We start from the raw sequence: 71,445 nt of genomic DNA, 5'->3' as shown, positions 1-71,445 counted from the left end.
AGTCTTGCACAGAAACGAATTTTGCACACAGTCAAGGTCCTCAGCCCAGTGGCCTCAAGGTTTAAGTCTCTCTTGGTGAGTTGAGCCTGATGGATGAGTGAAGACTGCCCTGCTGAGCCATCCCACAGATGGGGGCTCCCAGAGTGGCCGGGCAGCTAAACCAAACCCTGCCCATCTTGGGGAAAGCATCTAGAATGCGTGCTCTTCTGGCCAAGTGTGGATCATGTAAATACCCAGGTTGTGTGAGGGAAGGGAGGGGAGGAATGCAGCCTGGCCCTGGGCTGGACCCCTTCCAGGAGGTCCCAGACTTCTGTAAGCTGTCTTTTGACTACTGGCCAGAACAAAATGACCTCCTTCAACACACTGCCACACCATCAGAGATTCCACCACTTTCCCAGAGCTAAGTAAATAAGTTGCTTTCTTTTCAAAAATGTGAATGCTTCTGGGAGGAGTGGGTATCTTGCAAGAAGTCAATACCTTATTGTGAATTAGCTTATCAGATGGTCACCCACACCCTGCAGAGACAGGGCAGAGACAGAGGAAGTGGGAGTTTTGACTCACTGGGAAGGATGGGGGAGGGATGGATTGAAAAGGGGTAGCTCGGCTCAAGGGGTAACATTGCAGGAGGCTAGGACAGGGCCAGAGTTGGCATAAGGAGCCTGCTGGGAAAGGTTTCACCTCCATTCGTCAACTGATAAACAGTTATCATGATTAGTGTATTGTATGCCCCATGTCGTGCATGACATAACTATTCTATTTTATTTATTTATTCATTTATTAACAAACACTTACGTAGCCCTGTGTGCCACCACGGATCTCTCACACTCCACCCACTACATCTAATTTATTACAGATTCCATTGGCTCTCCCTGAAAAATGATCTTGGAATCTGACCCTTTCTCACCACCTTCCTAGCCGGGGTGCTTACCCACTGGTTTACTGTAGGTCTCTCTCGCTGGTCTCCCGGCTTCCATACTTGCAGTCAGAGCAACCCTTTTAAAACGATGTCTCTCCTGTGTTTGAAGTGCTCCATTGGCTTCCTATCTCGGTCACTATAAAAACCAAAGTCTTTACAATGCAAGGCGCTACCTGAACTAGCCCCTCTTACCAGGCTGACGCCATCTGCCTACTGGCTCAGCCACGGGACTCCTGCTGTTCCTCAGACACACCTGCGTGCCTCTGCTGGGGCCACTGCAAGGACTGCAGCGTTCTGCCTAGAACACTCTTCTCCCAGAATCTGCATGGCTTATGCCCTCACTTGCTTCAAGTCTCAGCTTAAAGGTCACCTCCTCAGAGGCCTTTCTTACCACTCCCTCCGCCATCTAAAAGAGCCTGCGTGTGCCAGATTGCCCACTGTCAGAAAAGAGGGTTACAAATATAGAGAGGGAGAAAACTAGAATGAATTCTATGGTGTTAGATTGGAATTGGAGATATGCAGTGAACTCACGGTTTCCAATAAACACAGATAGAGAGAGAAATAAATATAGAAGGAAAATGAAGTGTGTGTGTGTATGTGTGTGTGTGTGTGTGCGCATGTCTGTACGTACATATATACATATTCTCTAGCTCAGTCGACTGGAGAAGGCTTGGGAACAGCAATAAGAAATAAGAAAGAGTGAGCATACCTTGTGTTCAGATCTTGGTCTCTACATACTCTTCTCCACTAAAAGGAATCAGGACACTTTGGAGAAATGGTTGATTCCAGGCCTGGGGAAGCGAAAGTACAAGACGAACTAGGAACATTTTTTTTGTGCCAAAAAATAAGAAAGTGCTCGAAGGATAATGGAACATTGAGAGGATACAGGAGCCAGCTTGAAGGAGCTCCCACTAGCCACATAAGGGACAGTTTGAACATCAAAATAACTAATGACAAGAATTGATTATAACTCATTGAATAAAATAGTAATCTATGAGTTCATACCAACATAAAGAAATAAATAGAAAATTTGATGAAGACTGGGATAAGTACACAGTTTTCAGAACACTTCTCCATAAAATACATATTCCTTAAAAAGGTAAAAAGAGTGACTTTACAGTGGAGAAATCTGGCAGACACTACCTTGATAATCAAATGATTGAAGTTAATATCAAAACTTTGGGTAACAGGATGATAGAAATTGTATGTCACCTGACAGGACGCTATGAGAACATGGAATTATTTCTGTAATATTTCTGCCAAGGATACATAATCTGAATCAAATCATGAAGAGATATGAGATAACCTCAAACTGAGGATCAGGCTACAAAAGTACTGGCCTATAATTTTCTAAAAGAAACTGAGGAACTGTTCTAAACAGAGAGAGTAAAGAGCCACAACTAACTCTGTGGCGATGGATGTTACCGCGACTCAGTGTGGTGATCATTTCACAACATATACATGTATGGAATCATTATGTTGTACACCTGAAACTAATATATGTCAATTATATCTCAATTTAAAAAAAATGAAACATGACAACTAAATGCCACTTGTGGTTCTGGAGGGGATCCTTTTGCTCTAAAGGACATTACTGGGCAAATGGCAAAATTAGAACAGGGTCTAAGGATTACGGTGTCAGCAGAATGACACGATTCTTGGTGCTAATCAGGGTGAGTCCAGCAATGCCACCGGTGTCTACTGTGCTTACCACCAGGGCTGTCTTCTCCCAACCATCTCTCTCACTGTGGTCTATGTCTCCTCCTCCATTTTCTCAGTGAAGGGATTGGTCCCCACTTAGGGTTGTGGAGTTTTCATTTTCTTCTTGGGCTTAGATAGTGCTTTCTGGAGCTGGCAGGTCATCCACAGGAAATTCTGTTGTACTTTGTGCTCTTGTGAGCAGCGGAGCTGGCAGGCCCCTGCAGTCATAGGGCTGGCCCATCACTGGCACTTGGGCTTTCCATGTCATCTTCCAGTCAAACAGGAAGACTTCTGCAAGCATCCAGAAATGATGCACTTCCTAAAACAAAAAGAGCTTGCAAGTGCAACATCTTTTAGTTTAGCTGGTTCTTTGTTGTTATTTTGTATGTTTTTTTTGTTATTCCTTAGGGTATATCCCCTAGTATCTGTTGGGGGAAATAAAAAGTATCAAATGTCTATCAAATGTTTATCAAATAAAAATGTATCAAACGTTTATCAAATAAAAAGCCTCACAGCCTTCTAAACAGATGCCTTATGTCCGGAGGAGGGACAGTCCCACTGTACGTTTTGCCTCTGGCAATCAGAGCAGCTGGTCCTTCTGGACAGCAATGGCTTTTAGTATAGTACGGAACATTTTTCCTTTTGTGCATTGGCATACTTCTGATGTATTGAGATGATCTCCAAAGTTCTGACGAAAACTGAGACCTCCAGGAAAATCTACAGACAAGGTTTGGAACTATCTTATGAATCAGTTGGATCTTTGCTGGTCAACCATCATCTATCATGAGCCTAACTAACTAGAAAGCTCATCAGAAGTGACCCAAAGAAGCAGATCTAAAACAACATCTTAATATTTGGGTTTGTGCTGAAATTCTTCTGGATCACTAACAATAAGAACTAACATTATTTGAATATTTATCATGTGCCAGGAATATATTGAGGCAAAGTGAGATTAAGCAATTTATAATCAGAAACACAGCTAGTAAGTTTGAACAAGGGTTTAACCTGGCTGGGAAATGGACCAAGCAGAAAGATCCAGCTGCCAAGCTTTCACACTTGAGCACATGCTCCAGTCTACAGCCTCATGAACTGAATGACCAGCACCAAATGCCACCTTATGCTTCTATCAACCATTTTCTTCAATTCTGAGAGGATCCATTACAATCTAGTTAAGGATTAATAAATCTTACCTGTCAAGACTGCAGTGATGATATTTTTCCCTTTTAAATGTTTATGAAGATATGGCAATAAAACATGAGAATCTGAAAAACAAAACAAAACAAAACACCAGAGACTTACTTTCCTGGCGGCCCAGTGGTTAAGACTTCTCCTGCCAATGCAGGGGGTGCAGGTTCGATCCCTGGTCAGGGAGCTAAGATCCCACATGCCTCGGGGCCATAAAACCCAAACATAAAACAGAAGCACTATTGTAACAAATTCAGTAAAGACTTTAAAAAAAATGGTCCATATCAAAAAAACAAAAAAATCTTAAAAACAAAAATAATAACACCAACTGTAAAGTGACAAGCAAATATCTGGGATTTCTACTAGTGACTTACTCGCAGGGGCCGCTAATACTACTGGGCTTTGTTTGTTTTCATTTTTATTTATTTATTTATTTACTACATCCATAATGGAAGGAAATGCTCAATTTTATTTAGAGGTTAGTGAATAAAGATGTAATTTTTTTTTACCCGAGGTTATGAACCCAATGAGTTCTAGCCACTGACCCAGGTTAAGGACCCCTGGGTTAGTACGTGGTAAGTCTGACAGCCCAGAAATGGCTGCAGAAAAGGACCTGCAGAAAAGGCAAGGAGGAAATGATTCAGGCTTAAGTCAGGGCCAACTCTATGGGCATCAAGACAGGAGGGTGGAAGTGAGCTGCCAGCTGGACAGAAAACCAGCTGGACTTGGTGATGGATGGGAGGTGGGAGTTGATGGTGATTGTGGACAATTTGGAAGAGCAATTGGTCTGCCCGGAAGAGGATAAATGTTTGCGAAGTACAATGGCCTTGCCAGGGGCTGTGGTGCCTGTTACTGTAGAGTTCAGCCCACGCCCCTCCAAATGCCTACCTCAGTCTCTCGGGGTGGGTACAGCTCTCAGGGAGGTACTGCCTGCCCTTCAAAATAACCCCTCCACCTACCACTCACACTACGTGATGAAGGATCCATTCTGCAGGACTTCTGAGTCCAGACCCTCCTTCAAATGCAAATCCCCTTTAGAGAGCTGTTATTGACATTTTAGTCTGAATGAGTTTATCTCTTTCCCTGAGAATAGGAGAGTTTGAGTTCACTGAGCTTCTCGGAAAAGATGGGTGATGGGGGACAGGGGTGAAATGCGTGCCCCCTTTTGCAGTCAAACAAGGCTGAATAGGGCTTCCCTGGTGGCGCAGTGGTTAAGAGTCCGCCTGCCAATGCAGGGGACACGGGTTTGAGCTGTGGTCCAGGAAGATCCCACATGCCGCGGAGCAACTAAGCCCGTGCGCCACAACTACTGAGCCTGAGCTCTAGAGCCCACGAGCCACAACTACTGAGCCCGTGTGCCACAACTGCTGAGGCCTGTGCCCCTAGAGCCCGTGCTCCGCAACAAGAGAAGCCACCGCAGTGAGAGGCCCGTGCACTGCAACGAAGAGTAGCCCCCGCTCGCCGCAACTAGAGAAAGCCTGCATGCAACAACAAAGACCCAACGCAGCCAAAAATAAAAAATAAATAAAATTAAAAAAAAAAAAAAAAAAAAAGGCTGAATAAAAAAGGACCCCACTGGAGCACCGGCAGAAAATTTCTGTTTCTAGTCTGAGCAGGCTGTGTCACATCTGCTCCTGCCCCTCTGTGGGGACACCTGCTGGGTGGAGGGTGGAGTGGGTCACACTTTAAGGATGATTAAGAAATAAAGAATCAAAGCGTGTTATCCCCAAGCAAGTTGTGGGAATGGACCCAGGTGCAGTGCCGCCAGTGCGGCCCTAATGAACACACTTTATTCACCTGTCTGGAGCCTCAAAGACACACAGAAATGAGAGCCCAGCATTCCCTGTGGATTCCTCTGATTACAGAGAGAAGTTAAGACCTTACTCCCCAACCCTCTACAACCTCCCAACTGGTGAAAAGCCCCCACTAACTCATAGGTTGTTGGGAGAAGGGCCAAGATAGTAAACAGCATCTAAACATTTGTTATTTTTTCTGACCACAAAGGAAAAGTCAAGTGATTCCCAGACTCAAAGGCACTTATTGTAGCTCTTTGCAGTTCTTTTTCTATACATTTGTTACAAGCCTGAGAACTTATCTACTAAGTATGAATACACACTTTGGTACAAAGCAAAGCAAAGCAAAAGAAGATACATTGTATTATATGTTATTGTATTATATGTTCTTATTGCAGAGGAAAAGGCCTGGAAGGATACACACCAAACTGTGGGAATGTCCAAGGGAAAGAAGAACACTCTTCACTTTTAACCTCACTGACTGAGTTTCTTGAAGAATGTTTAGTAACTATATTCTACTGTATGAGTTTCTTGTTGCTGTTATAACAAATTACAGCAAACTTGGTGGCTTAAAACAACAGAGGTCTATTATCTTATAGTTCAAGAGGTCAGAAGTTCGAAATGGGTGTCATTGGACTAAAATCAAGGTGTTGGCAGGGCTGCATTCCTTCTGGAGTTGCTAGGTGGGAATGTTTCCTTGCCTTTTCCAGTTTCTGGAGGCTGACTACAATTCTGGGCTCATGGCCCCCTTCCACCTGTAGGGCCAGCAATTGCATCACGCTGACCTCTGCTTCCATCTTCATTGGCTCTCCTGCCTCTCTTTCCTTTATCAGGACCCTTGTGATTACATTAAGCCCACTTGGCTAATCCTGGATAATCTCCCCATCTCAAAATCCTTAATTTAATTGCATCTGCAAAGCCTCTTTTTCCATGTGAAGTAATATATTCACATATTCACAGGTCACGGAGATTAGAAAGTAGAGATCTCTGGGGAACAAGGCGGAGACTGTGGCATTATTCTGCTTACCACAATTACTTGTGTAATTTTTTACACAAGTAAACCTCATATAATAAAATTTTTCTCATCACTAAAAATTCCTGATAATCATAATTTCTAATGATCCCTAATATTTCACTGTAGGGATACACGATTTATTTAACTGGTCTCCCAATTGGGGATATTTAGGTTGTTTTACATTTTCATGATTTTAAAGCTGATGATTTTCATGATGAACATCTTTAGGTCTTTGGGGGGATATACTGAATCAGAAATGGACTTGGTGGTCAGAAAGACCAGAGTTCAAATCCAGGCTCTGCTTCAATTATCCATGTCATTGGAGTCTTGGTTTCCACAACTGCAAAAAGGAGATCCTTACAATAGCTCCAACCTCACTGGATTTTTAAAGAGCTTTCTTGAGATATAATTCACATACTATACAATCCACCCAGTTAAGGGGTAAATTCAATGGTTTTTAGCCTCAGGGTTTTTGCAGGATTCAATGATATTGAACACACAAATTGTCACTACCATTAATAATTCTTTGATCATAATTGTCATCATTTTCTTGGGCTAGGTTCTAAGAATCAGCAATATAGCATAAAAGCCTGTAAACCTCTCAAATGTTTTGGAAATAGGCCTTGGAAAGACAGAAGGTGTTCTTGTGAGGGTTTTTTAATTTTGGGAGGGGGGTTGGGGGTTATTTTTTAGTATTTGGTTAGAATTTGGGGGCATAGGAGGAGCTGGTATTAAATTCTTGGGCCAGTTGACTTAAGATGCCCTCTTTCATTCTCCCTTGTGTAACCCTGAATTATGCTCATCCTCAGACCCACACACACAGAGTAATTAGAGGAGGTTGATTCTGGTTCACTGAATGTCCCTACCCTGTCTGCCATCCCTGCAGAGCCACTGGTCTGTCCTTCTCCATATCCAAGTGAATCTTACTCCTTCAGTAAAAGCTGCATTGGTACCATCTCCAATCACCCATCTTAATTCACACCAAGCACACTGCATGGCAAACTGGCAGGAAGGAGAGGAGGTGGGTCTCTACCAAGTCCATGGAATGCCTAACCTACCTACCAAGAAACCACAAAAGCATACTCCATTTGGCCGTGGGAGGACTGACTGCAAGTTTCAGGGCTGAGTTAGCCAAGTGTCAGCCAAATCCAAGGGCATTTTGCACCAGAGTGATGTGTGGGCAAATCCTCAGGCATCCCGGCAGGTGTGGGAGCAGGTTATGTGAGATGGGTGTGGGTTAGGTGGTGAGGGATGAGAGAAAGGTGGAGGGAGGGTAGGTGGGGTCAGAAGTGGGTGAGGTCGTAGGTAAGGAATGGAACCCCAGCTGGGACTGGACCTAGTAGTTAGACCAGTAGTTTGGAATCCTTTTTGGGCCATGGGCTCCTTTGAGAATCTGATGGATGCTAAGGACAGAATGCACACACACCCATATGCATAAACACACACACACACACACTGACCCACAAATTTGCACAGTGTCAAGGTTTTCTTGAACCTAGGAAGCTCATCCAGGGCTCAGAATTGAAAACCTCTGGTCTAGACTAGTTCACAGGGACTTGTCAGAAAGAAATCCTAAGGCTGCATTAAGAATTTGAGAACGTTTGTGTCTTCTCATACAACAGAGATTTAGGGAGGTTTGCAGGTTTGGGAATTAAATTCCAAAGCCCACTTATTCCATAAATGCTTTATTTATTTTTTTCCAGTTTTTATTTTGAAAATTTTCAAAGTACCAAAAAATTGCGAGCTCATGTAGTCCAATCACGTTCTCCAACTGTCAACATTTCTCTGTAATCTCTCCCCTCTCCCTTGCATGCTTGTGCTCTTAGGAACCCATGTTTTTCTGGAGAACCATTTGAGAGTAAGTTGCAGATATCATGATACTTCATCCCTAAACACTTGGCATATAACTCCTAAGATCAAGAGAGTCTCCTGCCTAACCACAACATAATCCTCGCACTCATAAAATTTAACATTGATACAATACTTTTATGTAATATACATCCTATATTCAAATTTCCTCAGTAGTCCCAATACATAGTGTCCTTTTAGCTGTATTCTTTCTCCTTCCCTTCCTCCCTCCATCTCTCTTTCCTTTCCTTCCTACCTTTTTCATTCAGGATCGAATCCAGAATGATACACTTCATTTAGTTATATCTCTCAGGCTCTTTAATAAAGAGCATTACTCCAGAGTTTTGGGTTTTTGTTTTGTTTTCTCTTGTGACACATCTTTTTGAAGAGTCCAGGCTAGTTGTTTTGCAGAATGCTCCCCAGTTTGGATTTGTCTGATTAAAGTTAAAATCTGGGGGCAAATGTTGTGTCCCTTCTTGATGCATCACATCAGAGGGTCAGTTAGTCCCTTACTGATGATGTTAAGTTTGATTCATGATTAGTGTGATGACCTCCAGGTTGCCCTTTGTAATTAATACATGCTCTGTAGGGTAACACTGTATTCATTGAAAGCCTTGAGCTGTGGCAGATGCTGGGTGAGACAGTGGTGAGCAACCAGACTCAATTTTTGTTCTCACGCTGTTTCTACAGTGGAGGAAACAGACAATAACCTAGGAAACAAATAATTAGAAAATATGCAGTTTTCTGAAGAATGTGGATGGGTGCTGGGATAGATCAGTATCAACTCTAACATTTAAAGTGAACTTAAAGGTGAGACTTGAAGAGGAAAAAGGAGTCAGGCATAGCAAGAGGGGAGTGGAGGGGGTGGAGGTGGCCCTGGTCAAGCTTGGAGGGTAGAAAAGAACTGAAAGATGGGCATGTGGTGATCTCAAGGACAGAAAAGTGTAGGAGGAAGGCCCTGGTCTGATAATAATAATATTGAGCATGTAGTACCTGCTAGACACTGTTCTAAGTGTATTACATGGCTTACCTTGTCTAATTTTCCCCATAGCCCTGTGAAGTAGGTGCCATTACTATTTTTATGCTATAAAATCTACAGCACAGAGAGATTAAGTTATTGGCCCAAGGTCACACAGCTTGTAAGTAGCAGGGCTGGGATTCAGACCTCGGATGGATCTGACTCCACAGTCTGTGCCCTTAACTATATCAAAAAGGAGGAAACAGGGTCTCACCTAGAAAACAGAACATGAAAAAGGATTGGAGTCAGAGCAACCTGGGCTGAGTGAGGAAGTTCTGTTGACAAAAAAAAAAATGTGGGATGGGAAAGCAAGACAAAAGAAAGGCCCAGAAGATCAAAGAGAAGAGTGGGGCTTCCCTGGTGGTGCAGTGGTTGAGAGTCCACCTGCCGATGCAGGGAACATGGGTTCGTGCCCCAGTCCGGGAAGATCCCACATGCCGCAGAGCGGCTGGGCCCGTGAGCCATGGCCGCTGAGCCTGCACGTCCGGAGCCTGTGCTCTGCAACGGGAGGCCACAGCAGTGAGAGGCCCGCGTACCGCAAAAAAAAAAAAAAAAAAAAAGAGAGAGAGAGAAGAGTGTTCAGGGCTAGAAGACAACATAATAAAATAGGCCAAAGTTTGGTTGGCTACACCACCCTCAGTCCATGCCCCTAGCCTGTCCCTCACAATTGTTCTTCTGCTCTGTGTGGCCCCAAACAAAACCAGGGTGCTTACATGGTCCTAAAGTATCTCCCCACAAATTGCTTATTAATTACAAAGGGAAAAATAGGAACTTTACAGTGAGAAACCCGGCTGACTCCAACTTAACCAAGTGACAGAAGTGAACATACAGAGGGTTCTTAGGGAAGTTCTGGAAGGAAATTTGGAGGAAAGAGTAAAAGAAGGGTTTCGTGAGGAAGGCTCTGGATGAGGAGAGAAGAGGAAGTCTTGAGGTTCAAGAGTCTCTGGGTGACAGGGCAGGGCCCATTGGGGGAAGACGGGGTGTCTGGGAGGGATGGGGAACTCTCTTGAGTTGGAGAGGTTCTGAGAGATAAGATCGAGTCATTAGGGAGGGACTTGATGGGAACTTTGTGTGACAGAAAGGTCACAACAGTGTCCGTTTGGGAGGTTGGGATGGGTAAACTCTGGATGACGAGAGAGTAGAGAGCTTTGGGTAGGGGTCTCTAGGAGAGTCCTAAAAGGGTATGCGAGGGGTAAGCCTCTAGGGCAGTAGCCTGTGGGTGGACGAGACTCCGTGATGAGGGCGTTAGGCCAGACCGAGGATGGGGAGACTTGGAAGGTAGCCTTGGAGGGCGGGGCCGGGGGTGGGGCCGGGCCGCCGGGCGGGTCCCCCCACGCAGCAGGGGGCGCTGTGAGCCGGGAGGCCCCGGGCCGGGCGACGGCCGCTCCTAGTGAGCGCGGCCTCTTTTCCGGGTGTCCTCCTCCTCCTCCTCCTTCTTCGCCACCGCCGCCGCCGCTACCCTTTCCCCGGCCGGCGGCTGCCGCTGCTGGTGCAGCCACCGCCGCCGCTGCCGCGGGGCCGCGAGCCAAGCGGAGGCCGCCGCGGATTGCAAGAGCCTCCCGCCCCGCCACCCCGCCGGCCGCTCCAGGGCCGGGCCGGCTCGGCCGGCGCCCCCCGCGCCCCCAGCCCGCCCGCCCCCGCGGGCCCGGCCTGGCGCGGACGCCCGCAGCCGCGCTCCTCCTTCTCCTCCGGCGGCCCGCGGCCCGCCGCCTCCTCCGCCCGCCGCCCCGCGACCCCCGCCGCACCGCCGCCGCCTTCGGCGCCCCGCGGCGCCCCCCGGTCCCGCCCGCCATGCCCGGCCCGGCCGCGGGCAGCAGGGCCCGGGTCTACGCCGAGGTGAACAGCCTGAGGAGCCGCGAGTACTGGGACTATGAAGCTCACGTCCCGAGCTGGGGGTAAAGCCGCCGCCGTCCCCCGCCGGGCCCTCTCACCCCCACCCCCACCCGGCCGCCCCCCGACGCAGACCGCACTCGCTCCCCGCGATCTGTCCCCCCAGCGATCTGTTTTCCCGCTGGGCCCGTGCTTCCTCGGGTCTGGGGTGGGCGGCAGACCCTCCCCCATACACACACACACTATGTTCTCGTCTCCCTCTCCCCCCTTCTCGTTCCTTCCTCTCCGCCGTGCGCACCCCTCTCTCCCGCTCACCCCAGGGAATGCTTTCTTACTGACAAGTGTAGGGGTCCAGGAACCAGAGCCTGGTGGAAGTGAGGGAGCGGCCCTTCTCACGCTTTGGGGTTTCTATTGGGGTGGGAAGTCAGCAGCTGTACTCTTGAGCTATTAAAATTCTCTGCCTTTTTAGTTTTTTGAAATGAGGCTGGGTGGGAGGAAATTTTTTAAAGACGTCCAGACTCTCAAAGGAGGAGCTGTCTACCTTCGGCGTGTGAAGTATAAGGCAGGTGCTGTGGGCAGAGGGGCACTTCTGAGCCTCCAGGATGGTGATGCTTTGCTCATCTCTCTAAATTGGCTCAGACCCTTGCCTTCCTACCTCATCTCCCCCAAGTTAATGAGGGACCAGTTAGGTTAGGAGCTGCGTCCAGTGAAGGGAGCCAAGTTTATGTTGTGGCTTTCATTTAGGTAATGAGTCGTGGCATGATGTATATAGACACTTCCAAGTGCTTGATTAATGGAAGCGGCTGGATGGGGGTGTGTAGTGGCATAGGCTCAGTTAATCCCAAGTCCTGGCCTTTATGTGTCGCTCTTTCTTGCCTTTCACAGTAATCAAGACGATTACCAGCTGGTTCGAAAACTTGGTAGGGGAAAGTATAGTGAAGTATTTGAGGCCATTAACATCACCAACAATGAGAGAGTGGTTGTCAAAATTCTCAAGGTGAGTGTCTTATGAGTAGCGTTAAAATTTCTTTTTCACAGGTCAGGAGGATATAAACTACTCCAGCCACATTCTAGAATGAGTAGTACAAGCTCTCATTTTACGTATCTTCTGCCTGATGTCTCTCTGCTACTCCTCCCACCCCATTTTCCTGTGAACTTTCAAGAAAATACGCAGACCTGTTTCAAATCTAAGCATGATAGTTCAGGAACGCTCTTGTTCTGAAATGTAATTATGGGGTCCCAAAGTGAAAATTCCAACGGGGCTCCATTTGTTACAAAATAAATAGGTGTTCGGGAGCAAGAAGAGCCTTTTCGTGAAGATCCTGTCACTCCAGGAGCTCCCTGAGTACTGAGCTTCTTATTCCAGAGAGGAAGTTGGAAACAATTGAGTAGCTTCGAAGATGAGCTTGAAGCCTGAGCGGAGGGAAACACCTCAGTGGATAATCATTGTTTTTTCTCCTTTGTTGATAAGTTTCAGGTGGGCTGAATATAGTCCGCCAATAGTGTCAGGAAGGTTCATTGTTGCTTATCAGCTAGTAAAAGTGAAGTTGGGAGCAGTGGAGGATACACTTACAATCACTAAAATAATAACGGGAACAAAACAGCCTGAATCTGGTTTAGCAGCCTAAGTTTGTTAAAGATACACCTTTGTCATCTCTTGAATGAAGGCATGATCTTAATGAGCATGAAATGTTGGCTAAATTATCTTCCAGGTGACTGATTGTGTAGCTTTGATAATGTTTTATAGGGTGTACTAAAAAGTAATTCTTAGAATCTGTGAAGGGTATTCATCATTGCCAGATTATTTAATATGTGTGCCTGTCATTTAGTGAAATCTTGAGATGACCAAAGAGTTAATATAAGCACTTTTACATATACAAGAGTTACATTGTGGCGACTTTTTTTTTTTTTTTTTTTTTTTTTTTTTTGCGGTATGCGGGCCTCTCACTGTTGTGGCCTCTCCCGTTGCGGCGGAGCACAGGCTCCGGACGCACAGGCTCAGCGGCCATGGCACACGGGCCTAGCCGCTCCGCGGCATGTGGGATCTTCCCGGACTGGGGCACGAACCCGTGTCCCCTGCATCGGCAGGCGGACTCTCAACCACTGCGCCACCAGGGAAGCCCACATTGTGGCCATTTTGAAGAGGCTTTGTGAACAAGAATGTGGGATTGAAAAGCTGTTTTTGTATCTTAAGTAGAGTTAAGGCAGCTGTGTCCCTATTTAGAAAGAGGGGTCAGGCTTAGACTGTCTGAAAATCACCTTTCCAAAAAGTGATTATCTCTATTACGCAGTACCATCCTGGCCTAGTGATGAAGAGGCAGGATTGCAGTTGAGAGAAATAGGCAAATTATTTGTGCTGTCAGAAACACTGGGGTAAGAAGTGAGGAACTGATATTGAAGATGTGGAGTGTTTGACTCTCCTCTTCCCTAAATATGAATTGCACCTACAGAGTCATGTGATCTTTTTTGTTTGTTTTTCTTCACAAGCATAAATATTGAAAGAAATGTTCTCTTCAGAGAAATCACCTGGCAAATGCATACAATTTTTTTCTTTATACGTTAGCATAAATGTTTTTAATATAAGCTGCTTAAAATCTCTTTAGGAAATTTTAAGCAAGGCATAAGTTGAAATTAAGAATATCCACAGTCCATTGCTGTACATTCAGAAGAATAAACTGCTGACTCTAAAGCAATTCCAGAAAAATGTCTAAACATTTGTGCGACGGTAGCATTTTTAGAGTAAGTGTGCAACTTCCTGTAGTGTCTTTTTTGAAAAGGAACAGCATTCAGGTGTACATGTAAATAACAGTACGTTCATTTAGGGAAGCATCACGTTGCCCTTTAGTCATCCTTGTAGAGAGCTTCATAGCCTCAGTTGCTAGATAGCTTTTCCCCTGCTCTAAAGATTCGCAGGATATGTTTAGGGAACCCAATATGGAAGCTGAAGGTTATTTTTAACCGACAAGAAATGTAGGCACAAAGAAACATATCTAACATCACTATGTTGAAATAGCCCTTAGCCAGAACTCCTGTTTCCCATTTCTTCCTGTCTCTTACTGCTCATTTTAGCACTGGGTTATAAGATCTTAATGTTGAGCACAGAGTAAGTTCCAGTGTTCTTGAATAAGACTTGGGAGGCCCCCTTGATGCTCTTGATGCCCCCTTGATGAAGTGTTGTTTCTTGTATCTTTTCCACACAAGTTCTTCTCAGAGTGCAGCCTGAACCACCTTGTTTCCACTGGTGAAAACTACACTCACTTTCTGTTTTTCAAAGCCCTGTGACATTTCTGTCCAGATTTTGTTCTGTCTGAAGGATGGGGTAAGAAACTACTAATGGTATTGTCGAGTTTTCTTGTTCTGACAGGCTGAATTAAGTAGATTAAAAGTATTGTTTTTTAAAAAGAATAGGGTCTTTACTCAGTAAAGTGCCCCTATTCAGATAAGTCAAAGTTATGACTAATACCTACTGTTGTGGTGCTTGGCCACAGGAAATTAGTTCCTTAACAGAGTGCCAGTTGCTCATAATTTGAAGGAATCCAGAAAAAGCTTCCTCTTCATCTAGGCGTACTGTACTTCAACTTCAGGAAGGAATTATTTATTGATGTGCACATTGTGACTGAGACAGAGGGTACATTCCTTGAGGACAGGGGCTGCCTGCTTTTTTGGCGAACATTCCATCCAGTCCTTTTCAATATATGACAATGGTTGGATGATGAATGACCACAGAGGGATTTTATATCATTTAATTTACATCAGTAGATTTCTCAATATTTTTGTGATCAAAAGATATTAGGGCTGTTAAGAGGTTTTAGGAATTTAGAAATTGGTGAGCAAAATGTTTCTGACTATGCTGAAGTGAGATCCTGAGTTGGAAATCTTCAAAGAAAACTTTCCAATCAATAGGGAGGTTATATCTTTTTTTTGACAGAAATTGTTTTGAGGAGAAAAGGCCGAGGTGGGGGGAGGGTGGATGGTAAGCGTTAATATAGCAGGGCAGAAAAACACTTTTGTGCCTGAGGTTTCATCTTGATTTTGAAAAGTCAACTTTTCAGTTCCTTTGTAGTACCTCTTAGGAAGGTATAGACAGAAATAAAAACATTTGGCCATTTTGGACAACTTTTAGCACTTTGTGAGTATCGCCTATGTATGGATTTCATCTCTTCTTAGAGTTCTTGGGATCCTTCAAATTCAACTGCTATTTTCTAAGTAGAAGTTAAGAGCAATACCAGTTTTTAAAAAACAAATGTGCAGGCTTTTGGACCCATGCTGCAAGGACTGGAAATCCTCATATTAGGTTTCCTATTTGTAGTCTTATTTTATACAAAGAGCTTGGCTTTCAATTTTTTCCCCCCAGAAATTAATTATCAAGCTTCAAACAAAGAATGGTGGTAATACAAGTTTATTTTTTCATCAGGTTTAGCCTACTTGTTTGTAGGTATATTTAAATTTTTGTACTTGCAGGAGGTAGTGTTAAAAGAAGGATGAGGCTTCCCTGGTGGCGCAGTGGTTGAGAGTCCGCCTGCCGATGCAGGGGACACGGGTTCGTGCCCCGGTCCGGAAAGATCCCACATGCTGCGGAGCGGCTGGGCCCATGAGCCATGGCCGCTGAGCCTGTGCGTCCGGAGCCTGTGCTCCACAACGGGAGAGGCCACAATAGTGGGAGGCCCATGTACCACAAAAAAAAAAAAAAAAAAAAAGGATGAGATGACTGTTGATTACGGATTTTTTTAGTTACTTCATAGTGGGCTGGTGGCTGTTTAGGTTATATCAAAATGATGTTTGCTCTGTGCTTTCTCATTTATTTCTACTTCATCAGCTGCTAGGTTTTTAACCCTCCATTTACTTTATTAGGCAAGTGTGCCAAGACATCATTGTTCTGAAACAAGACATTGATACTAATTTATCTAAATATTTTGGTGATTTCTAGTTTCTATACACACCTCATGGTATAAAAAGTGTTTAAAAGAGTTATTATTAAAGTATTAAAAATAAAAATTTGGGGACTTCCCTGGTGGTCCAGTGGCTAAGACTCTGCGATCCCAATGCAGGGGTCTGGGTTCGATCCCTGGTCAGGGAACTAGATCCTGCATACAGCAACAAAGATCCCGCGTGCTGTGACTAAGACCCGGCACAGCCAAATAAATAAATGAATAAATATTTTTTAAAAATACAAATATTAAAAATTGTGAACTAGTCGGTGCTGTTTCTAATATTGTGGTTGTGGGGTCAGACATTGAGAGTGTGGTTAACCTGTGAAACAGAGTCACAGGATAGGGGAGCACGGATATTATTAGAACCCAGCCTCTTTTTTTACAGACCCAGGGGAACCTGCAGTTTGCTCGGGGTCCCATGGCTGGTGGGGGGCAGAAGCACTAGGTTCATGACCTTTGGTCCCTCCCATGGAGTCTTGGTAGATGTGAGGGGCACAAGTAGGACATTTGCTGGATGTTCTGAACTGTACTGGAAAGATGGCCAAACACTCACTGGAAGTCAAATGGAATTAATTTGTTTCCAATGATTTTTGGAGTTATTCTTCTGAAGGGAAATATTTGACATCAGAGGGTTGCTGGTTGAAGTGTGGGATAGATGAAAGCCCAGAGAGCTATAGGGACCCAGACTTGGGTTCTCTGGTTTGTATCCACAGCATCATATTTAATGTGTAAGTGAAATGTTACTTTCCTTTCTTGTTTGATACCACAAGAACCAGTGTTTTTATACTTTTTTAACCCATACAGTTCTTCCAAGTCTCATCCTGATCACTTGCTCAGAGAGCAGAACCAGTAGTAGAAAGGACTGTACCATCCTCTCCATGAGATTCAAAAGGCCTGCTATGTGCCTCACATTTTTAAATAAAAAAATTTTTTTAATCTAGAATAAACAGTTCAAGACGTTGATAATGTAATTGAGAAGACGAGAGTTGAAAGATTAGGGGCAAATTTGCTGTGAAGAAATAAACACTGCTCAGATAATGTTTATATTTAGGTCAGTCGTAATGGATTTTAGAGATGCTACCAGGGTAATAAAATAAAAGCCATCATCCAGACTGAGCTTTCTTTCTACTCTATCCTACATTCCTGACAACCATTGTTCATTGTAATTGTTTATTGCAGGTGATGAAATTAATCTTAGTGGGGCAGTTGTTGCTTTGATAGTGGAATAAAAGTAATACCAGATTTGAAAGTTCTGAGCTATATTCCTGCCTCCCTTGAATTTATCAGTTCAGTTATGCTTGGAAAGAAATTAAAATGGGACTTTGCCTATTAACATTTGCTGGCATTTATTGAGGTCATAATTCTTATGCCTTTGGTAGACATTACTTTGCAAATTCAGTCACAATTAAACGCTAGTAATTGAAATCATTCTCAGATCTGGCTTCTTAAAAATCTGCTGTGAGTAGATAGGACAGATTACTGGCCTTATCAACTTTTGTCTTTCTAAGCAGCCAGTACTAAATTAGTCTTTTGTTTTAAAATGTTTAATGTTGGTGAATAGGGAAGGAGAAAAAGGACCTTACTCTTGGATTACATTGAACAAGGTTCTCCTGAATAGCTGGGAGTCTTCGCCTGTGAGCAGAAACCTTCTGAAAAAAATCTGTTTTTCTTTCTTTTCAGAGCTCATGCACAGAACATTTTAAATGAGTTTTTCCCCTTTAAATATTCTCTCTAGGTGTGTGCCAAAATTAATTTATTATTGAAACTTGATTTAATACTTTAATTTCTTTTTTAGTAGCTTTTTTGCCATTTTATCTACTAGACTTTGAGTTTGAATTTTTTTGTTTTGTTAAACAGCTAAACTGATTCAGTTAGAACCAGATATTCTCTGAGTTGGAATAAATGAACCTTAGGTGAGACAGAGGCTTTTTCTAGCATGCAGGATGAAATGTGAAATGATGAGATTGTGATGGAAATGTATTCTCCACTTTAGTGACGGTGAATGAATGCAGACAGTGGGCTAGAGGGTCAGAGCATCCTTACTTCTATAAAAATTCATGGTCTCTTTTCCTTCGGATGCAAGGATCCTCCCTTATAAATCCTAACTTTTCAATTCTTTTTATAGAATTTAAATCTTTGCTTTCACTGCCTAAGAGCTCATGGGTTTTTCAGTTTCTGGAGCATCTCTTAGGTTCAGAGGAGTGAGCTTGAGGCTAAAGGGAGTTACCCGTAGCCTGGGTCCTGTAGAGACCTGGTGCCCCTGCTTTGGAGGGAAGTGTCCTGAGCTGTACATCACTCTCCTTTTTCTTACAGTCTCTTGGTCTTTTGTCAGTATGTGAGAACTCCAGCTGCAGTGTGACTCCATTGTGCCACTTCAGAATTGTCCTGCTGTCCCCAGTCTCTAGTTTGGGAAGTTATTGGACAGGTGACAATTGGGCAACAAAGTATGCTTCACGTACTCTATAGGTTACCTTTAGACATAATGAAAAATATGTTCATCTTAACTGGGTTGTCCAGGAACTGGGTGCCTGCCTGATCTGTTCCTGAATAACGGGAGAACAAAACAAGGCTTTATATGGGGCATTGTCGTAGGAGCAACTTATTTAATGGGTTACCCCTGTACTCATTCACTGTTAGAGGGAGAAGAGGGATTTTGGTGAACACAGGCTTCTTCTGGCCGTTGTGTTTTTCTCCCTCTGTTGCCACTCCCACAGATGTGTAACTGCTTTCCAATAGTGACTCTAGAATTCTAGACTATTGACTCTAGAATTTTCTTACATTGAATATACTGGTATCGGCTAAATGTTTAGATATGATAACCAGCTTTTATTTTTCTTTTAACTTACTAACAAAATTTCAGACTTACAGAAAAATTGCAAAAATTGCCGTATCTCTCACCCAGATTTCTCAAATATTGACATTTGTTTTATCCTTCTCTCTCACTCTTTCATATATATACACACGTGTGTGTGTATATATATATATATATATACACACACACATAGATGTGTATGTGTGTGCATATAAATAATTATATTTCTTTTACATGTCTTAAGTGCCTGAGAGGAAATCGCAGTCATCCCTAATTTCCTCTGTTTCCTAAAAACAAGAACAATTGCTTACATAACCCACAATGCCATGATCAAAAATCAGAAATTAACATTGATGCAGTGCTGTTAATCTACAGCTCTCAATCTCATTTGCCAGTTGTCCTTATAATGTTCCTTATAGCAAAGGAAAATCCCAGACCATGTGTTATATTCAGTTGTCATATCTTTTTAAACTGGAATAGTTGTTCATTCTGTGTGTTTCATGAGATTGACATTTTTGAAGCTTATAGGCTACTTATTTCGTAGTATATCCTTCTCTGGCTGTTTCCTGACCAAGTTGTACTTCATATTCAAGTGCTTCATTTTCCCAAAGTATTGAGCTCTATAATTATGAAAAAAGGAAGTAAGGAGTAAAATTCCTAAGTGGACGTGGGGAAGAACCACAGTAGCCAGATCTATTCTGAAAACCCTGACAAAGTGGAGTGGACATGGTTGTGGCAGCTGGCTTGGAAGGTTGCAGCCAGATTCCAGTCTCTCAATTGAGCACCCTCTTACAGGTGATGCAGGTGTTCTGTATTTCATAATCTCTGTTTTGTTGTGTGTTCAAAGCTGTAGCTTGGAGACCAACAAGAGGTTTCTCTGGCATGTGTGTATATTACATCTCCCCCCATCCCACCAGCACCACATACACACAGGCTTTTTCAGTCTTGTTTCATGGCTAATCCATTGGACTCTCTTTGCCTGTGCTTTTATAACAGTGTCTCAGGGGTGGAATACTCCTTTTCCTCAGTTATGTTTCTTCCATAGCCACACTTGGGAAATGAAAGCGCAGTGGCTAAGAGTGAGGCCTACAGTCAGATTGTCTAGATTAGAATCCTGCCCCCACTTTTTAGAACTAGCTGTGCGACCTTGGGCAAATAGTTCAACTTGCCTGCGTCTACTGCATAGGAATTTTGTGAACATGAAATATGATTTATTACTAACTAAAACTTTGAAAATAGTAAAGCTAACATTTATTGACTGCTTCCTATATGCCAGTCACTGTTGAAGTACTTTATAAGTACTTTATAAAGCATGATTGATTATGATAATGCTTATTTTTCCATAACTACTTTTATTCTTCTTCAAACTCTTTAGCCCATATAAGACAAGAAATAACATGTATAATGCTAGTATTTCTGATTAAGGTTTTTGATTTTTCTATCCAGCAGACTGAAAGGTTAGTAGGTAGTGGGAGTTTTCAGTCACTGCTGTGTCAGAGGTCAGTTTTCTCCTTTGCTGACCCATCATCTCTTTCTTTAGGAATGGGATCTCTTGGGAAGTTTTACTAGCTCTGAACTGATTTCAGATTCTAGATATTAAGGAAATGGGAGTGGAGACAGGACATGGGAGCCAGCAGCTGGGAAACAAGTTTGTAACTTGATGTCGGTGAACTGGTCTTCGCTCCTAGAAGACAAAATTACATGCACCCCGTTGGAAGAGCAGGTGTCTCACCATTTTGTTTCAGTTTTTCCATTTGTGAGTGCATGATAGACAGCTGTTCAGAGCTATAACATTTTCCATTTGGCAGTTATCTAGTAAGCATTTTATTTTTAAAGTATGACATGGGTATTCAAAATTTTACGTGCCCTAAATGTAACTACTTAAAGATTTGACACATAAGCTATATGAGTCCATGAATTATTTGATTCTTATGAGCAGGCCCATTTTATCTCTTTCTTTCTTTTCTTTTTTTTTTTTCTAATTTAGATATGCCCTTTAGCATAACACAGTGTGCAAGACAGTACAATATCCATTTGATATAAACATTGTTTTAAAGTTTTATTTATTAACTTCAAAAGGAGTCTTACTTCTGATTGCTCTTGTGTATTTAAGCCAGTGAAGAAAAAGAAGATAAAACGAGAGGTTAAGATTCTGGAGAACCTTCGTGGTGGAACAAATATCATTAAGCTGATTGACACTGTGAAGGACCCTGTGGTAGGTGCCTGGTGGTTGCGGGAGAGAGTGTGTGTGTGTTTGTGTGTGTGTGTGTGTGTGTGTGTGTGTGTGTGTGTGTATGTGTGTATGTCAAGTCACAAAACCTGAAAATAATGGAAAACATCACTATAATATAGTGGGAATGATTGTGTTTGTCTTTACTACTAACTGATTTTGAAAACCAGAAAAAATCATGGTGGCCCAATGATAAAATAGCCACCACCACTTTTATGGAACCTAAAAGTTTAGGTAGAAAAAAATCCCTGTCCCAGGTTTATTACCTCATTATTTTGATTTGGCCCACAAATGTTTGCTGAATATTTCCTTATGGCCCTGCTTTTCTCCCAACTTTGAAAGCTTATTACTGCCAATTAACATTATTTTACCTCACTTGAGTAAGCCTGACATTTGAAAATCTGGGTTCATAGAAGGAAATAGGAAGTGTCTCCATGTGGACACTTGCCATAGAGAGCTGAACAGATCATAGCCGCACAGACCCCTTGAGGTCACTGTCTTGCTGTTTCTCATACTGGTCTTTAATTCAGCATCCACCATCGGGGCTCACCTTGTATATGCAGATGCAATTTAAATATTTTTGTTAAAATGCTTAATTTTTAGCTGTTTTAGATGTGCTGTTTAATTTTGTTTTCTCTCCCCCTTGGGAGTAACGTAACCTTAAGTGTTTATGATTAGCCAAGCTTCCCATTCAATTTCTGTTCTTTACCTGTTCTACCTCGAATATTTCCCGGTTCTCCCATGATAGCTTTTTAAGAAGTAGGTCTTTGCTTCTGTCTGCTAAAGACATCCTCATAAAAATGTAGCTAACATGCGTTGAATGCTTACTGTGTGCCAGGCACTGTTGTAAGTGTTTAACAGTATCATGTCGTTTAATCCCCACAACAGTTCATTGGGGCGGGTAACACTGTTGTCCACATTGTTACATTGTATAGGTAAGAAAACTGAAGTCTGCAGAGGTTAAGTAATTTGCCAAGATTACACAGTATCATTGAATTGAAAAAAAGAAAAGTTTTTCCTTTTGGACCCTGAAAAGATTGAGAAGGATGATTGTATGCTGGATTCTATCTGAGGCATTAAAAATGTATCCCAACCTTATCAGCTCAGATTGATTTTACATTCACTAACTCTGGACTACATAATCCTTGAAAATGGCCTGCAGTGTGGGCCAGTATGTAGTTTTATACTTAGAGCATCTTCATTTTGCTTTTTTTTTTTTTAAGTTAACAGAACTTAATGATTCCTGTCTTACTATTTTTGTAATTTGTTAACTTAAAGCACGTATGTGTTTTACATGATATGTAACGCAAGTAAATCAAGGTGAACGAAAACCAATAGGGAACCCTCATCCCCTAACTTGTAGGGGGACAGGCTTGCTCCCAGCCCATAGAGAGATCCGGTGGTCTTGTTGAAACTTTCAACGTTGGGCCAGTGAGGAGTCCTTGCACCGGGTCTGCTGCTTGCTCAAAGACTTGCATGCATGCACTGCGGCCTATTTCCTAGGTAACGTTTACTTGCTTCCTTGAGCAAAACTTCACAGCCGTAAAGATTTCCAAGATGATTTTATTTCTTCCTATAACCCTTTAAGCCCCTGCTTTTCTCTCAATTTTGAAAGCTTGTTACTGCCAGTTAGCATTATTTTACCTTACTTAGGTAGACGTGACTTTTGAACATCTATATTTACACAAGGAAATATTGAACATTTTGTACTCATTGCATTAAAGATTACAGTACTCAAAAGTACTTGATTTTATATGATTTGTAGGGGAAACATATCTTTGTAAAGTGAGACATTCTCTAATTGTCCCTAGCCAAGGCAATAATTTCACATTCTACCTTACTGATAATTATAGACTTTTCTGGATCCTAAAAAGACGAGTAATAAATTCCCAAGACCTATGATAGTTGTGTAAAATGCATCTGGCTCATTAACCCAAGATGAAAACGTAACACTCCTTTTGTAGTTGGCAACCTGGAACACTGCAGAGTATAAATCTTCACATAATGTGCCAGGCCCACTGACAGGTTGGTCAGAGAATACAACTCTTCTTAAAAAACAAAAACAAAACCTTTATTATGAAATTTTGCAACCATTTACAAAATAAAATGAATAGTGTAATGAACCTCCCTGCACACATCACCCAACTTCAGCTCACGTTAATCAGCTTGTGGCCAACTTTGTTTCCTCTATACCCCACCCACTTCCCAACAACCACCATCCCCAGTTGTTTTGAAGCAAATTCCAAACTTAAAATTTCAAGAGGATTCTTTCTTAATAGGCTCTCCCTGATGAGTGAATCTCTTTCATTTAAGTGGGGTTTGGGGGTGGGCCAGTACAACAGAAGCAAATTACATTTATTGTTTGAAACTTACAAAGCATTAATATTCTCTCTTGCAGTCAAAGACACCAGCTTTGGTATTTGAATATATCAATAATACAGATTTTAAGGTGCGTATATACTTTTTCTTTCTGGCATGGGGTTAATGGGGATTGGGGAGGTGGCGATAAGCAGTCTTGATACTCTAGAACACAAGGGGGCTGGGAAAGGTCATTGGTGAGAGCAGGAAATAACATTGGATTCCTTAAAGCATTACTACAGAATGCAGAAAGTGGTTAGGTTCTTGCACAGGTGAAATTACTCATCACTCTTTGCCATGCTTACTCTGGGGAGAGCTGCTGGGCTGGGTCTAAGTTAATGCCTCATTTATAACGCTCCTGTTGTAGACAACATAGTTTTAGGTAGGTGTTAACTTTAATTTTCGTACAAATGTTATATTACTGATAGGAAGTGATAAATGGATACAGGACTTGTGTGGAAAACAATTCAGTATAGTACCTTGGATTCAAGCTGTCAGGTGGCAAGTGTATTCATGCACACTGTGTACAAAGCAGATGACAGAGTCACGGTGCTTTAGAAAAGCCCTATTTTGGGTTATTTACATTTCTTATGTTTATAAGGCATGTTAATTTAGACTTTAAAGTGTTCCAAAAGCGTGGTTTTAAGCTGGTTTTTGGTGAATTTGTTTTTATTTTTGTTCAAACACTGCAACCTTCTGATAAGAAGCCAGGCATACTGGACATGGTAGACCATAATATGGAAACCAATATAAAAACAAATAGTGGTGTTGATTTTTAGGGGCATTTAGAGAACTTTTAGGTGAATATAATTCTCTGTCAGTGTTTGAAAGGCTTGTGATTTCGTTTTGATGGAAGTTAGGACAAAACCAAATCAGCAGTTGAAAGTTGATGCTATGGGGAGTGATGCTTTTGGGTGAAAATAAAAGAATCTTGTCCTCACATTTACTTTTTCTTTGGTAATCGCTCTAAAATAATTAGTGAAAATAAGCAAAAGTGGATATTATGACTTATAAAACAATAAGCAAGTTTTATATTCAGTGCAGTCGTCCCTTGGTATCCATAGGGGATTGGTGATTGGTTCTAGGAGCCCCAGGAATACCAAAACCCAAGGACGCTCAAGTCCCTTATATATCAATAAAAGTGGCATAGTATTTGCATGTAACGTATGCACGTCATCCTGTATACTTTAAATCATCTCTAGACTACTTGTAATACCTAATATGTAAATGGTATGTAAATAGTTGATGGAGCACAGCAAATTCAACTTTCTGGAATTTTTTTTTTTTTCAATCTGCAGTTGGTTGAATCCTCAAATATGGAGGGACAATTGGATGGCTTTTCCCACTTGTAACAAGTTTCCTTGTTGATGTGACTCCTTAAAGGTGAACTCTAAAAAGTGGGATGTAATTTTTTCATTAACTAGCAGAGCAGTGCTTAGCTGGTAGAGTGTACTGTGCTGATACACGTAACTGATCACACTTTTGCTATGAACAACTGAGGTTTATCAAGATGTACATGATTGGGAATGTGTTTCTTAAGAAATAGGCTTTAATGAAACCAAACATTTTCCTAATGCAAAAGTTTAAAAGCTGGTCTTAATGGAACTTCATAGTGAAATCCCTCAGGTTTCAGTGCTTCTGCTTCCTTAATGAATTTTTACCAGTTATCTAGCCACAGATGTAAAAATTTCACTTCAGTATTTTTTTAAATTATTTATTTATTTATTTATTTTTGGCTGCGTTTGGTCTTCGTTGCTGCGCGCGGGCTTTTCTCTCCAGTTGCGGCAAGCGGGGACTACTCTTCATTGCGGCACGTGGGTTTCTCATTGCAGTGGCTTCTCTTGCTGCGGAGCACGGGCTCTAGGTGCACAGGCTTCAGTAGTTGTGGCACGTGGGCTCAGTAGTTGTGGCTCACAGGCTCTAGAATGCAGGCTCAGAAGTTGTGGCGCATGGGCTTAGTTGCTTCGCAGCATGTGAGATCTTCCTGGACCAGGGCGGGAACCCGTGTCCCCTGTATTAGCAGGTGGATTCTTAAACACTGCGCCACCAGGGAAGTCCCTCACTTCAGTATTTTTGTGTTTCTTAAATTGACAGCTGTTCTGTTGATTTAATAACATACAGAGGATCAGTTTTTAATTCCTAGAGAAATCTTACTTCTTACAAAGAGGATGTTTTGATGGCATATATTCTCTAGGAGCTTCCTTTAAAAGGGTCATGGGAAGTTGATGTTTTTTGAGGCTTGCATATCTGAAAACATCTTTATTTTATCCTCCCAATTAATACATTTGCTGTGATATAGAATTCTAGGTTGTAATTAATAATTTCCTCAGAATTTTGAAGAGATTGTTACCACTATTAGCACTGAAGCCATTCTGGTTTCATCTTATATGTAATCTGGGTTTTTTGTTTTTTTTTCTTCTGAAAGCTTTTAGTATTTTCTCTTTATTCTCAGTCTCTGAAATTTCACAGTGATGTGCTTTCATACAGGTTGCTTTTCATCCTTTGTTCTGGGGACTTACTGGGCTTTTTCAGTATAGAAACCCATGTCCTTCCATTTTGAAAAAATATTTTTAATGTTCTTTTATTTTTTTCCCTTTCTTCTTTGTTCTCACTTTCTAGAACTCATTCGAATGTTAGACTTCATATTATTGGCACTCTATTTTCTTCTCAGAATTTTAAAAATAGTATTCTGTTCTTTTATGTTTTATGTAATATCTTCTATTTTCTCACTGAGATATGTGGGGGTTTTTTCCCATTATGTTTTCTTCTTCATGTCTTTTTCTGTTTTCCTTCCAAATTCCTTTTTGGGGGGTGTTTTTGGGTTTTGTCTCTGCTGCAGTTGTCTGAAATGTCACAGTTTTTGAATGTCTGCTCCCTCTGTAGAGTAATGAAATTACTGACTACTGATTGTCAGCTCCTGTCTCAAGAGTGCAAGCCTGGCTGCCGGCATCCCTAGTAGCCTCAAGTTGAGGAGAGCTATAGGGAGTGCCATGTGGACTTTCACTTAATTCCTCCTTTTCAGTGTCGTGTTTTTAAACTCATTTTCCTGTTTTCAGCTCAATCTCTTTGCCCTTTTTCAGTGAGACCTGGGGTCACCAATTCCTGAGCCTTTCTGTAGTTTTTCATTGTGAAGTGTTTGCTACTGGGCCCCCTCTGCTGGCAGAATGTTGGGAGAATTCTCAGCTTTTTTGGTCTGCTAAGTCAACTGGACATCTGTTTTATAGCTTCAAAGTTTGTTGTCTCTTCCATTCTCTTAGCATTGTGAGTAAATCCCCCCTGTTCCTCTTACTTTTTTCTTTTTTAATATTTATTTATTTATTTATTTGGCTGCGTCGGGTCTTAGTTGTGGCGTGCAGGATCTTTCGTTGCAGCGCCTGGGCTTCTCTCTGTTGTGGCACACGGGCTCAGTAGTTGCGGCACGTGGGCGTAGTTGCCCTTGGCATGTGGGATCTTAGTTCCCCAACCAGAGAACAAACCTGCCTCCCCTGCATTGGAAGGCAGATTCTTAACCACTGGACCACCAGGGAAGTCTGTCTTACAGTTATTTTAGAGGAGCTTTGGGAAGAAACAGAGGTAGGATGGGTTGGTTCTGCCATGTTATTAAACTTAGGTCCCCTTTGAATGTTCAAACGATGCCATTTTAGTCAACTTAAAATATCTTAAATATCAGGTAGTAGATGTGTGTTTTGGAAGAGCAAATCATAACAGGAAAATTACTTTTTTTTCCAGATAGTATGACAGACCAAAAGTGGGGAAATCAGTTGATTTAGTGTCCAGTGTCCTTCAGGCTTATTATTTTGTTCTGTGTCCATCTTATTAGGAAAAGATGTTTTTATTTATTTTTTAAATGTTACTGTTAAGTGTATTAATAACTGGTTTTAAGGTATCATCCAGAGAAGGTTTGTCCCTGGTTTAAATATCAGGGGTGAATCAACAGTGACACAGCCTGTTCTTTTCAGTATTTTTTATTGATACAATTGATAATAAATTTTGATCTATAATTTCTTTTTATGGTAGAGTCTTTCTGATTTTGGTATCAAGGTTATACTAACTTCATAACATAAGTTAGATAGCTTTTCCTTTCTGTTCTCTGAAAGTTTATATAAAATAGGGATAGTCTGGGTAGTAGGTATCTTTTGAGGTGGGGAGGGGAGACTTTGAACTACATTTTCCTTTTTAAAACATACTGTTGGTTAAAGTTTTATCCTGGTTTTCTATCTCTTCCTGAGTCTATTTGGATAATTATTTCTAAAGTTGTCTACTTTAAATTATATTCACATAAAGCTGTTAATAGAATTCTCTTAGGACTTAAAAACTTATTATGTCTGTAATTATGCTTTCCTTTACACTTGTAATATTATTTGTACCTTTACTCTCTATTCTCTCTTTTTTTTAAAATCAGTGTTGCTAGAGATCTCTTATTAATGCTTTCAGAGAATTGCCTTTTGGTTTTGTGCTCAGAGAATTTATATTAAGTTTTCTATTTCATTCTGTTTCTGCTCCTGTCTTAATTATTTTGTTCCAACTTTTCTTCTTTCTTCCTTAATTATTTTCTTTCTTGGGTTTTCACTGTTTTTTCCTGTTAACTTCTTGAGTTGAAGTCAGCTCATTTGATTTGTTTCTGTCTTTCTTAATTGGTAGTTAAGTGTGCTTTAAGTCTGTACAACCCCAAGCACCACTGTAGCTACATTCCATGGTTATGTAACTCACTTCTGTATAGTTTTCAAATTACAAGTACAGATTCCAAACTTGTGGATTTGGGTTTTTCTCCCAAATCTTTTACTTTGAAAAATTTAAAATCTACTGAAAATTGGAAAGGGTAGCACAGTTAATACCCTTACATTACCTAGATTTACTAGCTGTTATTATTTTGCCATTTGTAGTTATTTCTCACCTCTTCCCCACCCTCCCCTCTTTGTCTTTCTTTTTGTTGAAGTCATCTTAAAGTAAGTTGTAGTCATCATGATACTTCACTTTTCAATATGCCATCACTGGAACTACGTAGGACATTTTCCTGTATAACCACAATACTGTTAGTATACTTAAGAAATTTAATATTTATATTATAATGCCATCTAATATATAGTATAGAGTTTATATTCAAAAGTTTCCCAGTAATTATTGTCCTAGGAATGTCCATTCAGGATCCACTTGGTATTTTTTTGTTTATTTATTTTTTTAATGATTCTTTTAGTTGGTTCCTAATTTGATTGCACTGGGTCCAGAAAACATGATCTGTATAATGTTGATTATTTGGAATTTGTTGATGGTTGCTTTGTGGCTTTGGTACACAGTCATTTTTTTATATCAAGCTTGTTAATTTAAATCTTGTTCAGACCTTCTATTGCCTTGATAATTTTTTCCCTTGATATTTTATTTGTGGTAGTGGTACTGGTTTGGTCAGTTTCTCCTTAAAATCATCAGTTACGCTTTGTGTATGTCAAAGTGATAATAAAAGATACATGGTGATACTTAGAACAAAAGACAAAATTTGAAAGCAAATGAATAGGAAAAGCCAATTTCTAAAAGTTGGAATGAATAGTTACAGAAAACTCCCAAACTCAAAATTGTCTCAAGGAAGCTAAGGTACTGTTTTAAGGTAGAAAGAGTTATTGTTGAGACATGCTTCTCAGTTTTCTGTGCCTTTGGAAAAGTATCAATAAAAATAAGTATACATTTTAAGTAAAATATGTATCATTTGGGCATTTAAAAAATGTTTAAGACATCCCAAATGGGCTCCATCTTGAGAAGATGGTAGACCCATATTAATCTGTAGAAAATTTCATATCATTCACATAGAATTAGGCCTTGACTACCTGATTATCTTGAGGCCTTGTTAATGCTGTTAGGGTCTAATGTGGAGATGGTGCATTCACAGACTAAATAAAGTTTCCTTAATTGGGGGAACAAAATTTACTTTTATTATAGATCACTGACATTATTTTGTCATTTCTTTGTAAGACATTTTCGGGTGATTTGTGGTAACTTTGATGTTCTTGATTAATGATTTTTTCTGCTTCCTTAAGTTTCTAAAAATGTTGCCCTTGGTTTCATTCTGGATCTTGGGGTTATGTGTGAACAGTGCTAAAATGGGTGCCTCCTGCATTCAGCACCTTTCACTTTTACTTTATTTCGCACTCCCCCTGCTTTTTCTTCTCCTTACCTGGGGACCACTGGTTTCTGGACATAGACCGAGCTGTGTATGGCAGGGAATATGCAAGCTGTGTGTGCAGCATGAGAGTTTGCTGTGCTGGTGATTCCCACATCTGGCTGGGAACCTTCTTGAAGTGAGAAGTCCTCCTGAATGACAGTCGTTAGGGATGGGGCCTTGGAATCTAGCTGCACCACGACTGGAGCCTGAAGAACTATCTGTGTAGACAGCGTGAGTGAGGCCCACTTGTGGCCAGTCCTTTCTGGATGTTGATTTTAGACCAAGAAGGCACTGATTCTCTTGGTCAGATTGCATTTTTCCCATTCTTCTTCTCGGACCTTCTGAGGTTACTTAAAAGTCCCAGGAGATTTCTACCTTGGGCCCTTGGAATAGTCCTGGAGTATAACTGACTTCTAGGGAAATGGCAATGTGTTTGAGGCTTTGGAACCAAACTAGGATTGGTGAATAGTTTCTTTCTCAGCACCTTTGTAATCTTCCAGGAAGTATAGGCTTGTTTTGTTTTTGGTAAGTCACTTACTTTATGAAAACATAAAAGAAACTAACTTCCTGACAACATTTTGCAGTTGGTTGGTTAAGGATGTTCTCCACGTAACTGATGAAGAAGAATGGAGGAGAAGTGTGCTTCTTGTGAAATTTCCCTTCCTAATTTGTCATGGAATCTTAGTACTTCTGTTTCTTGAAGACAGTTTTAATTTTGTCCCATTGACTAGTGACCATCGTCAAAGACATTTATTGACTGCCTTCTGTGTACAAGCACAGAATTGCCACACGTGGTGTGGGCTATATAAAACATGTTATTCTGCTGTGCAAGGACAGAGTTGCTGTCCACAGACAGAGTTGCTGTCCACAGACAGTTGTATGGTGGACCCTTGACATGCCTGAGGGAGGGAAAGTTCAGAGATCTTTAATCACCAAATTGGTGACTGCCAGCAGCTGTGGCATCCGTTGCTCCCCAGCATGCATATGCCTCGATACGCAGGGGTGGTGGCTTGGGGCTCTTGGCGTGTGGGCAAGGTGAAGAAGCCTCTTGTTGTTCACAGCAGAGTGAGAAAGTATCCTAAGAACTTCGGGTCACCGCCGGTACCCGAGTGCAGAACATTAACTCTAGGCGTGCTGCTGCTCTCGGTGTCCTGTGAGCGCCCCAGAGAACAGTGAATAGCCTGGGGGTTCAGAGAAGGAAGAGACCACTATGGGCTCTGTGGCACCCAGATGGGATGGTTATGACTTTACCAGCTAAGGGGGAGGGGCAGGCATTCTAGATTTGGGGGAGGGAAGAACAGAGGTGGCAAAGACAGGTTTCTTTGGTCAGAGTGGGGAACTCCTGGGGGCTGCAGTGGAGAAAGAGCTACAAAAGTTGGAGGAAGCTACCCCCTGGACTCTGTTGAGTCCTGAATTTCAGGCCTGGGTGGTAAAATGTTACAGGTGTAGTTTGGTCTCCTTCCCAGAGCTCCTGAAAAATGAAAGTGAATATCAGCCTGTCACTCAAGACTTTGTAATGTATTAGGCCTAAACGCTATAGTCAGCTAGTGTTTTTTGTGTCACATAAAATTGATATTGGTTAGAGTAGCTAGAAATACTGTGTTGGCAGTCCGAGGACATTTGTTTTTATCCCTTAATACTCGCATGGGTGCTTGGGATAGATACCGCATGGTATGAGAGGAAAGCCTTCCGCGGATAAAGGTCCAAATAATAAAATAGCCCATGTTTGTTTTCTGGAAATAAAATATTCTAGCCCTCTGAGGGTTATTAGAAAATGCCCTTTTCACTTTCATTGTCTGTTTATTGACTTGAGGTTCAACTTGGCACAGTCTCTGGGAGTGATCTCCTGAACTCTCAGAGGAAGAGCTGATTTGGCACCCGAAGAGATGTTATCTTCGGCCTGTGTCTGTACATACAGACTGTCAGTGTGCTGCTGAGAAGCCTTTCTTGCTATGCAGAGCTGGGGGAGAACAAAACACTTGGGTGTTTAGCTGTTATGCAGTTGAGTCTCTCGGGAGCAGAAGTGGTGGCACGTTCATGCCATTGGGCCTAAATGTGGTTCAGTCCCAAGCAGGGTCAGCCTTCAGTAGTGGAGCAGCTCCAGGCCACCACCAGTATGCTGGAAAGTATGTGTTCATTTTCTGCAGCGCCATGAGTGAAATCAGACACTCTTACTAAGCTGGAGGGAGAATTACGCTTACTTAAAAGGGGAAATTTGAGAAAGAGGCTAAGTCCTGGTGTTCGAAAATGTTGGATTCGATTCTTGGTAAATCTGTTGTTTTTCGTAAAAAAATTTTTTTGAACAGGTAGTATGTTTACATGGATCCAAAATATAAAGTGGTACACAGTGAAAAGTCATTCTTGCAGATACAAATATGCATGTGTAGTTTTAGTTTCCCCTCCTTTTTTACACAAACACGTTGTATATGCTGCTCTGTGCCCCTTGGAGAGATTCCCTACATGGCTTGAGTCTTCCAGTAAAGAGAGAAACAAAAAAGGTTTAATAAAGGTGTACTGATTAATTTTACAGAAGGTGCTGCTTGGACTGATGGGGAAAGAGATTTACTTGGAATTGATTGTCTAAAATAATCATATAGCTTCTGATGGGGGTTTGTGATGATTTAAATGAACCTGGATGTGTAAATTCTACTCCGTCTCTTAGAAATTGAAATTAAACAAACAAACAAAACTCCCGGTGAGTGGGTCTTTGGATTACCAATTATGAAAACTTACATTGGTATGTCATTTAGGCCTGGAATCATTTTCAGAACTGGTGTCCATCCCTCCCTCCCTCCCTTTTTCCCTTCCTTCCTTCCTTTTTTTTAAACATCTCACTCCACCACTCCTTTTTTCCCCCCCTAAACATTTTACGTCTTTAGCTCCCATCAGTTTTTGCCTATGAAGTGTTCTTTTTTCCAGCCTGGAATTGGTTTTGAGGGAGTGGAGGTTATAGATTTTTTTTTTTTTAAGTCTCTTGCCGTCTCCAAGTGCTAAAGGGGTTCCTTTTCCTCGGGTTTCATGAACAGACTGTCTTGCCGTCATTTTACCATGTGGGCTGATGAAGTTTTTCAGATTCTGCTATCTGCTCGGAACTTGGTTCTCCAAAGTAAACTGTGGTGCTGCAGTGGGGATCGTTTGTTTGAAGTTCAGTACGAATAGGAGGACAATTGGACAACTTGGACTTCATAATAATGTAATTGTGGGTGTTGAAATCATGGAGCATCACACAGGTTTTTAAAAGATCCAAGTTGGTGTAAATGGTTTTTTTCTTCTCCCCTTGGAATTCCTTCTGTTTTTTCTTCTGAAGACCAAAGTGTTAGACCCTTGTCTTTAGTCTTTGCCCTCATTTGTTCCAGATCAGGTAGTAAAAAGTTCTGGGATTCTTCAGTGACTTAAGCACTAAGTTTACAGAGAATAATGACCAACTTTGGATAACAAGATGCAATAAGACTAAATTAACTTAATGTTTTCTGAAATCTGTTTCAGCAACTCTACCAGATCCTGACAGACTTTGATATCCGGTTTTATATGTATGAACTACTTAAAGTAAGTGACAGTCATAAACGGTGAAATATTTCAGGATTATTCATTAAAGAAGTTTTCGAGAGGACCCAGAGACCTCAAGAATATTTCTTGATACCCAGAGAATTTAATGGTGTTTTTTGGTTTGGGCTGGGGGGTTAACTTACAATGAGGCCTCCATTGTGGAATCTTTACATCGAAACCTCAGTGGAACTGAGAAAAATGGCTAAGTTAGTGGTACTGGGGACGTTATACCAGAGGTTAGAACATAACTTGTTGGTCCTTGGTTTTTTGTTTACTGTTTTTCATTTTGTTTTGTTTTTGCTGCTTAATTAATACTTACTACTAGTTTTCATTACATTACAAATCACCCCAAACTTAGTGACTTTTTAAAAATGATTTGTTATTTCCCATAATTCAGTGGGTTGGCTGAGTGAGTCTTTTGGTCTGGGTCAACTTGACTAGGGCAAAATGGTCCAGGATGGCCTCATTCACATATCTGGGGATGGCAGCTGGGATAGCTGAGGTCTCATTCTCCAGAGGATGGTCTGGGCTGCTTCCCATGGTGGTCTCATCAGGTCCTAAGAGCAAGAGAGGGCAAACTGCGATATATGTAAGCACTTTTCAAGCCTCTGCTTGTGTCACGTTTGCTAATGCCCTATTGGCCAAAGCAAGTCACGTGGCCAAACCTAGAATCAAAGGGTGGAGAAGTACTTTTCATGGGCAGAGCATTGAAGTCACATCGTGGAAGGACATGCATACAGGGATGGTGGGCATTTTACGGCCATCCTTTTCTTGCCATTTCTCATAGTCCCGTTCTTGTATGAGATAACCCACCCGTTTAGCCCCGGCTAGTTAACCTTAACATGCAAGAAGAGGTGATGGGTGGACCTTCTAGGAGACTGAAATTTTCAAGTGTTATTGATTGACAGAGGAATGATCTTTTTTAATTTGGTTAGGTAATCGCTTAAGTAAAGAATTCTAAAAAGGTTTGTAAAATGGAATACAGTGTTTTTTTAGGGTCATGGATCACTAAGAATCTAATGAAAGCTATGAACCCCGCCCCACGCCCCATGCTGCCAGCGCATGTAAAAATATACATACAGCATTACTTAAAGTTATAGGGTGGAATGGATGGGTCTCAATTTAAGAACCTCTAAAAGAATATAGAGGTGTCTAAGGTATTGGTATTATTGAAGAAAATTGTCAAGATGGAGTTTTGATGGGATTATGAACAGCTGCTCGAAGAAAATACAAGTTAAATCAAGGCTTAGGCTTTAAGGAATGGGAATTTGAAGGACTAGCTTTATGTGAAGTGAATGTGTTTTCTTACAAGCACTTACACAAACTACTTTCATTCGAGCCAAGGTGGTGGATTCACTCTTATGGCGAATGGGTCTTTCTTTGTCATTAAGATGAGAAAGATGAAGAAAGTCGAGCTTGGTTTATGATACCTTTCTACCTTTCTTGATGTCCCCTCCGGGCTAGAATGGAAGGCCTTGGTGGGCAGAGGTTTGCAGTGCTATGAACTGTCAGGCTAGTCTGTTTCCTAGGGCTTCTCAGAAAATCCCAGGCATTCACTCCATGAGAGCAGCAATCCAAATCTCACAGTTGGTTATTTTTTTTAAGTAAGGTATTAAGATTTTGTGGTTAGCTAGCACACCAAAGGTAAGATATATAACCTAGTGCAGTTGTCCTTAGATCAGGTAACAGCATCGCAGTGATACAGGCTGGTCGTTCCGATGGCAGTGTCTGATGTCCTCTCTGCCTTCTGGGGGTAGCAGCTGTGCGGTGGGGCATACTTTGTGCTAATGAGGCGGAGCCCCAGATGAAACTTGAAAAACCTCTTTCATGCTTAATGGTCAGAAACGATCGGATTTTTAAATTGAAATAATTCCCCCAAGGAATTTAAAAGCAGTCAGTAACTCTGCAGGGAATCTGACTAGTGGCAAAAGAATTTATTCCCTTGCTGTATTTGTTCAGCCTCTGCTTTCGTCAGGTATTTTTCACACCTCAGGTACTGTGGTCCTAATTAGTTTATTCCTTTGGACAAAGACCAGGCAAAATAACAGAATCAACACTTGCTAAATTTTCTCATAGAAAAGAAGAAAAAAAAAAAAACCGGGGATGGGAGAGAGGAAATGTAGGTGGAATGTAGAAAATGCAGAAGGAACTAGGCTGAGGGCTGCAGAGTGATTGCTCAGTGGACTCGCTGAGGCTTCCCACCAAGTCTGAGCTCCTGATTCAGATTTAGGGAGGTGTGTCCTCAGGAGCCGTGGTTCTCTACAGCACTGCCACAGAGCCACTGTGGAATCTTGCTACAACTGTTGGTATAAAACAAGACAAAGAGAAAAATTAAATTGAAGTAGAACCTACGTAGATGAATAAATCCTAAGGGTATAGTTTTTTGATTTTACTTAAGTGTGAAACTTTCACCCACATTGACACAGAACTATGCTGTCCAATACAGTAGCTACTGTCCGAAGGTAGCTATTTAAATTAAGTAAAATAAATTCAGTTCCTTAGTCACAGTAGTCACATTTCAAGCATTTGATGGTCTCATGTGGCTGGTGGCTACCATATAGGACAGTGCAAATATAGACTGTTTCTCTCCTTGCATAGCTTTTATTCTCACCTCTACCACCATAGTTTAGTTTTGCCTGTTCTTGACCTTCATATGAAAAGCATTGTACACTGTATACTCTTTTGTGTCTGGGGAAAGCAAAATTTCCTTATTCTTGGAATTCTGGTTCTATGGATCATTCTCTGGATTATATATTCCCTCCCACTTAAAGATGCCTGGTACAGTGCCCTTGCTGGTCTAGTCCAGTGATTCTCCACCAGGTTAACTTTGTCCCTCAGGGGACATTTGACAATGTCTGGAACCATTTTTGGTCGTCACAGTTGAAGGGACACTAGTGGCATCTCATGGGTGGAGGCCAGGGATTCTGCTAAACATCCTGTAATACACAGGACCGCTCCCCACAACAAAGAATTATCTGGTCCCAGATGTCAACAGTGCTGACATCGAGAAACCCTAATCTTGTCCCATGGAAAACTCCACCTTGCAAGAGCTCTCAGCGTCAAGCACACAGTAGGTACCATACGATTATGGGTTGCTATCATTATTCAAGGAGTATATTATGGGCCTCATGTAGGCTTCAAGTGCTTTTTAAGACAAGCCAAAGGGCCCAACATTGAAATTTATGAAAATAGTTACTGTGTTAGAAAAGGGAGATTTAGGAGCAAAGTTTTATACTGTTAAAAACAAAAAACAGACTTAACCCAAATAAGAAATGGGTGAAAGATCTGAATCAACATTTGTCCAAAGAAGATATGGGATAGCCCAAAAGTATATGAAAAGATGTGCAACTTGATCACTCATTAGGGAAATACAAATCAAAACCACAATGATATTCCTCATCAAACCCACTAGAACAGCTGTAATCAGAAAGATATTAACAAGTGTTAGCAAGAATGTAGAGAAACTGGAACCCTCTCATATGGTGCTGATGGGAATGTAAAATGGTGCAGCCACTTTGGAAAACAATTAGGCAGATTCTTTAAAAGTTTAATGTAAACGTACATACAACGTAGCACTTCACCCGTAGGAATCTACCCAAGAGAAATGAAAATGTGTGTCCTCTTAAAGACTTGTACATGAATGTTCATAAGTAGCATTAGTCACAATAGCCAAAAAGTTAAAACAAACCAAATGTCTATCAACTAGTACACAATGGAATACTACTCAGCAGTGAAAAAAGCAACATGGATGAATCTTAGAAACAGTATGCTGCGTGAAAGAAGATAAAGTACTGTGTATTCTATTATTTCATTTGATGACTGTCCAGAAGAGGCAAATCTGTAGCAACACGTGGTAGAGCAGTGGTTGGGAGGAGAGGGGAAGGAAGGAAGGAGGTAGGAGGTAGATGGGATTGGGGGTTGACTGCAGGCAGGCTTAAGGGAAATTCTTGGGATGATGAAAAACTTCTAAAAATGAATTGTGGTAATGGTGGCGCAGCTTGAGGAATTTACTAAAAAATCATTGACTTGCAGAGTCATCACATAATTCTTAAAGACCAACTGGCTCAGGGATTATTTTTAAGGAAAATACTAATATTAGAATATATGTTAATCTAGAAAACCCACATGGGACACTTATCTAAAGACAAGTCATATTGCAGATATATTTAGATGTCATTCTTCATGTCCACAGGTACTGTTTTCATGTCATTGAACTCATACGAGAAGTGACTCCAGTGTGGTTCCTAGATCTGGTTTTAAATACATCAAATTAGACCAAGAGATTAATGTATGATTTCTAAATCCAGGTGGCTGATTTATTGCTACCAGCTACAAGTAAGAGAGGAGTGCCTAAAGAAGTATATCATTCCCCCTTTTTAAGAAACCTTCATCATAGCCCTTGGTGTCCTCTCCACAGCCCCCTTTCTACCAGCTGCCAGCATAGTGTGCTCAGAGAGCAAGGGGTGCCTTCTGAAGCATGTTTTTTCTCTTTTGTTACAGACAGTAAGGCTGCTCCTTGAGAGGCTGTATTCAGATCAAGCTGTCACAAACAAATAAGAATATGCTTACAGATGCTGAAAATCAAATCTCTTGCAGTAATTCAATATGCCAATTCTTAAAATGTTAACGGAATTCTCAATTCAACATTTTCAAAGATGATATTAAGGGCAAGAATTTCACATCTATGGTAGCACTTACGGAAGGGCATTTATAAATATGATGTCCATACCTATGAAGCTTACAAATTTGACAATGCTCAATAAAAGCTTTCAGAATCAAAAATAAAAAATAAAAAGAATATGCTTGCATTGGGGGTTGGTAGAGGGTTTGCTTACTTTTCTCTGTGCTTTCTTATCTAATAGGCTCTGGATTACTGCCACAGCAAGGGAATCATGCACAGGGATGTGAAACCTCACAATGTCATGATAGATCACCAACAGAAAAAGGTACCATTACAGCCAGGCAGTGAAAAACCTTTCATTGGAAGGCTTAGGGCCAATCAAAACTCTGGCCAGTACCTAGGTGGTTTCTGAAGACCCGTGCTGTTTTCTTTGGCAGACTTGTGATATTATTATTTCTCTAGTCTCCAGTGTTGGTTTCTCCTTTGCATAAGCATAGTACACAAGAAGAATAGACAGCTGACCCTGACTGTAGTCACTTGTTTACTTTGGTCATGATTTTCTGGAGGGCCTCAAGACAGAAACTACAGCTGGTGATTTTTACTTCCTTTCTTAATGACCCTCAAACCAACCTGCCTGGCCTTAAAAGTATACTCGGGTCCCTCCTATTTTCTGTTCTCAGTTCTGATTGTCCCTGACTGGTGAGTAAATGAATCAGCTAGTGTTAGATTAATGAAACGCTAGAGCAATGCTTCAATCCTGGAGTGGGGCACATGTCCCCAACCTTTTCTGTTAATGACTAGAGCTTATAATGAAAGCTATCAGTAATGAAGGGGGTATGTCAACACATGCAGCTGGTATGGAGGCAGAAGACAAGCTTAAGCTTTGTTGATCTGGAGAGAATGAAAAGCCAGGATCATTTAAAGTTTAAAAAAGAAAAAGCAAATAAGATTCCCAGTGCTCTGCTCTAGAAACGACCTCTTAGCAGTTGCTGAAAAGTGTATCTTTTCAGCCAGTGCACTTGCTAACATTTTTTATGTGGCCAAATAATTGTTGTCTAATTAGATGTGGCCTTGTTGTAAGACACAGGCATCTGGAGACACTCCTTTCACATGTTTTATTTCTGTCGTATTTATAGCTGCGACTGATAGACTGGGGTCTGGCGGAATTCTATCATCCCGCCCAGGAGTACAATGTCCGCGTAGCCTCCAGGTACTTCAAGGGACCAGAGCTCCTTGTGGACTATCAGGTAAAATGTCAGTGAAGCACCTCTGGGTTCTTTTTACCTTTGCTTAGGGCTTTTCCTGGCTTTTTCTTTTTCCTGGTTTTTATTTAGTCAATTTGGATACATTTAAAATCCAGTCTTGGCTACAAAAGGTATGTATCCAGGATCATTGTAGATGATCTTGGTTCCCGGGGAGACAATTTAGGAAAAAACAGCTACAGAACTGGGCCTACATTCCATCCACGACCTCACTACTTTTTGGGAAAAGGTTTGCCACCTTTTGGGTACCATTCCCAGGAATCTGTCACCTGGCTCAAGAAGTTAGACTTGGGACTTCCCTGGTGGCGCAGTGGTTAAGAATCCACCTGCCAATGCAGGAGACAAGGGTTCCATCCCTGGTCCACGAAGATCCCACATGCCGCGAAGCACCTAAGCCCGTGTGCCACAACCACTGAGCCTGCGCTTTAGAGCTCGTGAGCCACAACTACTGAGCCCACGTGCCACAACTACTGAAGCCCGCGCACCTAGAGCCTATGCTCCACAACAAGAGAAGCCACCACAGTGAGAGGACCGCGTACGAAAACGAAGAGTAGCCCCCACTCGCTGCAACTAGAGAAAGTCTGCACACAGCAATGAAGACTCAATGCAGCCAATAAATAAAATAAAATAAAATCCAGTCTTTATTCTACCCCAAAATGATAATTATGGACTTTACTCAGCCACTTTTTTTTTTTTTGAATTTTAAAATATCTGAAGAGGTCAACTGAAGACTAGAAACCTAGAAACTCAGATCAGAAAAATGACATTTGTAACACCCTTGACTGACTGGTTGTCTTTATTTCCTCAGATGTATGATTATAGCCTGGATATGTGGAGTTTGGGCTGTATGTTAGCGAGCATGATCTTTCGAAAGGAGCCCTTCTTTCATGGACAGGATAACTATGACCAGGTAAGCAAACATCATCTGGCTCCTATCCATTTGGGGGCAGATGCCAAGAAAATATAGCATCTTGATAGGGATGCTGTTGTTGAGCCACTAAATATCATCCAGTATCTGCATATAAGCTTTACTTCAGGGTAAAGAGTTTCACAAAATCTTGTCTGTGGTCCCCAAAGATAGAGACAGATAGTGTGCTGTGTTATGCCCAACTTCCAAATTGTGTCTATGAGGAAGTCAGGTACCTCCTTGTCTAATAGAACAAGATTCTAGTCATTAGGGACTTCACTGGTGGTGCAGTGGTTAAGAATCCGCCTGCCAATACAGGGGACATGGGTTTGAGCCCTGGTCTGGGAAGATCCCACATGCTGTGGAGCAACTAAGCCCATGTGCCACAACTACTGAGCCTGCGCTCTAGAGCCCGAGAGCCACGACTACTGAAGCCCACGTGCCTAGAGCCCATGCTCCACAACAAGAGAAGCCACCACAATGAGAAGCTCATGCACTGCAATGAAGAGTAGCCCCCCCTCGCTGCAACTGGAGAAAGTCTGAGCACAGCAACAAAGACCCAACGCAGCCAAAAATAAATAAATTTATTTATTTATTTATTAAAAAAAAAAGATTCTAGTCATTAGGTTTTATGCTCCCATAATCATCAGCCTCTAGAATATTATCGTCATAAGTTGTGTTATCATTTTAAAGGCATTTTCGAAATTTGCATTCATGTGAACTTCATATCTGTGAGTCTGCTGCCTGTCCACCCTGGGCTCAGAACTGTGTCTGTTCCCTGGAAATTTAGTGATGTGGGAGTCTCCTAATTCTTTGGTCCAGCATCCCCGCGGGCTGTGCTCAGTAATTTGGTCAGTTTGTTTTGTGTTTCAGCTTGTTCGCATTGCCAAGGTTCTGGGTACAGATGAGCTGTATGGGTATCTGAAGAAGTATCACATAGACCTAGATCCGCACTTCAACGATATCCTGGGACAGTAAGTAAGAGAGAGAAAGAAAGAGGGTCTTAATTTACCCAATTCAGAAGTGAAAAGGTTAGCTGAAATCACTTTCTAAAGCTCTTTCTCCTTTCTAATTATATCAAAATTGAAATATTCTTTTTTTTTCCCCATATATATTTTTTAACTTGAGAAATTTGGGCATTGTTTACATGTGTCTTCTAATCATTTTACTTCTCTAAGTGATAACCTGTTTATCAATAGAAAATGGAAGACAAAATCATGCTACAGAAAAAAGCTTTCTGGAACAGCATATGGCTTATTTTAATGGAAAATCTTAGAAAGCGTGATTCTTCTTTGAATAAGAGATTTGTAGTTTCTTCTTGTTCTGTGTAATGGATTTTCTGTAAGGGAGCAAATTTTAAAGCATATTTTCAGGTACAGTACAATAGTGTTGAAAAGTAAATGTTGTGTTGACAATTTTCAGACAGCAATTTTATGGGACCTCCATGTTTCTGAGGCTAGCTCTTTAAATATATCTGCTGAACAATAAAGATTACTCAGCTACCTCCGTGCCTCACCCAGAATTGACTAAAAGTCTGGGGCGTAAAAAATTATCTAGAAAGGTTCTACAAAGTTCAAATCAGATGCAGACATTATAATTAATTCTATGTAGCAGTCACAGAGCACTGTTTTGTTTGAGGATGCTGTGATCATAACTATGGGGGTGGGGTGGGACAGGTAACATTAAGAATGAGATTTAGGGCCTCCCTGGTGGCGCAGTGGTTGAGAGTCCGCCTGCCGATGCAGGGGATACGGGTTCGTGCCCCGATCTGGGAGGATCCCATATGCCGCGGAGTGGCTGGGCCCGTGAGCCATGGCCGCTGGGCCTGCGCATCCGGAGCCTGTGCTCCGCAACGGGAGAGGCCACAACAGTGAGAGGCCCGCATACCGCAAAAAGAAAAAAAAAAAAAAAAGAATGAGATTTAATGAGCTTGTAATCAACACAGTGTTCTAAGACTTTGTTGGCTTTAACCCTAATATGTAAGGATTCTTGCTGAATTTAATCTTAGAATACCAATGCTTTCCTTTTCTTCTCAGACATTCACGGAAACGCTGGGAAAATTTTATCCATAGTGAGAACAGACACCTCGTCAGCCCTGAGGCCCTAGATCTTCTGGACAAACTTCTGCGATATGACCATCAACAGAGACTGACTGCCAAAGAGGCCATGGAGCACCCATACTTCTGTGAGTTTCCAGGGGCCTGATTTGTCAAAGGGAAATTCTTCTACTCTTTATCTTTGAGGCCAGACAAGAGAATTCTGGGTATTTGGATGAATCATGCTTGGGATTTGGCCTCATTAGTTCGACTCTTGAAACAGCTCTTCAGATCTGTTTCTAGATGCCCAAAGGTGTTTGCTTGTTCACTGTAGTTCCCTTGAGTCTGATCTGTTTGACCATTGCCCATGACCCTGAGTTGATAGATGACAAGTATCTAAAGTTTTGTTTTCAAATATATACATTTGTGTGGAAACCTAATCAAAGATTTTTTCCCCCTCAAAAAAAAAAGTGATTTGTTGAAAGTAGTAAGGTGACCATAGCATATTTTTAAAGAAGGAAATAAGATAAATAAACACAAGGAATTTGAGGAAAGGAAAGCAGGTATGGAAGGACCTCACTAAAATCCTATCTGAATTACAGACTTCTTAGGTCTCACTTTAAAGTATGTGTGTATATTCAGTTTATGTGGTTGCTTATCGGTCTGCGTGCGTTATGGTTCTCCCCACTGATAAAGTATGCCCCAGACTTTCCTCTCATTATAGGCAGTGTGAGGTCATTTAGTCCAGTCACAGAGGAGACTGAGAGTGAGGGGGGTTAAGTGATCTGTCTCAGTTTTCTGTTTGAAGTGAGATGAGAACTTTCAGCCTATCTCTTGCTTGACCAATACGCTCTTTCCTTCTCCTTTTTTTCCTCTCTGGAGATTTAACTAAACCTTGCCTGAAGAATACATTGCTCTGTGGTCTTGAGCCTGGTAACCCATAAGTATTAGTAGACAGCAGATTTAAAAGGTGTTACCCTTCATTCTTCCAGACCTCAGACAAGTGTAAATGGATGTCTTTCTGTCACAGAAAGCTATTTTTACACTCTTGAGTTTGACTGAATTAAGAACACTGATGTTTATATTATGCAAATCATGATCTGTCTACTTTTCCAAATACATATTATACTTCTATAAAAAAATTTTTATTCTGTTGCTTAAAATCGATAGTTCTTCTAATAGCTCTTTTTATTCACCCTTTCCTCCGAAGTGTTTATTATCTATCGCACATACTTTGAAGAAATGGGAGTTGGATATGATGTTAGTATTCAAGGAAAAACAACACATAAGAAAATCAGTAGAAATTCTGAACAGTGGGAAATGGGTGTTTCTGTGCCTCTCTTTTCCCTGAGTCTTAGCAGTTGAACTTGTACTCTGAAGAGGTAGGCGAGTTGATTGTGAGAGCATTTCCCCCTGATCATTTCTCAGTGTCTGTAATTTCTGTTGCCCTCCTGACCCTGACTTCCCGGTAGCCTGTGTCTCTATCTCACTGTGGAAGAAGTTTGGGTCTGTTACGGTGTTCTCCCCTGGCACTGGCCAGCCCTGCCTCTGCTGACTGTCCCCCTGTTTGCTTGCAGACCCCGTGGTGAAGGAGCAGTCCCAGCCTTGTGCAGATAATGCTGTACTTTCCAGCGGTCTCACGGCGGCCCGATGAAGACTGGAAAGCGACGGGTAATGCGGCATTGATGCTTGCCAATAAAACCAACCAACCAAACACAAACCTTGAAGGAAAACTACAGTGTGATAAAAAGAAATTCTAGCCATTCCTTCTAAACGCAAAGAAGAGTAAAGACCTAAAAGTCTGTCAAAAAGAAAGAAACTCCCCAGCACTAGTCTACAGGGAACTGCTGTTTGGCAGCCTGACGATGCACATAGTTGGGTATCTGAGGGGACTTTCCCTTTGGAATGCATGGGAGATGAGAGACTCGGAGTTGTTGTACATTTACCTTTATTTAACAGGAGACCACTGTTGAATTAACCTGTTCAAGTCAACAAGCTCTGAATATCTGACTTCCTATCTATTCCACTGTGGTCTGGGTTTCCTTTGGTGAGATTCAGGCTCAAGTTTTAGCAAAATGTCAGCAGTCTATAGTGACACACCAGCCTCATTCACGAAAAGGAGATACTAAAACAGTGACAGTATTTTTTTTCTAAGCTCTTTTACAAATTCATGTTTTATGTATTTTTTTTTTTCTTTTTAATGACATGAGCTCTCTGGGAAATGTACCTCATCCCTGCAGTTTTCTTCTAAGTGTATTCATTTGGGAGCAAACTGCAGTCACTCTCACAGGAGTCCCCTTTGATGTCAGGAGGCATCGCTTTAAACCTTCTGATGCCATGGACAGGTCCATCTGTCTCATAAAAAGTTAGATGCGGGCTTCCCTGGTGGCGCAGTGGTTGAGAGTCCGCCTGCCGATGCAGGGGACACGGGTTCGTGCCCCGGTCCAGGAAGATCCCACATGCCGCAGAGCAGCTGGGCCCGTGAGCCATGGCCGCTGAGCCTGCGTGTCTGGAGCCTGTGCTCCGCAACGGGAGAGGCCACAACAGTGAGAGGCCCATGTACCGCAAAAAAAAAAAAAAAAAAAGTTGGATGCTAAGTGCATAACTTGGAGCTCAGTGTAACCTTTGTTGATTTGCCTAACCATAAAATCTTGTTGCTATTTTTTTCATGTAGCTTTTTTTTCCAGCCTCTTAAGGAAAACTTCATTTCCCAGCACATCCCTGTGTGTGCACCTATTTTAACGCATGTCTCTGAAACAAAGACTTTTTGTTCACAACCATAACTAAAGCTGGAAAGTCAGTCTTCAGGGAGGTCAGGGAGGGAGAAAGAAAAGCATCCTTATTAGAATTTATTCAGGAAAGACGGATTGGGTGGGAATAAAACAAGTACTCCCCTCCCATGCTTTACCCCTTTTTATCCCCATGAGAAACAGTTTCCCTCTGTAATCAGGGTAATCTGCGTTTTTAAGCTCTGGTAGGTAATACATGAATGTGTTGGCAGAGAGAAGTCTTTCTCGCGTGCAGGGACTGGAGTTGTGTGGGCAGGGCCACCCACCGATAACCCAAGCGACCAGAGAGAGTAGCATACAAGGGACTTGGGGAAAGGAGTGGAGCTGCTGGGGCAAGTATCAAAGCTTGGGATCCATCGTGCTGGCCTTCACGTTAGCAAAGGAAACTATATTTTGTTTAAGAAAATAAAAAAAAAATAGAGCTGATATCACTCTGGGGATTTGTCATCAACATGGTTTACAAGCAGTCCCCTGACCCCAGCTGCAGGGCCATGCTACAGCTGTGGTGACCTCTCACACTAGGCTGGAGCTCTACCACCACATCACACTTTAGGATTTCTTTATTACTATTTAATAATGCCATACATTTTTATAAGGTTAGGTTGTTTGAAAACATCTGTTTACATTCCATATCCCAATAAAATCATATTGGTATCGGTAGCAGGTCCTATCTCTAAATGTAGATTCTATTTTTGTCGTTTGGTCAGTGGGAACTTCAAATAAAACAAGATCCCAAAGCCAGGAAATGCATTCAGTTAAGGTTCTCATACCAATGCTACCTGCCTTCATTGCACATTCTGTATGTTAATGTATACATTTGTTCTACCTGAAAATCAAAAACAAGACAGGAGCTCTTGGGTGAACCTATATTGATATGTCAGGCAGCAAAACTCAGTGTTTGGGATTATCAAAAGCCTTCTAATGTGCCCTTCTAGGCAACATCGAACTGTTGGTTATTATTTATCAGGGAGATGTGCCACTGTGTGTCTTTCCTGCCCCACCCATCTCCTCCTTTGTCACCCATTCCCTCCCCCCACCCTTCGTGGTTTGTTTTTTTTAATTGCCGGTCTGGACCAGGCAGAGGAAGCCTACTGGAGGGTCTTGGTGAAGTAGTAACCCCGCTTCTTTCTCTTGGGTCCCCCCAGAGGCAGTAAAAGCAGCTGGAGAAGAGTCAGGTGACTGACTTCTGTCTCTCCTCTGGTCATGATGTAGTAGGTGCAAACACAGCTCACCTGCCTGTCCTTGGGTTCTGTGACTGCAGCTTGGCAAAGGAGTAATTCTTCCATTTTATGCGTACAGTTTACTTTTCCACCACCTATACTTTTTACCTCTCTTCATGCCTTAGACATATAGAATAACTGAGTTTAAAATGCTCACTCCTTTCTGAGTCTGGTCTTGACACCCAACTTCTGGCTGACTGACTGTGGATGGTTCTTTCCCAAACTGAACTGAGTCTCGTCCAGACCTTTCCTCTTTTACCTATCTCCAAAACCATTTTGTGTCCAGATGGACCTAGCTCCCCTGAGATTTTAGAGTATTTACCTGGGTTAGGCAGTCTTGGAGAGTTCCAAAAGAGGGATGAGAGCGTGCGTGTGTGTGAGTGAGTCTAATCTTATATTTAGACAAAGCTGTGGTAGATTTACCCACCCAATATCCTTTTCGGTTAGCATATTATTTCTTAAATTCATCTCAGTAATTTTCATTAGACATTTTGTTTGCTTCATTACCTTGTAACAGGTTAAAAGTGCCTATGATAAGGACCTATTATTTCCTAAAGAAAAGCAAAAAAATGTGGGGAACAGGGTAGTGTTACACTGTCATCTCAGGTACTGCCTGTGTTCAAGAACATAGACCCAGTATGGTGAGAACGGAAGGTTCCCGTGCCAAATACAGATCGGTGTATCAGAGGTCATTGGCCACAGGTGAGCATAACTGCAAGGTTTTGCTTCAGCTGAGAAATCCCATGGCGAGAGCAGAACTGATGAAGTGCAAATATTTTCATCAGGTTTGCTTGCAGTTCACTCTCCCCGTGATCCTGTCATCTGGCCTGCCCCTGTCCTATCCTAGCCCCGTGGTAAGTGACCAGGTGGGAGAAGCCAATGAGTGTATAACGCAGACCAAGCATTCCCGGGTCATCTTACCACTTAGAGGAGTGCCAGAGCCAGTTCTGTGAGGCACGTGAACATCAGTCACTCTGCTGGGTCTCCTCACAGGCATTCTCCGAGGCTCAAAGCATATGTATTCCCTTGCAGAGAAGGAAGGTGCTCTCCAACTGATTGATTAGAGGAGACGGAAGAGCTTATAATCCTTGGGGGTAGGGAGAGAGGACAGGAGAGGGGGCTGTTAAAAGAAGAAAGGGAATCAGTAAAAACAGTTGAAAGGTAGATCTTGAGGTGGGGGAACATGACTTCTTGAGGGAAGAAAGCAAGGGAGCACAAAGTTCAAGTTCTGGAACGTGCCCTGAGTTCTGGAACGCCCCCAGGATTGGTTCCAGTGGGACTGCAAGGTGGTGCTCTTGAGGCAGATGCTGAGTCCCAGAGAGAGCCAGCCCATGGCCGTGGGTCTCAGTCTGCGTCTACTCAGGGAAATGACTTAGCTTCTCCCAGGTGCTGCTTTGATGAGGATGGAAGCAAAATTATTTTGGGACACAAACAATTGGAAGAATTTTTATATATGCATTGAAATGGATCTGAGAGAGCCCCGTTGACAGTCTCCTTTAATGCCAGTTCAGATTAATGATTCGTTTAGGAACCTGTGTTACTGCATGAGCACTCACAGGAAAAAGCAATCTTCCCTCCTACAAATTAACAGGAGTGGATAGTAACTGATCAGAGTCAAGGCCATTGAGATATAAACCCGAAAGCAAAAGCAGGGTCCATATGAGCACACAAGAAGCCAAAGTTTGTCAGTGAGCTTAATAAATCTAAGACTGAGTGACATCTTGCCATTAAAACTAACCCCAGGGTGGGGATGAGGGGAGGGGAGGTGGCGAGGAAACATCTGGCTTAAAAAAACCAGTGATAACATACGCTTTGGAGCTATGTGGATGTGTCAGTGAAAATGACCCCAACCAGGTATTGTAGAGGCAGGGAGAAGTGATGTTATGGGATTATACAGGTGATGCATACTTTTGTGTAGAGAATCAACAATGTGCTACAAATGTGATACTTAATCCTGAACTGCATGTATTGGGGATTGTTTTTTTTTTTTTTTTTTTAAATCATTGAATCAATAAATTAACAGTTTTTCACTTGCTGGCTTTTCTTGCTGTAAATGGTGACTAAGAGGTTGGGACAGAAATCTTGACACCCAGTGGAAAGCTTGGATAAATCTTCAAGAACCATGGAGCCGACTATTTTCTTCTGTTTGCAGAAAAGCAACACTGCCTGGGTTGTGATCCTTTACTAATGACTACTTCAGACACAATTGACCACCTCTTTGTATCACTGGATGACTGATGTATGATTTATGTGCTGCTGCCCTTTAGAGGAAAGAAAAATGCCATGTTAAATCCTGTTTTCATAAATAAAAATGTTGATGATCACCAGCATGTTGAGAATCACCAGCCTTCCCAAGTGGGAGACAAGCCACTGCTATGAGGACCTTAAACTTGTATTTCCTGTCTCTTGGGGGAGAGGAGGAATAAACCTTGAACTGTGAAGTTGTGTGGGTGGGCGGTTGCAGTTAATCACCTTGGTGTGAAGACTTGACTAGCAGAAGTGGTGGGACTAGGGTGGTGTGGGGATTGTTTCTTGGTACTTGCTTCTGAATTGTACCACTCAGAACCTGTCAATCCTGCTTGGAATTGACCATTTCATTGCACAGCTTTACCTTGTGGCAGCATGTTCTGCATTTATGAAAAGCGCTCCCCAGCCCCACTTCTTGCAACACAAGTGGGCACACGCCATTGTTTGGCAGATGGTGGAGTCTTTCATCAGTGCGCTTGCTTCTCACTGATCCCTCTGTGGAGTGGGATGCTTGAAAATCATCTACTGAAGAGTCATTTCTTAACCTTGCGTACCATGCAGCCTTTCTCAAATACTAAGCAGTAGAACCCTTCCTGTACCCAAAGAAAGTTTGGGTCATGAAATGTTTCTGTGTGACAGCTTCCCAGATACATTGTCCTTTCTGTCGGTACCCTGCTGTGGCACCATTCTGAGCTGCTGCTTCTAGAGTTCTGCTGGAATCTCACAACCCACAACGCTGTGCTGGACATGGAAGGAGGAACGAGGTTTTCCGGCCATGCCAGACAGCTCCTTCCAGGGGGGAGTTAAAAATATTTGAGCTCCGTTTTTGCTCTTTATTAGTGAACTGGGCCCTTTCCCTCTGTAAATACAGTCATCTGATTCTTGGTCCCAAGACATAAGTAAGTTAGTTCAGGTCTGATGGGTATCTGGAGCTGGGCTGCTGAACCTGCAGCTTGGCTTACACAGAATAGACGAGGCATTGGTGCTTCTAGATCAGCATCCTGGACCCGAGAAAAGGGGAGGGACTCGGTCACAGTAAGGCTGGGACCAAGACTACCTCTGTAAGTGGTGATCAGAAGAGGAAGAAAAAGGGTGCTATTTGAAACCTGAAGCTGGTCAGTTCTTCCCTGGTTTTCCACAAAGTGCCATGGGAAAGTCAGGCTTGTATACCATTCCCAGTGCTCCCCAAGAGAAGGGAGCCACACGCCAGTGGAGGCCTGTCCTCACTCCGGGTCAGAATGATTAATGCCATCTTTCCCCTCCTCCCATCTCTCTCCCCAGGTCTGTTGCGGTTCCTCCCACTTTTCCATAAGCAGAACAAGAACCAAATCAAACGTCTTAACGTGTGTAGAGAGATCACGTTCCGTGAGCAGACACAAAACGGTGGCAGGTTTGGCGAGCACGAACTAGACCAGCCGAAGGGCAGCCCACCACCGTATATCAAACCTCACTTCTGAATGTAAAAGGTTCACACGCCTTTGGCTTCCTGTTGACTTCCTCCTGACCCAGAAAGCATGGGAAATGTGAAGGGTATGCGAAATGGTTGTTGGTTACTGTTGCTCCCCCGCGCCCCTGGCTCATCCCCGTGGCCGCCTGTTTTTTCCAGCAGACCATGTTAACTAGCTGACCACAGACTCCAGTGGGGGCACGGGGCGTATATGGCATGATGGGCGGTTACATATAATTTTAAAAGTATATATTATTGAATAAAAGGTTTTAAAAGAAATGTATGGAGAGTTTTCAGTGTGGAAGGGGCCATTAAACGAGACCTGTGGCCACAGAAGACAGAGAAGAGCATTTGAGCCAGGTTCTAGCCAGAGGGAAGAGGGCCAGTCCCAGAGGTGAGGAGGGCCATTTCCAGGACGCCCTTGACAGAGATGAGAAGTTGAAGAGGTATGTGAACCAGTCCTGGCAATGGGGGACCGCAGGTGATTCCAGCAGACTTGGCGAGCCAGGAAAGACAGGCCTCGGCCTCGCCTTGATCGCGTCCGTCTTCCTGGACCCCTCCTTCCAAAGCAGGTGAGTCAACCAAATATTTAGGTGGTAGGTAAATGTCACCTCTAGTGAACTCAGGAAGCTGCCTTAGCCCATTCTTTGCTTTTCCTTTGCGCAACACCGTGTTCCATTCCACCTCTCAATACTGCCCACCACCCCGCCACGCCCCCTTCTGAAAAAGCACTTTACCCCGGAGGCTAGTTGAGTCTGCTGCCCCGAGGCAGGGGAAGGGGTTCGGTCTGGGGTTCAGATTATCCCGAAGCTCCCGTGAATGGGAGGAGAAGCAGCCCACACACAGGTGAAAGAAGGTGGAATAGAAGCACCAGGTGTGTCTGTTAAGTGAGAAAACGAAACCTGTTTTACAAATGAGATTCCCTGGCGCCCTCAGTCCTCTCCCAGGACAGCTGTGTCACGGGGAGGTGAAAGCAACAACCTGGTGGCTGTCCAGCCTTGTGTCTGACTGAGGCCTGCGTCCTCCCACCGCCTGTAAAGCAGAAGCGGCGGGCAGACCTGACACCTGGGCAGCTAGATGGGGCACCCGCTAGTTCTCCACAAAAGCCACTGGTTTGCCCAACATCCCTTCTCTTGTCTTCTCTGCTGCTTGTCCTGAACAGGTGACTATGGGAACCCAGGTGTGGACGCTCACAGTTTTTGAAGCAATTATAGGGGGAAAGCAAAGAGGTCCCTCAGGGCCACGATGGCGTCAGTGTCCCTTGGACCAGCTCCTGTTGTATCCAAGCCATTCCTCAGTTGTGGGAGCTCAAGACTGTGCCTGCCCCGAGACACCAGCGAGTGAGGGCCCGCAGGCCCCCAACCAGCTGACAGGACACCAAACGTATGGACTTGGTCCTTTCCAGCTCCATCACCGGCCTCGTATTCTCAAGCGGTCTCTCTCGTGAGGCCCTTTTTGACTCGAGGCTCTGTAAACTTTTGGTCTCCCACGTGTCTGAGACAGCGTCTCAATACCTTGTTTTAATGAGCATGTCCCTGAAACTTACGAACGTGGTACTTCCTATGTGTGTGTTAATCTACATAGCATGTTATCACCATGTTGACCCGCTGGCGTTCGAGGGCCTTCCCCGACAGGGAGGGTCTCTTCAGAGCACATACACGGTTGATTGGCTTGGGAGTTCTTTAGATGCCATGCAGAACTGAAACCCTAGCTTTATCCAATTTCCCTTCTCAACCAGTGGGAAAGTCTTATTTTCCAGAAACCTCTCAACCAAGATAAACTTGGGTTTTGTGGATGATAATTGTTGGGTAGGAGAGTGCTCAGTTGTAGGAAGAAGGTGAAGGAGGAGTTTTTGCTGAGGTTTTTTTGGCCTTGAGAGAAGGAGACAAGGAACCCACTAACCCAAGAACAGTCTGAAGCTCATCCACGATGTGCTTGGAAATTCAGAACATCAATTCACATCTTTCCGTAGTCCTGCTTGTATTGGGATTGTTTAAAGTAATATTTATTGAATTTTCTTGATTACCAAAGTAATGTATATGTTCATGACAAAAAATTAAAATGTTACATAAAAATAAATAATGACGGCCTCACCCTAACCACATACCCACACATCCAAAAACTCTTTCCTCCTTTGGAGGAAACCACAGTTAAATTTGGCATGTATTTTTCGACTATTTTCTATGCATTTACTAACATTTTAAAATTATAATGATTTTTATTTGACAGGAAGGTAGTCAGATTTTACATTCTTTTTCTGCAACTTGTGCTTTCACTTAGTTGGGAAAATTTTACTGTTATCATGTATAGATCTACCTCACCCCTTTTCATGGATGTATTGCATTCCATTGTGTAATGTACCACAGTTGAAGCAATCCCTTATGGATAGGTGCTTACCAGTATTGTTGCAATGAACAAATTTGCACATACATTCTTACACAGTCTGTATGTTTGTGAGATAAAATCTTTTCAAAAAAAGAATTACTGTGCCATATGCTTTTTTTCTTTTTTCCTTTTTTTAGGAAGGGCATTGTTGAAATTCAGAGAAAGTAGTCTTCCATTGCTTTCTCTCACTGATGTAGGTTGGCACCGTGATGCCTTTAGTTATGGAATTCTTGTGGGGCTCTGTCAGGCACTTGGGGCATGGTGTCCAAGGTCTATGAGCTTTCCAGGGACCTACAGAATATTTGAGACTTGAAAAAAGGCTGTTGGTTCTAACATAAGAAAGTTGCAAAATAAAAATTTAATAAATGTAAGTAAATGTCTCTCCAATCCTGTGAACTGAGAATTCCAAAAATATTACAGGGAAAAAAAGTTATCTTAAATATGAAAAATGGCTGCCTTTTAATGTTTGAAAATCTATGGGGATGCCTTCAAATGTAACCATGCAGAGGGCTGGTAAATGTTTTAAAATATCCCTGGCCTGAATGATCTGGGTGTTGGAATGGATGAGCAACTCTTTGCAGAATATTCTACAAACTTTTAAAATAACGTGCATCTCAAATGCATTGTGCTAAGTGAAGAAGCCAGTCTCAAAAGGCTGGATGATTCTATTTATATGACATTCAGGAAAAGGCAAAGCTGTGGGGATGGAGAACAGACCCGTAGTTGTCAAGGGTTAAGGTTGGGGTGTGGGGGGGTTTGACTACAAAGGGATAGCATAAGGGAATTTGGGGGTGATGGAGCTGTTCTGTATCCTAAATGTGGCAATGGTTATATGACTTGGTACCTTTCTCAAAACTATACCAAAGGGACTTCTCTAGTGGCGCAGTGGTTAAGAATCCACCTGCCAATGTAGGGAACATGGGTTCGAGCCCTGGTCTGGGAAGATCCCACATGCTGCAAAGCAACTAAGCCCGTGCGCCACAACTACTGATGCTGCACTCTAGAGCCCGCGAGCCACAACTACTGAGCCTGAGTGCCACAACTACTGAGCCTGTGTGCCACAACTACTGAAGCCCAAGTGCCTAGAGCCCGTGCTCTGCAAGAAGAGAAGCCACCGCAATGAGAAGCCTGCACACTGCAGCAAAGAGTAGCCCCTGCTCGCCGCAACTATAGAAAGCTGGAGTGCAGCAACGAAGGCCCAACACAGCCAAAAATAAATAATAAATAAATTTATTTTAAAAAAAACTATACCAAAAAGAGTACATTTTCCTGTATTTAAGTTTAAAAATAAATTTTAAAAAATAACAATAACATGCAGGGTCCCAGCACAGTCCCCTTTGAGCTTCACTCTCAGATTAGCAGGAGCTTCATCTGCCCACCACTGGCTCTTTTAACGATATCTTTGGATATAACCACTGAGCTGGGATTCAGTGGTCCTCCATCTGCTAGCTGAGCACCCCAGTCATTCGGGCAGTCTTCCATCTTTGCTCCCAGCTAAGGGGTGATTCTCTAAGCACAACCCCTCACCTCATTCCTATATCTCCCCATTCCCATCAGCAGGGAGGGGTGAAGAAGAATCTCTGCCTTACAGTGTGTGGCAAGTCCCTTGTGTCCTTTAGTGGCCAGGTGCTTGGAGTTTCTGGTCTCAGACTGACATAAACAGATGCTGTCCACTGGATTTTAACAAGTAACCAGGGCTTTTGTGCTCTAAAAGGGATTCTTGGAGTTCTGGGTGTTTTATATAATATCTTAGTAATTAAAGCTGTACGTTTTGGGATTTCCCTGGTGGCACAGTGGTTAAGAATCTGCCTGCCAATGCAGGGGACATGGCTTCAAGCACTGGTCCAGGAAGATCCCACATGCTGTGGAGCAACTAAGCCCTTGAGCCACAACTACTTAGCCCGTGTGCCTAGAGCCCGTGCTCTGCAACAAGAAGCCACAGCCATGAGAAACCCACGCACCAAAACGAAGAGTAGCCCCCCCGCTCACTACAACTAGAGAAAGCCTGCACGCAGCAACGAAGACCCAAAGCAGCCATAAATAAATAAATAAATTAATTAATTTTTTTAAAAAAGCTGTACGTTTAAAAATCTAATTTGTCTTGTGTCTACAAATCTTGTTATAACTACAAACTGATTGGTTTTGTATGTAAATTTGAACATTTATTTTGGTTAATCTTTGATGCTCAATTAATTCAAAACTTAATGGGTTAAACCATAAACATTGCTCACATACTTAATCTAGTTTCCTTAGACAATTTCAAAGTAAACCACATATTTAATCTGTTTGATTTGCACAAACACTTCCAACAGCTAATATGAAAGACCTAAAATCTGCTGAAATCTTCCTAAGCATTCAAATACTAACTATCTAAGTCTAAACTCATAGATTTAATCAATCAAACGTTGTTTACAAACTTAATTAAATTTTCTTAGCATTTTAAAACTAAAATTGCAGACCTAATTTCAAATTCCTTTAAGCATTTCAAATTAAATTCAAAGTACCATATCCTCTAATCCTCTAAATGAGTTAACTATTTCAAATATCTTAAATAACAAAATATCACAATAATCAAACTTATTCCTCTGTTTGACATGGATTACTGATATTACGAATTTGATTCACTTCCCATAGTCTCTGTGTGTATTTTGACCCCTATCCCACCAAGGTGAGATATTCTATCTAAACGCAGGACTGTGATTCGTTCATGGTCAGAGATTCTGGGCTGGGCACAGAATTGCTTGCTGCCTCTGCAATGGTTCTACCCAAACTGCAGGTTAACAAACTAAGCCCCTTCTTTTTTTTTTTTTTTTTGGCTGCGTTGGGTCTTTGCGCGCGGGCTTTCTCTAGTTGTGTCACGCAGGGGCTATTCTTCGTTACGGTGCGGTGGCTTCTCTTGTTGCGGAGCATGGGCTCTAGGCGCTCAGGCTTCTGTAGTTGCAGCACGCAGGCTCAGTAGTTGCAGCACGCGGGCCCTAGAGTGCGCAGGCTTCAGTAGTTGTGGCTCGCGGGCTATAGAGTGCAGGCTCAGTAGTTGTGGCGCACGGGCTTAGCTGCTCTGCAGCATGTGGGATCTTCCCAGACCAGGGCTCGAACCCGTGTCCCCTGCACTGGCAGGTGGATTCTTAACCACTGCTCCACCCGGAAAGTCCCCATCTATTGTTGATGGACATTTGAGTTGTTTCTAGTTTAGGGCTATTATAAATGACATTGCTAAGAACATTTCCGTACATGTTTTTTATGGACATAAGCAAGCATTTCTGTTTGGTACCCAGCATTAGAATGTCTCAGTCACAGTGTATATATATGTCTAGATTCAGTAGACATTATCAAACAGTTTTCCAAAGTGACTGAACCAATTTACACTTCCATCAAGAAGGTGTGAATGTGGGCTTCCCTGGTCGTGCAGTGGTTGAGAATCCGCCTGCCACTGCAGGGGACATGGGTTCGATCCCTGGTCCGGTAAGATCCCACATGCCGCAGAGCGACTAAGCCCGTGCGCCACAACTACTGAGCCTGCACATCACAACTACTGAAACCGCATGACGCAACTACTGAAGTCCGCACGCCTAGAGCCCCTGCTCCACAACAAGGGAAGCCACTGCAATGAGAAGCCCACGCACTGCAACGAAGAGTAACCCCTGCTCGCCACAACCAGAGGAAGCCCGCGCACGGCAACAAAGACCCAACACAGCCAGAAATAAATAAATAAATTTATTTTTTTTTAAAAAAGGTATGAATGTTCCAGTTGCTCCACATCCTCCCTATCAGTGGCTATTGTCAGTCCTTTTAATTTTAGCCATTCTGGTTGATCTGCAGCAGTGTCTCATGATTTAAATTTGCATTTTCCTGATGACAAGATATGGTGAGCATCTTTCCATATGCTTATTGGTCATTTGAATATTTTCTTTTGTTTTTCAAAATTGGGTTTTCTGTCTTTTTCTTATTAATTTGTGGGAGTTCTTTGTATATTCTGGATAAAAGGTTTTTTTTTGTCTGGTGTATGTATTGCACATACGTCCTCCCAGATTGTGGTATGCCTTTTCACTTTCTTAATCTTGTCTTTTAATTAACAGACTTTTAAAATTTTAATGACATTCAATTTATCAATATTTTCTTTTATGTTAGTACATTTTCTGTCCTATTTAAGAAATCTTTGTCTACCTCAAGGTCTTGAAGATATTTCTAAGGTTGTTGTTTTTAAATTAAGACCTTATTTTTGGAGCAGTTTTAGGTTCACAGTAAAATTGAGGGGAAGGTACACATTTTCTATATATTTCCTGCCCCCACACATTCATGGCCCCCATTATCAACATCCCCCACTAGAGTGGTACATTTGTTACAATTAATGAGCCTACACTGACACATAATAATCACCCAAAGTCCATAGTTTATATTAGAGTTCACTCTTTGTGTTTTACATTCTATGGGTTTGGACAAATGTATAGTGACATGTATCCATCATTATGGTATCATACAGAATGTTTTCACTGCCCTAAAAATCCTCTGTGCTCTGACTATTCATCGTTCCCCACCCCCCTACCCCTGGAAAGCACTGATCTTTTTATTGACTCCATGCCTTTTCTAGAATGTCATATAGTAGAAATCATACAGTATGTAACCTTTTCATATTGGCTTCTCTCACTTAGTAGCATGCATTTAAGTTTCCTCCATGTCTTTTCATGGCTCGATAGCTCATTTCTTTTTTAGTGCTGAATAATATTCCACTGTCTGCGTGTACCAGCTTATTTAACTGTTCACCTACTGAAGGATGTCTTGGTCATTTACAAGTTTTGGCAACTTTGACTAAATCCGCTATAAACATCTGTGTACTGGTGTTGATATGGACATGAGTTTTCAACTCCTTTGGGTAAATACCAAGGAGTGGCGTTGCTGAATCCTATAAGAGTATATTTAGTTTTGTAATAAATCTCCAAGCTGTCTTCCAAAGTGACTGTACAATTTGCATTCCCACCAGCAATGAATTCCTGTTCCTGTTGTTCCACATCCTAACCAGCATATGGTGTTGTCTGCATTCAAGAGAGCAGAATTTAAAAATCCTGCAATAGACTCAGGTGCACATGAACGTCTAATGTACAGTAATTGTGTTTCCCCCTAGGATATTTTGAAAAATTTAATAACCTTAAGGGATAAATTGTTCACTGACCTGAATTATACAGAGTCCTCAGAAATCATCCAAAAATAACAGCTTTGTATAAACATTTTTGACTTTCTGCTGTAATAAGATCCATATTTTTCCTTCTGTCTGGAAATTCTGGTTGGACTGTTCACGGCATTGCCATGAGGATTAAATGATTTAATAAAGGCTAAGGCACTCTATTATATGCCTGACACAAAATAAATGCTCAATTGATGTTAGGAATTATTAGTTATTACAATGATGACATTAGTTGTTACAGTGAAGTTAGCTGCAAACTCCTTTTCTGTCAGCCACAATACCCAACACAGGTCTGAACACAAAGTAATATCCAGGTAAATGCTCAGTGAGTGACTGGTTTCCAACATTTGGGATTTCTTCCACACTTGAAATACCATAGCTTATTTTATGTCTTTTAAAAAATGTTCTCGGGCTTCCCTGGTGGCGCAGTGGTTAAGAATCCGCCTGCCAATGCAGGAGACATGGGTTCGAGCCCTGGTCTGGGAAGATCCCACATGCCACGGACCAACTAAGACTGTGTGTCACAACTACTGAGCCTGCGCTCTAGAGCCTATGAGCCACAACTACTGAGCCCGTGTGCCACAGCTAGTGAGCCTGTGTGCCTACAGCCCATGCTCCACAACAGGAGAAGCCACCACAAGGAGAAGTCCATGCACCGGGACGAAGAAGGTTAGCCCCTGCTTGCCGCAACTAGAGAAAGCCCGTGAGAAACAATGAAGACCCAACTCAGCCAAAAATAAAAATAAATTTATTTAAAAAAATTCTGAGAGGGCCTCCCTGGTGGCGCAGTGGTTGAGAGTCCGCCTGCCGATGCAGGGGATACGGGTTCGTGCCCCGGTCTGGGAGGATCCCATATGCCGCTCCGCGGCTGGGCCCGTGAGCCATGGCCGCTGAGCCTGCGCGTCCGGAGCCTGCGCGTCCGGAGGCTGTGCTCCGCAACGGGAGAGGCCACAACAGTGAGAGGCCCGCATACCGAAAAAAAAAAAAAAAAAAATTCTGAGAATTAACTGATTTTTTTAAAAAAACCAGCTGTTGATTCAACTCAACCAACTCAATTTTTTTTTTTTTTGCGGTGTGGGCCTCTCACTGTTGTGGCCTCTCTCGTTGCGGAGCACAGGCTCTGGACGTGCAGGCTCAGCAGCCATGGCTCATGGGCCCAGCCGCTCCGCGGCATGTGGGATCTTCTCGGGCGGGGGCACGAACCCGTGTCCCCTGCATCGGCAGGCAGACTCTCAACCACTGCGCCACCAGGGAAGCCCTCAACTTTATTTTAATTGCATTAATTTCTGCTTTTATCCTAATGTTCAGGCCTTGTTTTCAAATCATGCATTTAAGGCGATAAATTTTCCTCCAAGTATTGCTTTGACTTCATCCCACAAGTTATGTGGAGTATTCATAACGATCCTGTCAATAATTAAAGCAGATGCCTATAAGGCATTTAGCACAGTTAGTGCGCAATACTGGTTAGCTGCTTTAACCTTATCCAGTACTCAGCCAACAAGTATTTATTTGTCATTCGCAGGACACCAGGTAAGCTTATCCGAGCCACCTTCCGTGCCTTTCCTCACTTTTCTTTTGCCTTTGTAACTCCTCCTAGTCTCTTAGGGGGCGGGGCCTGGCCTCACGCGCTTTGACCCCACCCCCGCCAGGTTACCATGACACCACGTAGGTTGCTAACAACATAATCTATAATCCTGTCTCCTTCCGCTTTCTAAAAACAGCTTTGGGAGAACGATGGGAAAATAGTCCCTTGGCAAAGGGGTTCTTTTCACGAGGAGGCGGAACTAGGGCGGGGCTTAAGAGCGGAAGGAACAGGAAGTCTTGTGAGCACTGTGGCGTGATTGGGCTCAGCGCCCTCAGGGGGCGGGCTCAAGTGGGCGGAGGGATCCATCGCAGGCGGCGGGCGGCCGCCGCCTGCATTTAAGGAGGGGAGAAGGGCGGGGGCGGCGGTTGCTGTGGTTTCTGTGTTGAGGTGGCTTAGTTTTTATGGGAGCTGAAGTTAACGGACGCAGCGTCCCTTGTCCAAGTCCAGCTGTCTGTGGCTACCGATTGGGAGTTCAGGAGCGCAGCGTCCCTTCTTCGGACCAGGGCCAGCCCCCTGTTTTGCCTTCGCCACTTGGTGCCCATATTTAGGTCGGCTTCGGCGCGGCTGAGGAGAAGGCCGCGGGCGAGATGTTCAAGAACACGTTCCAGAGCGGCTTCCTTTCTATCCTCTACAGCATTGGCAGCAAGCCCCTGCAAATCTGGGACAAAAAGGTCAGGGGCTGGGCGGGGGGCGGCGGCGGGGCGGGGTCCCGGGGCTGGGCCCGGGGTAGCGGGTAGTTGTGTCGAACTGGCGCCTGGGGGAGGCCGGTCGGTCTCTGCTGTCCCCTCTCCCCAGCCTGGCGTGACTGAGGCGCGAGGTGGGGGCGTCGTGTAAGCAGCGGGGGATGCATTGTGGGGTGGGCGTGCCTGGGGTTTAAGTGTCCTGCGGCAGTAGTGTGGTTAGGACAGTGGTCCCTCAACGCAGACTTGACTGGGCCAGTCGGTTCCTCAGCCTCGGTTTCCGCATCTATATGGTGGGGTCGATAGTGCCCGTCTCACGGCATGAAAAGCGTAAACTCACGTGAGGTTGCTTCGGGAACGCGCAGATGAAAGGAACCGCTGTGAAATGGAGTGCGCAGATGAAAGGAACCGCTGTTCACTGATTTCACAAATATTTACTGACATCCTGTGTTGTACCAGGCACTGTGCTGGGCACTAGACACAGAGCCTTTGTTCCAGGCCCCCTTATAGAGTCACAACCAGAACTCAGTTATGTTTGGGTTTCATTCATTTGCACCCTTCCTCCCACTGATCCCAGCCAAGCCGGAATTCGGTGGCCTTTGGCACCTGCTCCACACTCACTGTGACTTGGGGTCTGTACTCTGCCTTCAGTGGCTGATCTCCATCAGAGAAATTGCAAAATGTGTTGTCTGGGTTAACAAGCTGAACGCCAGGTACAAGCCTCATCATCTTTATTCAGGCATCCACTAGCTATAACTTTCACTGACTCTGGGAGATGGTGACCCTGTCCACTTTTTGGAGGTGTTGATTGGGGGCATGTGTGCCTAGCGATCTATGAGTTGGTCTGCATTTAATTACTTTGATATTTCCTTTCTCATGCAAATTCCCAGTCATCTGTACCCTTTTTTGAATATAAGTTAATATAAAGTACTCTACATTGTAAAGCAATTATACTCCAATAAAGATGTGAAAAGAAAAAAGAAAAAAAAAAGCACTCTACATTGGAAGACAGGTGATTTAGGGTATAACCTTAGTACTGCACTCCTTCGGGGACAGTGGAGAGAGGTGGTGTGTTGAATGCTGTTTTTATAGAGAAGAATGTAGGATAATCTAAATAAGCAGTTCATTGGTAATGAGGCCAAGAATTTTGGATATCATCTCAGAACAATTCCCTGTCTTCCCTTATCCACAGATGAGGGTTTGGGGCCACATAGAGATTAGGAGAGAACATGGACAGCCTTCTGCCTGTTGCCACTAGGGAATTCTGCTTTCTGAGAGCAGCTTTGGGGATGGTGTGTTCACAATGTCATTTTTATAAGACAGTTGAAAGATCTGAATGTAATGAATTTGGCCTTACGCATGTGTGAGAAATCTGACCAGCTCTCCTCTTTCACAGTGATTCTGTCCACAAACTAGAGCTAATGCCAAGAGTTACTTATTACCCAAGAGAGCAGTTCCTTAACTGTTTTCCTACATTTTACTGAGTTTTTCAGTTCCATGGTTTTGTTCACATTGGAATAAAAAACCTTTAAACTCCGAAAGTGTACCTCTACAAAGAGAACCTGGAATGAATGTACCTGGGAACTTTGTAAAGATGATGGCTTCTCAGCTGTGGCTTGACTTAATTTTGGACTGTCCAAAGGCAAGGAGAGAGTGGATTGTATGCCAGTTGAACTTCGGATTGTAACCAAAGTGTCAGTATGAGGCAATTGATACAGAGAATGGGGCTTGATCTAGGAGGAGAGGTTTTCAGAGCAGGTCAGAGAACTTAACCAACACAAAGAATTCCAGTGGTACAGAGGCCTCAGCATTTCTATCAGGTGAAACTTTTATCAGAGTTGCCCCATTTTAACCCTCCTGGGCTTGATCTTTTGTAGTGTGTTTTATTTTTCAAATGCAGCTTTTTGAGTAGTCAACATGTTTGCACATGGACTATAAAAGCAAAGTAACCATGGTGCACTGTGTCCCTTAACAACGCCACTAGAGGTCGGATGGTACCCTAATGACATAAACCTGTGTGAAAACATTGTTAGATCGACTGGCAGGGTTACATGGAGTAAATTAAGCAGACATTTTGGCAAAGAAAACCTTTAGAGGAACACTCATTTTAAGCAAAATTCTCATAATAGTAAATGTGAATTATATGTTTCTACTCTTCTTATTTAGACCAAATTGAAAAGTGTTTATCTGTGAATTTTTCCCCCTTGAGGCAAGAGAAGGAAAGGGAGGAAAAAGGAAAATTTGGGGCCAGATCCATAGGCTTTGGTGTATGTGTTCCTTTACTCAGCTGTATTATAAAGTCCTCAGAAAGTGTTGGGAATCCAGTCCAGAAGGGGAAACACTGGGAACTGATATTCTTATCAAAGATTTATTGAGCAACAGCTAAGTGACAGGCATTGTGTAGATTTGGGGAGATACAAAGTTAGGGAAGAGAAGACATTTTCCCCACTCCCATGATTCTGAATAAGGCAAAGTTGTAATAAGGGCTAAGTTTGATGGAGGGAGGGAAGGACTGTCCACATTTATCTAGAAATGACGCTGCCCTCTGCTAGTAGGTACATATTGGCTATAAGTGCCTGTTTTTAGTTGTTACATATTTTGATTTCACAAAACTTTACTATTCTCCTTCCTGAGTTTATGGAGAGAGAATTTCTGTCATTTGTTTACGGTGAAGAGCAGTCTTTGAAAACTTAGGTTTGGCTTCATTTAGGCTCTGTGTCTCCTTATGAATATGAGGAGTGAATGCCATATTCATAATAACAGTTAATTTGCAAATTCATTTTGGGGGTGTGCCTACATTTGCAATACCTGCATTTATCTGACACTCTGAAGTTCTCAGCCCCTCCCCCATCTCATCCTTCAAATCTCAGCTTAACTTAAGTTCCCAAAGAAATAATGATTATGTCTCCTGTGTGCTCCTGTGGCACTCTATATCATGCTGAATGGCAGTTGCCTATTTATTGTATATCTCCCACTAGACTACAGGTTCCTTAGGGGGAAGAATAGTATCTTACCTTGAAACTCCAGTGCCAGGGTGTGGTCAGACACCTTGGATTTGCGTCCTGGCTCTGTCATATGTCCTGTGCTGTGTAACCTTGGGCAAGTACTCAACTACTCAGTTCTCTCATCTTGTAATCAACCTCCTTCTCATGGTTATGGAGATTAAATGAAGATGTATATAAATGCTTAGCAACAGTTATGGCACACATTATTAAATAGGGCAGGGAACTGAGGCAAATTGCTCAAGAGTAAGTGAAAAATTTATAACTGAGCCCGATATTCAGATGCCTAGGAATAGGAAGTACAGTAAGTCCAGACTTCTGAAATGAGAATAATTTAGTCAGTGTACCATGGCTTTCCCAATCCAAAATCTTAACATGGCTCTAAAGCCACACAGACTGTGGTCTGGTACCTGCTTAACTAGCTCTCCAGGCTGACGTCCCACAGGATCCCCCTTCTAGTATTGACCTCCCACTGAACTGAAAGAAGTCTGTTCTCTCCCGCTTTAGGCTTTTGTACTTGCTGGCCCCTCTGCTGGGACCCACTGCTACCCCTCTTCATTAGTCTCTAGGTCTCAGCTCAAAGGCACCTCCTCAGGTTAAGTTAATTTATATCCACTTATAGAACCTCTACTTCCTTCTCATCATACTTGAAATTAGCTTCTCAAGATCTGTATTCCTGGCTGGACAGTAAGCTTCCTGATAGAGACCTTTGTAATTTTTCAAACCAAGAGTTTAGCAGAAATTAGGGATTTCTTAATGCTCCCTTAACTTCTGGGATCAGCAAATACTACATTATTAAAGGACTTTTTATGTTTAATGTAAACATTACTTCCGGTTTGTAAAGAAAATACCAGGAGGTTCTTTTCCCACTTACACCTGTGTAAAACATGTAACTTTCAGACTTTACTGGTAATACCCTAAAAATCTACTACCTGAGATTGTTGATTCATACAGGCTTGTCTTTCTTTCTGCTCACCTTGTCTTTCTCTGCTGCTGATCCTCCCCATTCCCAAACGAAATATTAGAACCAGAGTTTTGTGGCTGTTGCTGGAAAATATTAGATTCCCATTCCCAGTTCCTAATTTTAAAAATGAACAAAATCTCTCTCCGGAAAAAAAGTTCCCACACCCTAACTTTTAATGAGCAAACCTTGTTGGTACATGTTAAATTTCTAGTAGTAGAATTGAGAGCATTTGGACATGAAAGTACTAAAACTATTTTTTTCAGATTATTCCTGGGTCAATCTGAGGATGTTATTCATTTTTCCAAAAAATAGCTTTTACTATAATTGGGCAAAGGCCTGGGTTTTAGTTACACTTGCCCTTTCAAGGCATTCTTAGGAAGAGACTGGTTAGAATACATATAATTGTCCTTACTTTAACTAAAGAGCTATTTGCAAATGTCCAAAGTTGCCTGTCTGCTGTTTGGATAGTCCCAAGTGCCGCAAAGGGAGAGAAGCCTTTAACCCACTGGAGCCTACAAGGCCCAGGGCTTGAGACAGAGCTATACCCAGCTCTCCCCACAGAGGTCTCCCTCTGCCTGTTTTCTGACTTAGAGCCCAGCCCTAGCTCAAGGCAGAAACTTTCCTGCTGAAATGGACAGCTCTAAAGGCTTATTGTAAATTGGAACATGTGTCATTAAGACTAGGATGCCAGATGGCTGAGGGCTCAGCTGTCTGCCAGGATAAGTGGGTGGAGCCACAAAAAAGAAAGGTGGGAGTAGGGAACGGATACAACTCATGTTATTTTTAAAGCACTTGATGAAATATAGAGCATTGGCCAGCTTCCTCCCTATCCCAGTAGTATTCCCCCCCCCCACCTCAGCTTTGACCCTCCTCCCTGGGGCTTACACTGGGGGGAAAAAAAAAATCAGTGTTCTTTATTAGTTGTCCCAGCAACCATGGAAAGCCTGGGAGAGTGATTGCAGAAAAGGGCTTGAAGGTTCCCTTCTTGGTGCCTGCAGAGGCTGAGAACCATTCTGATTGTTAATTGCCAGTAGCCTGGGTTCTGAAGCTTCTAAAGTACCTCCACCTCATTGTTGGGGCTGGGGGTGGGGTGGGGTGGGGTGGGGGGGAGATCATGAAATTAAAAAATGTAAGATTGGCTTTATTTATTATCATTATTTTGGAGGAATAAAACACTCATAGGCCACACTACAGGAATGTGTCATGAAATTTTAAAAATTAGCAAGTCAAAAACAATAGGCACTTTCTAAGTTAGAGAGGGAAGTAAAATAAAACCTACTTCCACCATGTGCAATAAATGCTGACCAGTTCATTTTATCTTCATTTCAAAGCCAGGCCTGCCTAGTGGCCTCTGAACTGGAAGAAGCTAAGGAAAGGAAGTTGATGCTTTCTGAGTCCATGTGTCTTGTTATACATGTTTGTCAGAAGCTGGACTGGGGAGGGGCTTGCTTCCTGAAGACCTTTACAACTTAAGGCAGTGACAGCCAGATTGCCAGGGTGGTTGGGAGGCCTTGCCCCAAATTATCCACCTCTCTTTGTCCTTTGATCGTAATTTTAGAGCCTCGAGAGAAGTTTAGGGATGTTTCCCACCCATATCTCTGGTTAATTGCACCCCTGGCCCCACTCCACTCTTCTTCCAGTGAATTTGTATTTACAGCCCTTTGAACTTAATAAAGAGGAAAAATCATAATTCACTAAGAAATCAACTTAATTTGATTTTAAAGCTCTGGCAGCTTGTGATACGAGAATACTTTTCTTCTTTGAGGACTGAACTTTCTCCCTGGGCAAAGCTCTATTTAGACTGTTCTCACCACTAGGCAGGTTAAAACTCTAGAGAGACTGTTGGGCATTCCTTCGAAAAAGCTGCCTTTTCCTCTGGGTTCTCGTGTTTTACGGGCTATGTTAATTAATTTTGTAAGAATTAAGTTTGTGAGTGTGGTAGTTTATGTGTTGTGAAAGAAATTTCTCTTAAGAAGTAACTGACAGTCCAACTGAAAGTTAGTTTGCCTCTGGGACAGAAGTGTAAGAATACACAAAGTCTGTTTTGGCTTTTAGTCTGTTGGCTTCTGTGTGCAGTGTAAGGCATTGTTTTCTTCTGTAAAGACCTGAGTAGTCACATTTACTGGAGTGCTATAAACTTTGAGATGGGCAGAAGGCAAATGTCCGAACATTTCCTCCCTGTGAAATCTGGCTGGGTTTTCTGGAGCTGAGGGAGGCTTCCCGTGACTGTGGTCAGAGAGACCTTCCAGGATGTAAGATCTGAGGTCCCACTTACAATGTTGGATAAATTGCAACGTGTTGCCTTTTAACAATAGTAGTCTTTGGACCCTAATTACTTAATCCTTTCCATTTAACCGTCTGTTTGGTTTGTTGCATTTGGTACCTTTTTAAGAAAAAAATGAAGTTATAGAGAATAATTAGTGGTATGTTATAAAATTAGTGTTTGCATCTTGTTGGGATACTGTCAGCTCTTATCAGTGTGCCTGCAACATGTTATATGGAAAAATTTCTTGATGAATTCCTCCTTTACCAAGAAGTCGGCCTGATTTTCCACAGCAGCTGTGGGCTAGCAAATAGAGGAGGAATATTGCCACTTTGGGAACATTTATATGGGGAATGAGGTGGGCAGTGTTGGCATGTGCTACAAGTCTTTGTGATCCAAGTCTTTGTGCTTTTAATCTCCCTTGGAAAGAGGCCCAGAATTCAAAGCAGGAGGGCATTGGATGTCGCCAGCTTTGTTTGAGAAGCACTTCAATGTGATGTTTGTGACTTGAGAATCCAGAAATGCTACACTCGCAGAAATCTGGGGCCCATCCACCCAGCATTCTGTCTCTGACAATGGGTACCAAAGGATGATTTGTGGGAAGGCATTCTTTATGCTGGTAACCTCACTGGCTTTGTGATATACCTTAGGATCTCTGGCTTCTCATAATAGCCCATGGTGGATATGTTATCCAGGAATTTTTGAAAAATCCTCCTTGAATCTCTTCATATGTGCCAACTCTTAGGGTGACAAATTCCAGAAGTCAGCAAATATTTGAATGCTTAGTTTATGCCTAGCAGAGTACTAAGCATTATAGAACATATAAATGATGTTTAATACTTGGTCCTTACCCTTCAGCTTATACTTTTTTGAGGAGACAAGACTCAGTTGCATCTGGCAGAAAAAGATGGGCAGTGATATCAGATGTTACCTGGGGAATACCACACACACCACAAGTGGATCAAATTAACTGGAACGGAGCACACAGAGACTGATGCCTGAAGACAGTATGCCGTATTATTAGTAATTGTGTTGAACAATACAACTATCAGACTCAACGCTGTATTCTCGCCCCATATGCAAGTCTCATGGAAAGCCACATGATGAGTTGTTGAATATGACAGCACAGGCAGCCGTTTTCACTATACCTAGAAAAAGACCGCATGCTTGTCATTCTGATGCATCCGGTTCTAAACCTGGTTGATCTTTTTCATGTGTTAATACATTCAGCCCTAACAGTCCAGCCCTGTCTCAGAAGTGCCTTTGCATGTCTCTGCTCTGTCCATATAAGGTGCTTGGGTGTAATGCTTGAAGATAATTGTGCTTCCCTAAATATGTTTTGAGAGGAGGAATCCGTATCGAATGTTGTTTCCTCTCCATCATATTGTCCCTACATATGCAGCAAACAATGCAAAACAATGTCGGATGAAGTGCTAAATTATGTAGTCTAGGCTACATGAGCAAGAAGAATGAATCAGAGAGAAGAGAGGTCAGTGTAGGCTGAAAATGCTAAAGAAGGCTTCTGTGTGTGGCACAGATGGGACTTGAATTCATACTTGAAAAAGTAGAAACTTAGGGAAAAGAAGATAAGGAAGCATGAAGTAGGAGTAAACCTGGGGTAGTAATACGTTCGTTTTTTGGTTGCTACCCTCCCTCTCAGTGACACTCAGCATTTGGCCTTTCTGGCCAGAGAACTATGTGAGGCAGTGTAGGGCAGTGGAAAGCCTGGTCGTTAATCCTGCCCCTCTTACTTAGGGTCTGTCATCTGCACTCCCTGAGTGTCAGTGTCCACGTCTGTAAAGTGGAAACAACACCAACAACCTTGTGATTTTTGTTGTTGTTGTTAGGACTGAGCTCGTTGTTGTTAGGAATGTTCCTAGTGTATAGTAGATGCTTGGTAAACGTTAGCTGGATCTAAATTGAGTTGATTTCTTTGGGAAGAAATTTGTCCTGATTTATAGGTTGCCAAATTGCCTGCAACTCCTGTGGTGGTTGATTGGGCCCTGTATAGAGGTAATAACATGGCTTACTTTCACATATTGTGTCACAAACTTCTGTGTTATGCCCTTTGGGCTACTGTGGTTTTCTTTAAATCAGGGGTCCCCAACCCCTGGGCCGCGGACCGGTACTGGTCCGCTGCCTGTTTGGAACTGGGCCACACAGCAGGAGGTAAGCGGCGGGCGAGCCGGGGAAGCTTCATCTGCCGCTCTGCATTGCTCGCATTATCGCCTGAACCGCCATATCCCACCCCACCCCCACCCCTGGTCCGTGGAAAAATTGTCTTCCACACAACCGGTCCCTGGTGCCAAAGAGGTTGGGGACCGCTGCTTTAAATAGTCCCATTCAGCCTTCAAAATCTTAACAGTTATTTGTCGATATTTCAGTACTAACCAGTTTAATTTCATCCCTTGTAGGTACGGAATGGCCACATCAAAAGAATCACTGATAATGACATCCAGTCCCTGGTGCTAGAGATTGAAGGAACAAATGTCAGGTAGGTTGCCACTCTGTTCTCCCAGAGACGTGGAATGCCAAGAGGTAGTACATCATAGAGGTTAATAGCATGGACTGCAGAGTCAGACTGCCTGGTGTGAATCCAGCTCTGCTACTTAGAGCTCACCTTGGGCAGGTTACTTAATCCCCCAGGCTTTAGTTTCCTCACCTGTGAAATAGGGAAAATAACAGTACATCTTCCTTGTAGAATTATTTTGAAGATTAAGTAAGTGAATGTGTATAAAACACTTAAAACCTGCTTAGCACTTAGTCAGTGCTGTATAAGTCTTAGTTATTAATATTTAACCCAGATGTGTTTATGTGGAGGTATGTGTTTACAGTAATCATCCAGTGGGTGGCCAGGGTAGTTTTCAGTGTTACAATGGTCTTAGTTTTGGTTTTCTGTCATTTGATAGTTTCTTAGACCAAAATTAAATCTTTTTTTCACTGGAAGAACTTCCAGATCCATGGGTCTGGCTTTGTTTTTCATATATTTTATTGTTGATGTCTAGTGCTATGTTAAGTTTTTGTTTCAGAGTCCAGCACTTTTTTTAACGCATTAGCTTAACTTAAGGGTTGAGGGATCATTGGATGACATATCTGGATCTTTTAGATCTGCCTTCCAATTTATCCTCTTGGACTGAGTGTTATTGCTGTGCATACCACAAAGGAAAAGACAAGTAGTGTGTTTATTGGTGTTTCCTCTTTCTACAGCACCACATATATCACATGTCCTGCAGACCCAAAGAAAACATTGGGAATTAAACTTCCCTTCCTTGTCATGATTATCAAAAACCTGAAGAAATATTTTACCTTTGAAGTACAGGTAAGTATGTGCACATGAATCCCTACACTCTTGGCTGTACCAAAGAGGTGTCCTGTCAATTTATAGGAAAAAAGTGGCCGCAGAAAAGTGTCTTTATCCTTTTGTATGCGTTCTTTTCTGCCTCTGCCGTATACCTGATGCAACCATTTTTTTTTTTTTGCGGTACGCGGGCCTCTCGTTGTGGCCTCTCCTGCCGCGGAGCACAGGCTCTGGACGCGCAGGCTCAGCGGCCATGGCTCACGGGCCCAGCCGCTCCACAGCATGTGGGATCTTCCCGGACCAGGGCACGAACCCGTGTCCCCTGCATCGGCAGGCAGACTCTCTACCACTGCGCCACCAGGGAAGCCCGCAACCATTATTATTATGGCATAATTTTGGTATTATCAATCAAAGTTTAATGCCAAGTTTTAAAAGAAACAGTAAGCATCTAAAAAATCTAATCAATAGCTACAAGAGTTCAAAGCTTGAGGGTTAGAGTAGTGTCCATTTGGGAAGTTACTATTTAATACTGGGCTATTGTTGGTCTCAAGTCTAGCTTTTTAAATTTTTCAAAGGGAAGAATGTTTATGGAATCATGCTATGGTCTGGGGGCCTGATGCATGTGTCATATGTCATAAGCAGCTGGTGTTGTCTTGGCAACAGACAAGATAAACTAGCTACTTCCGGGCCGTCTGCATCCAGTGTGACCTGTATGTGGTTTGTTTATTCTCCCTTGGGTCTCGGCCTTGGGAAATCAGGCTGTGGGAGTTTCAAGTCCTTGTCTTATCAAGGTTGTTTGCTTCTTCCAAGATGGAGTTAATGTCATTCTTCTCTATATTTCATAGGTACTAGATGACAAGAATGTGCGTCGGCGGTTTCGGGCAAGTAACTACCAGAGCACCACCAGGGTCAAACCCTTCATCTGTACCATGCCCATGCGGCTGGATGACGGCTGGAACCAGATTCAGTTCAACCTGTCAGACTTCACTCGGCGGGCATATGGCACAAATTACATTGAGACCCTCAGGGTGCAGGTACTGGCTCCTTTTCCAGATGGAGCCCCATATCGGAGAGGGGGTCTAGGCTTTGTTTGTTACTGGCTTGTGACCCAGGTGACAAAACAGTGTGGGTTTCGGGCTGAAGTTCCCAAGTCACTGTCCAGGGGGCTTTCACCTCAGAGAGGCCCAGGACCTACTCAGGAATCTGCTCAGATACAGTGGGAGAATACAGCAAGTAAAATCTCCCTCTTGTCAGAATCTACCCCTAAGCCATGCTGAGGAGATGCCAAAGAGGTGAAACTTTGACAGCACCATGCAGGGGGCTCAAGGAAAATCAGGAGAAGAGGAAAGACAATCATATTTTGAGACTTATTTTAAGTCTTGTATCCACAGATCCATGCAAACTGTCGCATCCGACGGGTTTACTTCTCAGACAGACTCTACTCAGAAGACGAACTGCCAGCGGAGTTCAAACTGTATCTCCCAGTTCAGAATAAGGCAAAGGTAAGCCAGCTTTCCTCAGAGGAAGGCCAGCCGGTGAGCTGGAGAAGCTCTGCCCCTGGCAAGTGCTCTGTTCTACAAGTTCAGCTGCGGAGCCCCTCTCTGTCGCCGTGGAGTCTGGAGGACTGTTACATCAGAAGATCTTAGGTCTTTCACCACCAGCGCTGACTCCGGAGTGAGCGCCCAGGAAATGTTCTGTTACTGCCGTCTCCCCTCTGTGGAGTGATACTGCCCCTCCTGGGGGGCATCCTGCTGCTTCCTGCTCCCAGGCCTGCCTTGCAGAATATCTCCATCTGAACCTCTTCATCAGCCCCAAATTACTATCAGCCGATCTGTCCCCTCTGACACGACGATGGGTGCTTACATGCCTGCCCACTGGTGACACATATGTATCTCCCCACAGTCCAGCATCCCCTTGAGTGTCACTAGAGGTAGGGGGTCAGTGGTACTGACCGTCTGTTTTCTAATAACTTAAACTGATGCCTTTGTTCTATTTTTTTTTCTTTCCCCTCCAGCAATAACTGGAATGCAACTCAAGGGATAGACCCTGGATGTGACTCCTAGTTTAAAAAGGAAACTATCTGGAGGACAATGCAAAAAACAAATATTTATATTAGTTCACTGTGCTGCGGTTCTTTTACCTACTCCTTGGCGTCCCTGGTCATGGCTACCAGTGACTGTGCCATGCATTGTAAGTACAGTGGGGGATAAGCTGTCCTTTGATACA

General features: G+C 42.7%; 2 protein-coding genes across 3 annotated transcripts in view; both read left to right on the top strand.

Annotated features, from left to right (window-relative positions):
- Positions 1 to 11,230: 11,230 nt before the first annotated feature.
- On the top strand, positions 11,231 to 50,101 carry CSNK2A2 (casein kinase 2 alpha 2). Of its 2 annotated transcripts, XM_060083883.1 has the most exons (12): positions 11,231 to 11,371; positions 12,192 to 12,303; positions 21,163 to 21,264; positions 23,678 to 23,728; positions 33,275 to 33,334; positions 38,197 to 38,280; positions 39,092 to 39,202; positions 40,026 to 40,127; positions 40,998 to 41,098; positions 42,161 to 42,309; positions 43,738 to 43,831; positions 49,698 to 50,101. In XM_060083883.1, the coding sequence occupies exons 1-11, from the start codon at positions 11,268 to 11,270 to the stop codon at positions 43,812 to 43,814; spliced, it is 1,053 nt and encodes a 350-aa protein (XP_059939866.1). In that variant the 5' UTR covers positions 11,231 to 11,267; the 3' UTR covers positions 43,815 to 43,831; positions 49,698 to 50,101. The 2 variants fall into 2 exon arrangements, with proteins under 2 accessions (XP_059939866.1, XP_059939865.1); XM_060083882.1 differs by lacking the exon at positions 49,698 to 50,101 and having other exon boundaries at positions 43,738 to 45,377.
- Positions 50,102 to 59,334: 9,233 nt separating this feature from the next.
- Positions 59,335 to 71,445, top strand: part of CFAP20 (cilia and flagella associated protein 20) — a 12,328-nt gene continuing 217 nt past the window's right edge. Inside the window, exons 1-6 of the mRNA XM_060084200.1 lie at positions 59,335 to 59,683; positions 68,336 to 68,415; positions 69,129 to 69,240; positions 70,065 to 70,253; positions 70,611 to 70,721; positions 71,234 to 71,445. The exon at positions 71,234 to 71,445 is cut by the window's right edge and continues 217 nt beyond it. Of these exons, the coding sequence (XP_059940183.1) occupies positions 59,600 to 59,683; positions 68,336 to 68,415; positions 69,129 to 69,240; positions 70,065 to 70,253; positions 70,611 to 70,721; positions 71,234 to 71,239 (582 nt within the window). The 5' untranslated portion in view covers positions 59,335 to 59,599 and the 3' untranslated portion in view covers positions 71,240 to 71,445. The remainder of the gene's footprint in view (positions 59,684 to 68,335; positions 68,416 to 69,128; positions 69,241 to 70,064; positions 70,254 to 70,610; positions 70,722 to 71,233) is intronic.

This window comes from Mesoplodon densirostris, chromosome 19, assembly GCF_025265405.1.
Source record: "Mesoplodon densirostris isolate mMesDen1 chromosome 19, mMesDen1 primary haplotype, whole genome shotgun sequence".
Taxonomy (NCBI): domain Eukaryota; kingdom Metazoa; phylum Chordata; class Mammalia; order Artiodactyla; family Ziphiidae; genus Mesoplodon; species Mesoplodon densirostris.
The sequence above is the reverse complement of the archived record's forward strand: the minus strand, read 5'-3'. Positions and strand labels throughout refer to the sequence as shown.

Coding starts and splice junctions, on each gene's coding strand:
- CSNK2A2 (XM_060083883.1), top strand. CDS start 11,268: ATGCCCGGCCCGGCCGCGGGCAGCAGGGCCCGGGTCTACGCCGAGGTG. Junction 38,281..39,091: donor TAGATCACCAACAGAAAAAG/GTACCATTACAG, acceptor TCGTATTTATAG/CTGCGACTGATAGACTGGGG. Junction 41,099..42,160: donor TTCAACGATATCCTGGGACA/GTAAGTAAGAGA, acceptor TTTTCTTCTCAG/ACATTCACGGAAACGCTGGG.